General features: G+C 35.0%; 5 protein-coding genes across 5 annotated transcripts; 2 read left to right on the top strand and 3 right to left on the bottom strand.

Annotated features, from left to right (window-relative positions):
- Positions 1–9,482: 9,482 nt before the first annotated feature.
- On the bottom strand, positions 9,483–10,623 carry LOC131603751 (F-box/kelch-repeat protein At3g23880-like). Its single transcript, XM_058876176.1, has one exon. It carries the CDS (start codon positions 10,602–10,604, stop codon positions 9,483–9,485), a length of 1,122 nt encoding a protein of 373 aa, XP_058732159.1. The 5' UTR covers positions 10,605–10,623.
- A 23,635-nt stretch (positions 10,624–34,258) lies between these two features.
- LOC131633013 (protein ALP1-like) lies at positions 34,259–35,686 on the top strand. Its single transcript, XM_058903718.1, has one exon. It carries the CDS (start codon positions 34,288–34,290, stop codon positions 35,602–35,604), a length of 1,317 nt encoding a protein of 438 aa, XP_058759701.1. The 5' UTR covers positions 34,259–34,287; the 3' UTR covers positions 35,605–35,686.
- A 105-nt stretch (positions 35,687–35,791) lies between these two features.
- On the bottom strand, positions 35,792–38,258 carry LOC131633002 (calcium uptake protein, mitochondrial-like). Its single transcript, XM_058903707.1, has 7 exons — positions 37,795–38,258; positions 37,623–37,690; positions 37,306–37,529; positions 37,095–37,178; positions 36,797–37,004; positions 36,424–36,720; positions 35,792–36,314 (listed from the first exon to the last, which is right to left on the bottom strand). The coding sequence occupies exons 1-7, from the start codon at positions 38,123–38,125 to the stop codon at positions 36,126–36,128; spliced, it is 1,401 nt and encodes a 466-aa protein (XP_058759690.1). The 5' UTR covers positions 38,126–38,258; the 3' UTR covers positions 35,792–36,125.
- A 7,566-nt stretch (positions 38,259–45,824) lies between these two features.
- On the top strand, positions 45,825–46,613 carry LOC131605133 (uncharacterized). Its single transcript, XM_058877546.1, has one exon. The coding sequence runs from the start codon at positions 45,825–45,827 to the stop codon at positions 46,611–46,613; it is 789 nt and encodes a 262-aa protein (XP_058733529.1).
- A 3,605-nt stretch (positions 46,614–50,218) lies between these two features.
- Positions 50,219–53,545, bottom strand: LOC131632997 (protein NUCLEAR FUSION DEFECTIVE 4-like). Its single transcript, XM_058903700.1, has 3 exons — positions 53,034–53,545; positions 51,499–52,388; positions 50,219–51,380 (listed from the first exon to the last, which is right to left on the bottom strand). Exons 1-3 carry the CDS (start codon positions 53,355–53,357, stop codon positions 50,894–50,896), a joined length of 1,701 nt encoding a protein of 566 aa, XP_058759683.1. The 5' UTR covers positions 53,358–53,545; the 3' UTR covers positions 50,219–50,893.
- Between the last annotated feature and the right edge of the window lie 18,544 nt (positions 53,546–72,089).

The following is a 72,089-nucleotide window of genomic DNA, read 5'->3' as shown; positions in this document are numbered from 1 at the left end:
TAACAAATCTTAAAATTTTAAAATATCATAATTCTATAAATTCATTCTTAAAATTCAAATTCTAGACATAATCATCAGACATACCAAAATAATACAAAATACAAATCAAAATAATTTTGAACAAATTCTAATTCTAAATAACAAAATAAGTACATTGTCTAATAAATTTAACTTCAAGGAGGAAAAGTTGTTCCAAATAAGTTATAAACAAACTCTACTTAAATTTTAATTTTATAGCTTATCCGTCGATTTTCCAATATTGCCGGTTCACTGGTTTTCACTAGTTTTTGTCGGTTATGGCCAACAATAAAATCAGACTGATGACCCATTCCAATTCCTGATTTAATTAGTCGATACAGTTCAATTTTTGACACACTCTCACCTCCTCTTAAACTTCTCTCTCATTTTTATACTTGTTAATCTTTTATGTTTATAAACAATTTTCATTATAAATGTATTAATTTAATTTTTTTAATATATTTAATTTATAATTTGCATAAACTATAAACTAAATAACAAAATAAGTGCATTGTCTAATAAATTTAACTTCAAGGAGAAAAAGTTGTTTCAAATAACTTATGAACAAACTCTACTTATATTTTAATTTTATAGCTTATCCGTCGATTTTTCAAAATTGTCGGTTCACTAGTTTCACTAGTTTTTGTCGGTTATGGCTGACTCTTATTGATTTTTCAAAATTATCGATTCACTGGATTTCACTAGTTTTTGTCGATTATGGCCAGCAATAATATCAGACCGATGACCCCTTCCCATTCGTGATTTAATTAATCGATACAGTTCAATTTTTGAAACACTATCACCTCTTCTCAAGCTTCTCTTTCACTTTTATTTTTGTTAATCTTTTATATTTATATATTTATGAACAATTTTCATTATAAATATACTAATTTAATTTTTTTGTAATATATCTAAATTTATAATTTTTTTATATTTAACCACATCAATATGTGTGACTAAAGACGATGAAAATTTTGTTGGCTTTTGGTGTAAAATATAAGGAAGTATGTACGTTGGTGATAGAGATTTAAAAAAAAAAAGTTTTTTTTGATATGTAAGAAATTTGGAGAGTGGAAGAATAGCTATGTGAATGTCTCTAAGCAATCTGTTACTATTTTTTTTTTTTTGATATGAAACTTGCTTTATATTAAACAGCAGAAGAAAGAGGAAGCATTACAACAGGGTTCCTATCAGGTAACCCTCCAATCCAGGTCCTGGAACCAAAAGCATGACCCAAACCAACAATGTTGTGGGAATCTAAATTAAGAGTTCTACTAATAAACATAACAGAACCTAATTTGAACCTACTAAGAAGCATCCTACAATCCGCCGCTATTGGCTCGATGACCGCATTCTCCACGGAGGAATTGACACAGTCCACCACCGTTTGGGCATCCGATTGCAAGAGCACAAAATCAAATCCAAGAGATAACGTTAAGTTCAAGCTCCACCGCAACGCAAGAACCTCAGCTAAGTCCGGCGGAACAGCCATGACCTCTTTCCTGCTGGCAGCAAACTGGCACTTCAAATCTCTATCCTTAAAGACACACCCAAAGGCTACATTATTATCCGGAAAGACACCCGCATCACACTGCACCACTGTCAGCTTATCAGGTTCACTAGGGAAAGGCTGCTGCACCTTCAGCCTCGCTTTGTCGCCAGCCACCAGGTTCTCGCGGTTAAACTCCATCACGCTATCAAAAGCATCCCTATATATTTTCAGCGGAGAAGAAGTCTTGCACTCGTACAATAAAACGTTCCTGGCCTGCCATATTTTCTGTAACGAGGTACATAAGATTTGTGAACTGAGCACATCACCACACTTCAGAATCGATTCAATCCACACACAAGTATCGGTATTCTCAGGAACACGGTAGCCCAGGGATGAAGAGAAAAAAACTTGTTTCGCGAACGGGCACTCCATGAAAACGTGATGAGCTGTCTCAGGAGCTGAATTACACAAAGAGCAAGAGGTGTCAAGGGAAATACCTTTTTTAGAGAGATTTGTCTTAACAGGTAAAATATCCTTGGCCAATCTCCAAATGAAATTCCGGGTCCTTGAATGAACCGGCGCCTTCCAAATTGCTTTCCAAAGCCTACTGTGCAGACTGTTAGACGAACCCAGTTTCGCAGCCCAATTCCTCTTGGTACAACAATGATAAGCCGACTTAACGGTGAACTCCCCCGACTTATCGAAGTGCCAAATCTGTTTATCCTGTGTTTCCCTTTGAGCAAGAGGAATACTTATGATCTGAAGAGCAACGTCCGGATCGAAACTGTTGTAAACAAGATCCCTATCCCAGCAGCCAAGATCCCTGTCTATAAAATCCCCAACCTTAGTGTGCTGATCCACCCCTCTAGCATTCCCCAACACCCGAAAACCCGAAGAGTTAGGCAACCAATTATCACTCAACACCTTCACACTGTCACCATTCCCTATCCTCCACCGCGTACCGCGTTGAACCAATTCTCTAGCACTAATAATGCTTCTCCAGGCATAACTTGGGCAGAAGCCAACCGAACTGTCCGCAAGAGAACAATTAGGAAAATATCTGCTCTTGAAAACTCTCCCCACCAGAGACTCCTCCCCCTTCAGCAACCTCCAGTAATGCTTACCCAAAAGGCTGACATTAAACTCCCTAATCCCTCTAAAGCTCAAACCTCCTTCCTCCTTAGCCCGAGATAGCTTTCCCCAATTCAGCCAGTGAACCTTCCTTTTCCCTTCTTTGGAACCCCACCAAATATTGGCCAACATCGACTTGAGTTCGTTACACACATTCTCCGGGAGTTCTGGGAATCCGATTGAGGCGTTCTAATAATCGCCGGAAAGCTAAGAGAAAGAGCTACAATTCTTATTTTGGAGTCGAAGTCAGAATCGGACTGTAGAAAGGCCAGAAAATTCGTTGAAGTTGCAGCACTAGTTTTAGTTAAGTTTCGGGTCAATTAGTTTTGGGCCTGGGTCGTATGTTTGACCCAATTGGATTGTAAAACGGGTTGTGCTATTTCCCCTTAGGGTAGCAGCCGCGGTACTGTAGCATCTTCATCACCATTCACGAAATAATTTTGAGTTTTTGTACGATTTTGCAATGGAGAACTAATCCAAAGGGGCAATCTACCGAATTCGAATTCCACAAAACTTTGAGGTTATTATTACTTTCAATTTAATTTAGTTCCTTTCCAATTTGTTCTATGATTTCGTTTGCTTAATTCGTTGTTATAGAATGTATTGGATTTAATTCGATTGATGAATGTTCCTTACTTTAATCGCGTTTAAACTTAGCTTCTTCGTTTCTTCGCGCTATTGATAACCGTTTGCTTAATTCGGTGAACCGTTTGCTTAATTCGGTGATTAGGATCATAATTCGTGTAATACTGTCGACGCTTGTTTCCTCAGTATTACAATCGAATAGGAATTGGTACCGCTTAGGGGAATTGAAATTGAAATAACCAATGATAAGTTGGAAGTAGAACTGGTAGATTAATCTGAAAATCACTTATTTCATAACAGCTTATTTCAATAATCACTTATTTTGACTTTTGTCGATTCGATTCTAAACCAACCAAAACCCCCATTAATCGTTTCAGTAATTAGTTAATAAGAATAAGAGTCCTTGAGAGACGATATTCGAGTCACTTGTCGCTATCTACGGTTTTATTCAAAATAACTCGTTTTGATCCGCGCGCGACAGCGGATCAAAAGTGGCGCCGTTGCCGGGGATTCTTGTTATTATTAATCGGTTTTAGAGTCATAGGTTTAGTGTTCTCGCGTTTAGGCCTTAGTTTCCTCACGGTTTTGGCCAATACGCGTTTAGAGTCGAAAAATTCAGTTTTTGAAAAAAATTGTGTTCGATTGTAAAAAGTTTTTGCCTACTGGAAGTAGAAATTTCGTGCGATTAATACTCGAATTCGAGCCAAAATCGCCAAATTCATCGTTTTTCTATTTTTAATGAATTTTTTACTGTTTTCATAGAGTCGAAAAAATCCAAAAAAATTCTCAAAATTCTTATTTCATCTAATTAGATTAAATTTTGTGTTTTTATATTTTTCTGAACTTATTTTAATCATGTTCCTTCATTCTATTTGTTTATGGCTGTTATAGGACATTGTTGGCATTTTCGCATTTGTTGTTGCATTGCTTAATTGATTTTGATTCTGAACTTGATTTTTTTAATATGGTTGATCAAAGAACACTAAGGCAGCTAGCTGCGCTTGATGTTAATTATAATGGTTTATGTATTGAATATGCTGATGTTGTTGTTCCCTTTGAATCGAAATCTGGTTTAATACACTTGTTGCCAAGGTTTAGTGGTCTTACAGGTGAGGATCCACATAAGCATCTAAAGGAATTCCAGATTGTTTGTTCTACATTATTGAGACCTAAAGGAATAACAGAAGACCATATCAAGCTGAGAGTCTTCCCGTTCTCACTTCAAGGTGCTGCAAAAGATTGGTTATACTACCTTGAGCCGAACTCTGTTACAAGCTGGAATGATCTCAAAAAAGTGTTCTTAGAAAGATTCTTCCCTCCCCAAGTTACCACTTTTGCATCTTCCGGACCTTCACTAGAGGACCTTGTTAAACAAATGGCTATGAATAATCTCCAGTATCAACAACAAATAGATTCTACTCTTCAGACTTTGCAAACACAAATTGGACAACTTTCCACTTTGATGAATGCCATGCAGCAAGCTCAACGACTTAACCAACAACCTTTGGAAGAGAATTCTATTTTTCAAATTGAGTCGCTTTCTGAAAATGTTGATGATACTCGTAATGATTTGCTTGCATCTGATTTTCCATCACTGTCTGATTTTGATGATAATTACTCATGTTCTGATTGTACTGACACTAACGTGTGTGTTGTTTGTGCTGAGATTAATGATGCCTTGCAGGGTGACATTTTTCCTATAGGTGAAGTTGTCGGTGAAGTTGTTTATGCAGTTGAACTTGAAATCTCGGCTGCCCAAAACACACCATCCGTTGAACAACCACCTTCTTTAGAGTCTAAACTACTTCCGGAAGATTTGAATTATTCATCAAAGACTGAATTTGAGAATGAAGAGAAATCATTGAAGAAACATAGAAATGGAATTGGATGGACTTTGATTGACATTCTTGATATTATTCCATCATGTAATGAGCATAAGATCTCACTTTCAGATGAAGAAAAATTAGTGAGGCAACCCTTTCAACCATTGATCTTTGATGTTGTGATAAATGACATCACTTTCACGTGCGGATTCGACACTTTTACTTTTCGGAGATTGTTCTTTGATCCTGGAATAAAAGGAGAAGGCACTAAAATAAATTTCAAGGTCAATGTACACCGTATTAGGCTATTCCATGAGAGCCCTACTTTGGAAGGAGAGATTGTAAAAGAGGCTTCACTAGCAAAGGCTGTTTATGCGATCACATATCCTCCTTGAATACTCGGGTGTGTTCTTTCCTTTCTCTCCCTCTTACTTTAATAATTATGTCCTTTCATTGAGGACAATGCTTGTTTTAGTGTAAGGGAGGGAATCGTGCGTTTTCTTTGTTTTTGTTTTCTTGTTTTATTTTTCAGTTTAAAAAAATATAAAAAAAATGCATCGTTTTGAAAATTTTAGGCTATAGACTTATTTGAGTCGAGTTTGCGGAGACTTGGGAAAAATTCACAAGATCAGTATCATTTTAAACACCATAAATCTCCTTCATATGCAAATTGATTTGAATTTTTTATTATGTTTTAGCCTTAAATTCTCATTCTCTGACAGCTCTTGAGTAGTTTATTTCAGCAGCCGGCACCATCTCTCACACACTTTACGCAGGGAAGCCGATGAATATAAGTGAATGTTCCAAAAAGAAAAAAAAGAAAAAAAAAGAAAAAGGTAATGCGCCTTCTAAGTTTGGTGACCCTCACCCGGTCACTTAACCCAATGGTTGTGGAACCTTCAAAAAAAAGATTTCAAAACTCTTTGTTAGTTGGTTCAGCGGTTTCTGGTGCTGAACTTGGTAGGGAGGATTACGGTCCGATCTCCCGCAACTACATCTGAGTAAGCAAAGGGTTATACCACACAAGTACCGGAACCCCGTGCAAAAGGATCATAGTCACTAACCGGCCGTCTTGCTATAAGTGTGTGGAGATAACGAGCTTAATGTGATTGCGCCTGAATGAAAAAGAGCAAAAAGGATGAGTAAGTTAGGCTATTGTATAATATTATGATTTGAATTGGTTTGTGTATTTAGGAGGCTTATGTATGCATATCTGTGGTTAGTGTTCTTACGGTGTCCTTACCCGAAGAAGATTTGTACCTGTCGATGCAAACTTACCCGAAGAAGATTTGTAGCCTAGGATGAGTAACTGTTGATGTATCTGTGCTTTCTTTCTTTGTTTTGATTTTATTTTGCTCGGAGTGCAAAAGTTCAAGTGTGGGGGAATTTGATCAGTGCATTTTGATGCACGTTCTTTTATGTTTGTACTTAGGCATTTCTTTGGTTTGCTTTGCTTATTTTTATATTTTATAATGTTTTTCTAATTTAGTTTATTTTTGGTTTAATTTCATTTTCGCACTTTATTTTCAGTATTAACAGTCTGCACTAAAACGGTCATAACTGGAGTTCCGGGAATCCGATTGAGGCGTTCTAATAATCGCCGGAAAGCTAAGAGAAAGAGCTACAATTCTTATTTTGTAGTCGAAGTCAGAATCGGATTGTAGAAAGGCCAGAAATTTCGTTGAAGTTGCAGCACTAGTTTTAGTTAAGTTTCGGGTCAATTAGTTTTGGGCCTGGGTCGTATGTTTGACCCAATTGGATTGTAAAATGGGTTGTGCTATTTCCCCTTAGGGTAGCAGCCGCGGTACTGTAGCATCTTCATCACCATTCACGAAATAATTTTGAGTTTTTGTACGATTTTGCAATGGAGAACTAATCCAAAGGGGCAATCTACCGAATTCGAATTCCACAAAACTTTGAGGTTATTATTACTTTCAATTTAATTTAGTTCCTTTCCAATTTGTTCTATGATTTCGTTTGCTTAATTCGTTGTTATAGAATGTATTGGATTTAATTCGATTGATGCATGTTCCTTACTTTAATCGCGTTTAAACTTAGCTTCTTCGTTTCTTCGCGCTATTGATAACCGTTTGCTTAATTCGGTGAACCGTTTGCTTAATTCGGTGATTAGGATCATAATTCGTGTAATACTGTCGACGCTTGTTTCCTCAGTATTACAATCGAATAGGAATTGGTACCGCTTAGGGGAATTGAAATTGAAATAACCAATGATAAGTTGGAAGTAGAACCGGTAGATTAATCTGAAAATCACTTATTTCATAACAGCTTATTTCAATAATCACTTATTTTGACTTTTGTCGATTCGATTCTAAACCAACCAAAACCCCCATTAATCGTTTCAGTAATTAGTTAATAAGAATAAGAATCCTTGAGAGACGATATTCGAGTCACTTGTCGCTATCTACGATTTTATTCAAAATAACTCGTTTTGATCCGCGCGCGACAGCGGATCAGTAACGCGAAGTCGTTTGCAACAGCCAGAAGTAGCAGCTCAAATGCTGCAGCTGCGATAGGTATTGCAGCAGTCTCTCGATCCACAAGACAGCTTGGCAGCGCTTGATGCAGTTAGATGGAGATTAGATGAGGTTGCTGGCCTTAAGATTGCAACCTATCATCGACTCATTAACGCTCAGAATGTCCCTTTCGGCCATCCCGAATGTTTCGACAATGCTTTCAAGTTTGTGTGGAGTGCGGGAGTTCCTATTAAGATTAGCATTTTTGGGTGGAAATGTTTCTACAACATTTTGCCAACACGCGATATTCTATCTTCGAGAGGCATTATTTCATCTCCTATATAGCTGGCTGCGTTTTTTGTAACAGGGAGGAAGAAACATCCGTGCATAGTCTCTTGTTGTGCTATAATGTGAATTTGGTGTGGAAGAAAATTGCTTCTTAGATAGGGATGGAATATTTGACCTTTAAATCCTTCAAGGAGAGCTTCTTAAAATGGTTTTGGCATTGTAGGGGATGTAAAGTCAAGAAAGGGAAGGAAGGAGTAGTTTGGTTGGCCGCGGCTTGGACTCTTTGGAAGACAAGAAATGGGATTGTGTTTAGGAGCGATACATGGAATATCTCGGAAATCGTTTGTGAGATTAAAGTGCTAGTATGGAAGTGGACTTATATAGGTAAAATTAATCATTCCAATTGTAATTTCCACGAGTTCAACAAAAGTCCTTTATTTTATTTATCGTAGAATACAATAGGTTTTTAATTTTTCCCTTTAACTTTTGTTAAGCTCATTTGTATCCTTTTGTAGAACTTGTATTCTAGTATCTATAAATCCTTGCTTACAGAAAAAAAAACAAATAGGAGGTGTATGATGACAGGTGCTTTCCTCACCAGCTGAATGCCATGGATTTTCCTTGCTTCCAAAAAATTACATTGTTAGGTGTAAATAATTTAACCAAATATTCCTCTTAATTTTTTTAAAAATTCTAGTGAAATACTAGAAATTCAATTCAACAAATACAATGAAATTCAGGACACACAAAATCCCGTAGAAGGATCTGAATAAGAGGTCAGAAGATCAATTCAATAAGTACAATGTTATTCATCAAAAAGAGCAAAAAAAAGAAAAGTTTTAGGGTTGGAGTCGAACTGCTAACAAACAATTAATCAATTGATCAAAAGTTTTATGTGATACACAACTCCGCAAAAATATATTAATATACCAATAAAGCAAACAATTAAGGTTAATAGTCATTCACCTTCTGTCATATAGGCGAGTTTTGATTTTCCCCCCTTTAATTTTTTTTTTTTTGGATTACCCCCTATAATTTTAAAATTTTTAAAAGGCTAAGTCTTTTTCCCCTAAGAAGAAAAATTATCCCCCTGTAAAATACATTTTTTTGATTTATCCCCTTGATTTTTACACGCTTAGGGGAGTGCCCGAAAAATATAGGGGGGTAATCCAAAACCTTTTTTTTTAAAGGGGAAAAAATCAAAACTCGCCTATATGGTAGATGGTGAATGACTATTAACCCAACAATTAATCAAGTTCCCCTTCAAACTAATAGACTATTTTAGCTATTTGCTCCAAAAACAAGGGCAGAGATGGCATGTAAAACATTATATATTATATTGAATAAAAAATCAATTCTAAATACACTTGGAAAAAATTAAGAGTTGAGTGATTCTGCATTATTTAAGTAAAATAAAAAGCAATTCAAATATTTGAGTGACAATGACAAAAGCACATTCTAATTGATTGAAAATTATGTTCTGGCGTGTTGCTTCAACATCATCAATTTGCATCAACCCTTTTCAGTGCTTCTCTTTCCATAATAGTTATTATGGACTACTGACAGGAACTTACTGATATCAGAAATCTAACTACAAGTTACTTTTATAAAACATCATTTTCTAACTTGTATTGTTATAAGCACAAAACAAACATGAATAAAAACTCACTTTCAACGAGTTGGAACCAAACTTTCAATGTGATCCTTAGCCCACAACCACTGATTCATATTAGTAATCCTTATTTGCTCTATTGTATCGTCTCTGCAGTCACAGATAAATGCTGGTGCCTTGTGCATATTTGCCAATATCAAAGTATAACCATTCTCAGAAAGGTGTATCGGTAACAATTTCAACCGCTGAATATCAAATAAATTACCGTTGATTGAATAGAAATTCTGATAACTAATTTTAAATAACTGAACCCAAGACTCTTGAACCCCAAAATCTTTCATCTGCCATATAACAAAATGGTTTCTCTCAAAATCACGACAGAAACAAAGAAAATTCATCAAAACTGCAATACATGCCTGAACACGCGGTCCCTTGTCAAAACCACGAGGCAACATCATCTGAGTGTACGATTCGGTAGAGAGATCTAGCGAAAGAATTACATAATTTTCGATAACACCCATCAAATAAAAATCATGATTGCAATAGGCCAGCCAATTAATAGTACCATTCAAATACACATCTTTGTTGTTACAACCATCAAACCAATAAAGTGGAATCACAGGTAAACATTGAATATCTCTACATGAATTATCCCCCAAGCTGAAAACTTTCACCACATTTTTTAGATTACCACCAAGCTCTATCTCCACCATGAACCCTACCACCTTATAAGTTTCATTCAAAATATCATAACCAAAAGAGAACTTAAAATCTTGGCGGAGAGAATAAAGATCGGAAAATATTCTAAAATTTTCTGATTTTGTTCTCGTTGCAGGGTTCCAGAAACAAAGCCATTCATCTTGAGAAAGATATGAACTACTAATCAAGCATATCAATCCATTGCATGAACCAACAACTCGGTCTACACTGACAAAATCGATCAATCGATAGGAAGGATGATTGTGAAGGGAGTTAAAAGGAGGAATGGATTGACTAACAATATGGGAATCATCATCTTCCCAGCTGTCTAGCCAGATATGTGCGAGATTAGGTGTTCGTGCTGATTTCATGAGATGCATTTGAACAAAGTAAGGATCAGAGATGAGAGTTTGGAAAAACTTGTTGACGCACCTCAATTGTATAAGATGTTTCACGGACAGCCAGGACACTATTTCCGCCATCAGCTCGTCGGGAAGGACAACTGCCGAAGATGCTAAATTGGTCTGACGCAGAAGCCGAAGCGGCATAACTTTATTCTATTTGAATTAAACCTACGCAGCCACCGGCAAAGTTGTGTTTATATATAAAGTGGTCTCATTTTACTGAGAAAAACGATCCATCTATAAAATGATGGAATCGGATGGAGCGGAGCGGAATGGAATGGAATAAAATGATATTCCGTTGTTTGGATAATTTAAAAACGGATGGAGCGGAGCGGAAAGGAGTGGTATGGATTCCATTCCATTCCATCACTTACCACCATATTCCTTCCCCTCCGATTTGGGCGGAATGAATAATTTGTCTTATTCCGTTCTAAAATTTCCAAACAATGGAATGGTACATTCGTTCCGCTCCGTTCCACTCCGCTCCATCCCAGTCCGCTCCATTCCATTCCACTCCGTTCATTTCGTGATATCCAAACATACCCGGTTAAATATGCTGGGAGGGAGTCGGTATAAATTTTTCCATTCATAACATTTGTCCCTTCCATCAAATTTACTTAACAGTTGCATACGTGGAGATCCAAATGGGTTTTTTCTGTGACATGGATTTTTTTATTTAATTATTTTTGGTATTTATGTGAAGTTCATAACCCTAATTGCACAAACGTTTTCTTCTTTAATTGTTTCATTCTTCTCATCATCACTCCAGGTCATCTTCCCATTCTTCTTCTTATTCACTTCCGGTCGTGTTCCATTATTTTTTCACTACAATTGGTTCCACTTGTCTTCAATAAATGTAATCTTCATCAAGACGAAGCAAACCAATTTCTTATCATTTCACAAGTGTTAGCAAACATTAAGGGAGAAGGTGTGACTTGTGAGTGTAATGTTTGTATGATATCATATCACTGCAACAACGGACATAATCAAAGGAGACTTTTCAAGAGGTGTCGATTTTGACAAACAGAAGAAACTTGCAATTTAATTACATGGGATGAAGATATGACACAAGAAAATGAAGCTTATGGAATTGAAGATGAATATTGGAGCATAAGATGGAGATGCAAGCAGTTGAAATGTTGAAGGAGTTGTATGAATCTTTATTGAAGAAGAATAAAAAATTGCACATGAAGATCAAGACAGACATCATTACTGACTAGTACAAGGACATACATGAAAACCTTCCTACAAAAAGCTTCCCATTACATGAAAGATATTTAATATGCATATTCTCAACGAATATGATGTTCCATCAAGACTCTTCACTCGCTCCTACAACAGTAGGCCTCTGAGTATATGCTGCAAAACCTCATTCTACAAGCAAGAGACAAGGGCTTTGGGGCTACTGTTTTGGGGTCGTTAGCAAGGCCCATAGAAAAGGCCCAAGAGCGACACTAAGCAAATAGCGCATTGAGTAGATGGTCCCTCCTTCCACCATGGGTAGATTATTCTACCCTTTAGACGTGTCGATCATCGTCTGATTAAATCTAACGGTCACCTGTAAAATGTGTCTCTTATCATAAAGAAGGTTTTAATCGTTCACATTATATAAGGAAGAAAGCACATAATTTTCGATATTAACATTCATTCTCACTCTCATATTATTTGTTATTCTCTCACTAACTTGAACGTTACAGTGCTAACTTTTTTTTTTTTTGATAATCAAAGGCTGTATTAATAAAAATGTACAAGGGGTGCAAACCCATTACAGCCAAAACAGAGCCAAAAAAAGAGAAAAAACAGACCCCTTCCTAAGGAAAACAACGACCCGGAAAAAAATTCCAATCCGCCCAAACACAATCGGATAAACCCCTCTTTCCAAAGACCAACCATTCCCAAGATAACAATTTGATCATCCCGGTACCATCAAAATGATTCAAACTACCCCCTCAAAAATGATAGAGTTCCTACATAACCAAATTACCCAACAATAAGACAAGCCAAACAACCACCCTAAGCTAGCCTTGAACTTAATGTTACAACATACCTCAAGAGCTTGCATGCGGTCGATAATGGGTCCGTCAAAATCGATTAAGTCCACCCGAAGCCAACAACAAAGATTATTCCACCACCTTTTGACAATTGAACAACCACCAAAAAGATGTTCCAAGTCTTCATTATCCACGAGACAAAAAGGGCAACCGAAATCATTAGCACTTCGTAAAATACCCCGTCTCGCCAAATTCATTCTTGTCGGAAGTCTATTAATGATCAATTTCCACCCAAAAAATAGAATTTTACTAGGAACTTTAGTCGACCAAAGCTTCTTGTAAATCTTACTCCAATAACTATCCTCCACTTCTTCCACATTTAAGGCCTTTGAAATGACTGCATAACACCCTTTGACAGAAAAACCATCTTCATGCTTATGCCAAACAAAACCATCCATCTTTTCCTTCACCGGTGTTACCGAATGAAGCAAAGAATACAACTCCGAAAATTCATCTAGTTCACCCGAAGAGAGCTCACCTACAAAGAAATTAGGATACCAAATCCATTCATCATCCACCCAATGGCCAAAATCCGATACTTTCACCAAACCCGGATCGGCCAAGCCCACAAGCGAAGGAAATTGCACATTTAAAGGTGCTGTCCCAAGCCACACATCATGCCAAAAATCAATAGTCAACCCGCTTCCAAGCTTACAATCAATAGAACTCTTGAACCAATTGTCCGAGGAGGAATGTTTAGACACCCCCACCGCACATAAGTCCCTCCACCAACTTGAGTGATTCTTCGAATTAGAAGATTGTCCTTCATTAAGCATGGAGTGCTTAACATCGCCGTACCTACAAAAAAGAATGTTAGTCCAAAAAGAATTTTCCTCCTCTATAATCCTCCACTTCCATTTGCATAGAAGAGCAAGATTAAAGAGGCCACAATGTTTTACCCCTAAACCTCCCTCCTCCTTCGAAAGACAAACTCTATTCCAATTCACCCAACTTATCTTCTTGCAATCTTCCTCCCCTCCCCAAAGAAAGGTTCTTTGAATTGAGATAAGCTCCCGAATAACGCCTTGAGGCGCTTTATAAAACGAAAGCCAAAAGATAGGAATGCTTGACAAAATAGAGTTAAGAAGAACCACCCGACCGGCCATAGAAATGTGTTTATTATGCCAACATAAAGTCCTTCTTCTCATCTTCGATATCAACGGTTTCCACATGTCGACTCTCCTTGGATTTGCACCAACGGGAATACCAAGAAAGGTGAAAGGTGTAGAACCAATCTTGCAATTAAGGAAGTTTGCCGCCGCACGAATAAAATCATCGTCCAAGTTCCTCCCCATAATTCTACTTTTGGACAAATTGACTCTAAGACCGGAAACCAACTCAAACCCTCGAAGAATCGCCTTAATACTCCAAAGATTACTCCAAGAGTCATCTCCAATCAAGAGGGTATCGTCGGCAAATTGAAGGATCTCGTAATGGATGCTCTCATTCACCTTAAAACCCCGATATTCACCCGCTAGAGAAGCATTGTTAATCAAGGCCGCTAATCCCTCCGCCACCAAAAGAAAAAGAAAAGGAGATAGCGGGTCACCTTGGCGAAGACCCCTATGCACCTCAAAATCCTTAGTCGGACTACCGTTTACCAAGATGGACATGGAACTCTTAAAAACCAACGCCTCCATCCACCTATTCCACGTATCCCCGAAACCCATTCTTCTAAGCATATACCTCAAAAAATCCCAAGAAACACAATCGTAAGCCTTTTCGAAATCAACCTTCACCAATAAACATTTCTTCTTCTTCCTCTTAGCCATATCCAAAATCTCGTTCACGACCAACACACCATCAAGCATATTCCGAGAAGGAATGAAAGCGGATTGACATTTAGTAATGAGATTGTTCAATACCCCTTTAAGTCTTGCCGCTAGAAGCTTGGAAAGGATGCGATACAAACTACCTATGAGGCAAATGGGACGGAAATCATTCATACCAAGCGGATTGTCAACCTTTGGAATTAAAGCAATAAAAGATGCGGTCACCGCCTTAGGAAGAATGGACACACTATGAAATTCATTGACAAAACTCATTATATCATCTTTGATGAACCCCCAGCAAGCTTTGTAGAAACCAAAATTAAACCCATCCGGCCCCGGACTCTTTTCACCATCGGAATTCCATATGACTGCTCTAACCTCTTCTTCGGTAAAGGGTCTCACAAGGGACTCATTTTCAACATCTGAAACTGTTTTGAAAACAGCCCCATCAAGGTTAGGTCTACAAACCATCGGTTCTTGGAATCTAGCCTCAAAATGCCGTTTAATCTCCTCTTTAACCTCCCCCACTTTGTCGGTCCAAACCCCCGCCACGTTGATACCAACAATAGAATTTCTCACAATCCTAGTTTTCATAGCTTTATGAAAAAATCTCGAATTAGAATCTCCCTCCGCAAGCCAAGAACATCTCGCCTTTTGTCTAAGGAAAACCTCTTTTGCCTTAACCGAATCCCACACTCTAGAAGACGCTAAACCTCTCTTCGCGGCCAAAGAATCCACATCCACCACACCATTACTAGCCGCCATAAAATCTAACGCATTAAGATCTTTTATCGCTTCTTCCACCTCCAAATTAAGAAATCCATATGTCGACGCATTCCACTTTCTTAACTCCTCACGCACTCCCTTCAATTTCTCCTTCAACACATACGCGGCCTTACCCCTCACCTCTACCGCTTTCCACACATTCTCAACAAAAGGAAGAAAACTCTCGTGCTTTGACCAATCATTGAAGAATTTGAACGGTTTCGGGCCCCAATCCACACCTCTCCCTTTAATCCAAACCGGGCAATGATCTGAAAGATCCCTCGGACCAACCACCTGACCCTCAATCATCCAAGCCTCCAATAAACAGTCGGAAACAAGAAATCTATCCAATCTATTCATGGCTCCCCCGTCCCTACTAAACCAAGTAAATCTTTTCCCCACCGCTCTCGGATCCACCACCTCTAAATCGTTCATGAACTCATTAAACTCTTCCATCTCTTGGCTTAGAATGTTCACCGCCCTCCCTTTTCTCTCCTCTGGACACTTTATAGCGTTAAAATCACCTCCTACCAACCACGCACCCTCCGGGAAAGCTGCCTTACGCTCCACCAGCTCCTTCCATAACGCTCTTTTTTTTGCAATTGTGCATGACGAATAGACATTCACCACATACACATTCAAGTTTTTCCAACAACCATTGAAACCCACATAACCATCCCCCGAAAAACTAAATCCCAAATCGAACAAACCCTTTCTCCACATGGAAAGTATTCCTCCAGATCTGCCCCGAGATGGTCTATACGTCCACTCTACCTCAGTTCCTCCCCACATCTCGAACACCGTCAAATCAGAAAAAGACTCGACTTTAGTCTCCTGCAACAAACACACATCAAAGTTGTCCTTTCGAATAAGAGAGCTCAGTCGCTTTCTCTTGATCGGACAACCACTCCCACGAATATTATAGGTGATAATATTCATAACAACCCCGAAGCAAAAGCCTTCTCCTTCTCTGAGTCAATCTCCTCTCTTCTCTCTAAATCACCAATGGCTGCAACATAAAGATTCACCGCATCGCAAACTTGGTCTGCCGATTTAAAATCTCATCTCACTATCACAAATCATTTTTTATGCCTAAACAGAACAACACATGATTACTCGGATTTCCACATAAAAGGATATCATATTTGTATATGAGGTTGAGAATAGATAATAATGGAAGTAATTTAAACATTTCATAAGATTGACAATATTCCTTACTAAAAATAAATTAAAATTGAAGACGGATAAAAGTTCATGTCTAAAATATGTATTTTATTTTAAAGAGATTCAAAACTGACTAAATTTTAAAATAGATATAATAAATGAAATTTGAATTATTTATAAAAATTATAAATATGTTTCACTAATTAATTATATGAAAGACGGACTAAAATTTCTATATATATTAATAAATGACAGGAGTAATTAATTAATTTATTTTTCACAAATACATGACTAATTGCAATATAAGTGCAAAATATATACTACTCCCGCGCGCTAATGGGTAGTTGATTTGATATAAAACAACTAGTAATCGTTAAACATCATCCTAACATCAGCACACAACACAACTTCCACATTCTTGATTCCAAGCAAGATTCTTCTCCAATTTCCATATTCTTGATTCCAAGCAAGATTCTTCTGCAATGGCCGATTTGGAAACTGTGATGAAATCGTCCCACTCACCTCCATGCCTATATTTTGCAGTTTATAGTAACCCCAAAGCCATGGAACAATTTCGCTTACTGTGTCTTCAATATCAGCATCGTTGTAAGTTAAATTAATCTCCTTATTATCACATATAAACACATGTATTAACATTTAACATGAGTTTGATTTAATGTTGCAGATACGCCATGCGTTGGGCTTCGTGAAGCTAAGAAAATGTTGAAGGACGAATGGCACAAAATTGATGCCATAGTGATTGATATTCATCTGGCAGAACAGAATGGATTGGAGTTTTTTCGATTTCTTAAAGAAAAATCTTATGATCATCTTCAAGTTTATGGTAAGCATTTGTTTAGTAATAATTTTTCTTTTAATTGGATTTTGAAATTCTTTATTTTAATTAGGTTCTTAATTGTAATTGATGTAGTGACATATGATGAAAAAGAAATGGATTCTATGACTGAAGCAAGATTGGTGAGTCTTGAAAAACACATTGAAGAGACTATTAGTCAAACTATTACGATTACCACATGGAGTATCACCAATACCGACGCCACCACTTCATCTTCTTCACAGCCTAATGAAGTTGGTGGTGGTTTGAGGTTCTCAGATTCAACGCCGCCACTTAGTTTAGCGGCTTTTAAGGATCCTCAATATAAAAGTACTGCTTCAAGTGAACTTGCACTTGCATTATCAGAAACTGTTTCAACAGAACTCACACTTGGGACTGGAAGTGAATATATTGCTGAAGAACATTCCAATAATAAGAGAAGGAGAACTCAGTGATAACAAGTGGATAAGGTAAAATGCAAATTCTTTTTAATTAACATTAATTTCAATATAATATTTAAGTTTAAGTTTTTGAGATTATAAATATCCCGAACCAGACTAAACCGGTGGTATAAAGTCAAAAAAAAGATATTTAATTTTTTGTATAATATTTTTGTTGCAGATTATATGGAAATTTGCTGAGAAAATGCATGTACGTACAGCTCAAAAGTTTTCCAAATATTATTTTTATGTAGGTCAATTTTCTTGATGTATGTCATTACATACACATTTTGTAGAATAAATTCCAAATTCCAAATGTAACTGTGAATGTTTATCCAAATTAGTCCACTAGGATTATGAACTTTATGCCTTGCTAGGATTTCTAATACTGATCTATTCAAACATTTTGGTGGATAGGTTAATGTGTTACATATTATATTGTACTGGGTTCCATGCTATTTGGTGAATAGGCTATTGTATTGCATATTTTGTGGTTAAGCTATTTTCATAGAGATTCTTGCTAATAGCTGTTAAGATAAGCTATTCAAAGTACTTCCTAACTTCTAAGATTGGCACATCATAATTTAAGGAGAAAAGTTTTTTTGCCGTCGTATGAAACACTGAGTAAAACGTTCGAACAATTTTGCACTTATCTATTATTTTTTGCTTTTTTTCTTTCAATATCTATTATTCAATATTTTCGTTGTCCTATAAAATTGTATCTGTCAGACTGTCGTTTTATTTTTTTTTAAAGTTGAATATCTTACACTAACATCTATGATAATGATGATATAAGTTATATGAATTAATATGGTTGGTTCGGGTAGATATAGGGGTGTAAGCAAATCAAAACAATCCAATTAAATCGGCAATTCAAATAAAACCAAACCGAAATAAAATTGATTGTTTTTTGTTCAGTTTTAAAACCGAACTGAATCAATAAAAATCGATGTGGTTTGGTTTGGTTTTCAGTTTTAGTTTCTAGGAACCGCCAAACACATGAACCAAAGTAATGGAAATAATTACGCTCTAAATCTTTTATTTCATCCATCATTAATTAAACCAAAAAAAATTATCGGTCCAACCATTCTCCATCTTTGTTTACACTTTCGTCCTTTTAACAAAACACGCATCTAGAACCAACTCTAAAACGTAGAAAATATAAACCATAAGTCACATAAAACTTGTTTTCATTGAATTGCTGCTTTCTCTGTCGACCACCATTGATTATCTAACTACCGTCATTGTGATATGTTATGGTCGTCTTGTTCTTGTCCAACTCTTCGTTAATTTTCATTTTTTTAACCTTTTTTGTTTCTTAAAAAAAAATCATTTTAGTCTTATTACAAAATAGTTTTTATGTGTGTTTGAGGTTTGAAACATGTTACTTGATGTGTATTTTATTATGTTCTATTTGTTAAGCTTTCAAATCCCTTTCATATGGATTAAGAGCAACTTGTAATTTGTTTGAAATATATAGAATGAAATAAATTACATGAAATGTATTATTTTAAAAACAATAGTATAAAATACACCAAAAAATACATTTGAGAATATGCTGATGAATAAAATGTTTGAAAAAAACATTATAAACTGATCAATCAAACTAAACCAAACCGAGTCAAGTCGGTTAGTTTGGTTCGGTTTAATTTTTGAAAAATATTAAAAATCATACCAAACCAAACCGATAGAAATATCAAACATATATTTCAACAATATGAGTCATACTCAATAATCTCCACCTTGCCAAATATCAAACATATATTAAGATTTTTTGTATAACAATTCATCCTAGAAACAGAGGAAGTACACCTCATGCTTAACACTGAGAAACATGTGACAAGTCTAAATAATATTTGAACTTGTAACTAGTGACTAGCTTGGTCAACATATCAGTTGCATTCTCTGAAGTCTGAACATTCTGAAATAATATCTGTTTGGATGCCAACAACTCCTTGATATTGTGGAACCTCACATTAATATACTTGGTCCTAACATGATACATGTGATTGCTAGGAAAATAGATATCACTCTGACTATCACTATGCAATTGAACTTCAACTCGCAAAAAAAATCCCTATTCTTTCTCTAACCCTGTAAGCCACAATGCTTCCTTGGCAGCTTTAGCTACTGCCATGTATTCTGCCTTATTTGTAGATATAGTTACCATGAATTGTATTAATGATTTCCAACATATAAATCCCCCGCAAGAGTAAAGACATAGCATATTGTAGACCTCATATCATCCAGATCACCTGCATAGTCAGAATTCCAAATATCCCACAACTGATGGAACATCCCGCTCCATGTTAAATATGATACCATGATCAGTTGTAGCCTCCAAGTGATTTAAGATCCACTTACATTACAACAAATAACATTTTTTATGACAAAGCTTTCATCTCGAACAGCTAAAAATCGATGGTATATGTCTTGGAAGTGCCATGTTTGATTTTTTTTTTAATAAAATAAAGGGATAAATATACGTTACCCCCTTCCATATAGGCGATTTAAAAAAAATTCAACGATTTCTCACTTGACGTATTTTCCAAATCCATGTTTTTCTATTAATTAATAGTTCTCAAAATCTTTGTTATCAATAAACAAGTATAGACAATAATAGAAAAAGTAAATATTTCATTGATAATAAAAAACAAGACAATAGAGAAAACTATTTCACGTATTCAAACTTCTCAGTCCACTCAACTTAAACATTATTTCTAACTAACCCTAACTTAGAGAAATATTCAGAAAGAACTCTTTCACATAGGAAAGTCGTTTCCACAATTAGAATTTGAAACCAAAATTTTGCAATAGGGAGTAGAGAAGTAGGACTGGTGCACTTATCTTGGTTGGCATTGTTGCACCCTGATTTTTACCCTACGATCTTATTCGCATCATTGCATCTCATCTTATTGTATTGTATTTTACTAATTTTATTGCTTCATAAACATTTGTTCATTTATTTAAGGCATTAATATATTTGCATCTCATTCAAGAAAATTCAAAGAAAAAATATATACATATATGTATATATAGCATCATTCGCATTAGCATTTATTGACAAAGTCGAAATATACATGACATGTTCATTTTGCATATTTTGTTCATTTTTACTAACCATGATTTTGTAATTTTAATTTTAATTCGATTTAATTATTTAAATTGAATTTTCATTAAAGTTATGAAATTATTTTCTTTATTGCATATTTCTTTTGTTATGTTTGTTTATTTTAATAGGTTCATATTATATTGATTCAAGATTTGTCTAAGGCCCATTTGTCAAATTTGAGGATCCAAGCCATTTTTCATCTTTTCTTCTAAGTTCACTACTGACAAAGATCGGGGACCACACACAATGCTTCCCACGGTTTCTTGCTCTGCACAGCAAAACCAATTTCCACTACCCTGCTACAACTGTCCAAACCAGTCCAAAATTCTGCTCTGCTCCACCCAAAAACCTGCACAAAAGATGCCAAAGATTTCACAAATTTGTCCATACAAGAACCTGCATTAGAAAGCCATGAATCATATACCAAATGTGTTCAAATTTGATCCCAAATTCCCCCCAAAAATTCAACTCATTCACCTATAAGAAGGCTACTCGGCACAAGCAAAGGGGGGGAAGAAAATTGCTTTGAAACGCTGCCAAAATCATCCAAAACTTCCTCCAAATCTCATCAAAAAAAAAACCTTTATACATTCAACTTCTGTAAACCTGTACAAATCAATACATCACCATGTTCGTGACCTCCACCTCCATGAGCCTGTAAAACGTCAACAATCGTTTGACGCATACTAGCAGCAAACCACCATTCAGATTCAATACTCACCATACAAACAAAAACAAACTCGCCTTCTTCATCATTAATCTGCATAATCCCAAACTTTCATAACATCCATCAGTGCTCACTTTCAAACTTCAACCATCACCAAAACACCATCATTCTGCATCTTAGAAATCTCGTTTCAATCTTCATCATCATCCGCAAACATTCAATAACCAAACTTCACTTCATCGCAACAAATACATAACCGAACCTTCAAGCCTCCATCACCAAACGTAGCTGAATTTACATCATCCCATACCGAACCGAGTCAAGCTTCACCAAACTCTTCAGTGATCAACATTAGCAACATCGCAGCTTCTCAACGGCCACACCATTCATCAATAATGATCAAGAAGCCGAGTGGAAGCAGAAGCTGAGCAAAACATAAAGAGTACCTGGGGATTTCGTCACTCCGATAACTTTCGGATTGGTAACTATATCTTATTTTGCATTCATGTTTGACTGAATCTGTATGTTGCCTTGTCATCTTGTTATATGAATATCTTTAAATTGTTGTGGTTGTTTGAATCTGAGCTTGTGAGATGAGAGTTTATTTCTATTCTTGTCACGATTTTGTATGGTGTGAGTGTCGTAACATGGAAGCACAGAGAGTTTGAATCTAATAAGTGAGGGAGAGAACTTATTTGTTGTTGTTCGGTGATTAGAGGAGGAATGAGGTTTGTATGTTTGAGAGCTTTGTTTGCTCTGTTTAGAGAGAAAGTGTTGAGAACAGAGAGGAGCACGAGAGAGTGGAGGAGGCGGATTGGTCCCTCCTTCTCTAGGGTTTGTTTGTTTGTTGTGTGTTTGGTTTGGGCTTGGAGCAAGCAGCCCACCAAATTTCTTTGTTTATTCCTCCCTATTGCCTGCCAGCACCCCCAACTGGAGGAATTTACTATTTTATTTGGGCCTGCTATCATAAGCCCAGCGCCCCATTCTGATCCACCAAATTTTTTTTTTATTTATCATTTTTACAATAGAACATTCATAGGCCTCATAACCTTCATTCATGCCCTTCTGGCCCAATAACCTTTTTTTTAAGTCTTGTTTTCTCTATGCTGTCTTCACATATACAAAAATGAAAAATAGTTTTTTTTTAATTAATTAGAGTTTAGAGTTTTCTTTACATAAAAAATTATTAAAAAATATCTTTGTTTCTATTCTATCAAAATATTTAAAAGGACCAAAAATATTTTCTTCTTTAGATATATGTTTGGGATTTTATCCAAGATGTTTCAAAACGATACAAAAATATCTTTTTACTCGAATCGAGTTTTGAGTTTTCAAATGGAAAGAAGGGTTTGTACGTACCTATACAAATTGTTCTTAAACATTTAGGCGATGGCCGTTAAGCCTTTGTTTAGATGTTTAGACTCCATTAAAGACTCTTTCAAACTCGATTTAATTCACCTTTTTTTTACAAAAAATGCTTTCTTTTAACATTCAGATCATTTTATCTATAATGGAAAGAAGAGTTTGTACGTACTTGTACAATTTGTTCTTTAAACATTTAGGCGATGGCCGTTAAGCCTTTGTTTGGATGTTTAAACTCCATTAAAGACTTTATAAAAATCAATTCAACAAACACTCTTCCAAGTATCTTAAGCGATGGCCGTTAAGCTTTTGTTTAAATACTTGGATCCAATTAAATGTCTTTCAACTCATCAAATCATCTTCATCACCTACGAGGGGGTTGTACGTACTTGTACAATTTTCTCTTTCGAGCATTTAGACGATGGCCGTTAAGCCTTTGTTTAAATGTTTGACTTCTTCTAACAAACAAACTTTCAATTCATTTACACCCTTTTACATTCTAAAACACTTTTTTTCATAAAACGAGACACTTATTCAATTTCAATACGAACATACTTCCACATGTGAAGATCTAACATCTTCCACACGAATGCGATGATGGCCAAAATCATGTCTTATCTTGATTTAGTTATCCATTCTTGTAGTGATATCATATCCATGTGCGCGTAGTATTTCCATTTGAAAGCGATCGAGTACCTCTCGCTAAAATCAATCAACCAAAACATTTCGTAGTTTTAGCCCGAACTACGATTGCTCTGACTTTCCCATTGCACTAGGGAATACGTAGGCACAAGATACAAACGTCTTGGCGAGCACAATAATAAAAAATCTTTTTTTGTTTCTTTCTTTTTTCCAACCTAATAAATAACGCAAATAGATAATAAGCTAACAATTGATCACAAGATTAACTAAATGGGTCCCATCGAGTACGATGGAAGTGAGGGGTGCTAACACCTTCCCCTTGCTTAACCGACTCCCGAACCCTAATTTGGTTGCGATGACCATCTTATCCGTTTTCTTTTCCTTTGTGGGTTTTATCGATATTTTCCCTTTCCTTTTGGAATAAATAAAGTTCGGTGGCGACTCTGTTGTACTTCGAACGCGTGGAAACGCGTCGAGTCACATTTTTACCGCTACAGAAAGTGGCGACTCTGCTGGGGACTTAAAGAGAGTCAACCCTAGTTTAGTTCTTCTTGTATTATTGTTAGCTTTATTTATTTGTTTTTTTTATTGTCTTTATTATTTTCTTATTTTATGGTTGGAATATCTTGATTTTTGGCACTTTGTGGACAAAGCTCTACACCCGAGCTCAAGAAACACATAAGATAAGATGGTGGGTTAGTATTAAACTTGCTTGACGTAGTGTCAAGTAGGAGGTACTAATACCCCGCCTAGAGTAGGTCCTTTGAGAAGATGCCTTTGGTTAAGTAAGTTATTTACTTGAGCGATGATGTTTTCAATTTGGATCGTTAACTCTAGGGACCTTTAGAAAAACCCTTAAACCATGACTTTTTTGGAAATGGTGGTTTCGCACCCAACTTGCGTAACGTAACTATTACTGTGGGTAAGTGCGAAAACCACACTCAGAATAGGCTTCATTTGAAAACATGGTTGTGTGGGAAGTTATTTGCTAGATGATCAAGTTTTCAAAAGTAGCTTGTAACTCTGAGAACTGTGTCTAGAACCTTGTCGAAAAAACCTTAGAACTATCCTATTGTGTGCCACTTTGTGCTAAGAAATCAGAATATTTCTGTTCCATATGATTTGAAATCCATTACATATTAATCATTCATGACATACATGCATCCATATTCATTCGAGTTGTCAACTCATACCGTCTGTATTCATCTTCAACAGTCTTCTGTTAACCGTCAAGCTGGTTCCTCCACACGATTACGAGACTAGAGCCAACGTTAGAAGAAGAATGGCAGATCAAGAGCAACACAATGCTGAAGTCAGAATGGAGATTGAAGATTTGAAGTCAGGAATGACTAAGCTCACTGAAATGTTGCAAGTTCTGATTGCTAGAGGAGAACCACCTCAAAGGACTGTTATTCAAGAGGTTGCCGATGATGTTGAAGACCCTATTCCTGTTCAGAGGCCCGCCACTACTTGGCCTGAGTTTGGTTTACCTCCAAATTATTCTCCGCCTCACGCCACTGCTGCTATGTTGGGTCAAACTTCACGACCAATGTTCCAAGCTCCGATCATGACTGAGTCTCAGCCAATTGTGCACACTGCTGCCCAAACCACTTTTGGAAATCCTCTCTTTGAATACCAGGCTGGAGACCATCAAAGTGAAAGCCAAAAAGAAGCTGGTGACATTGATGAAGTCAAAGAACAATATCAATTCCTGGAAAAAAGACTAAGAGCCATGGAAGGTGCTGATTACTTTGGGGTCGCTGCTCAAAACATGTGCTTAGTTTCTGATCTGGTCATGCCTGCCAAGTTCAAAACTCCCGAGTTTGAAAAGTACAAAGGGTACACTTGTCCGAGAAGTCATTTGACCATGTACTACCGCAAGATGGCTGCCTATACCAAGAACGACAAATTGTTGATTCACTGTTTTCAAGATAGTCTGACTGGCGCTTCACTGAAGTGGTATATGGGACTGGAGAAGAGTCGTATCCATTGCTTTCAAGATCTGACTGATGCTTTCATGAAACAGTACAAGTATAATCTAGACATGGCTCCTGATCGCCGTCAACTACAAAATATGTCCCAAAGGGAAAGAGAGTCCTTCAAGGAGTATGCTCAACGCTGGAGAGAACTAGCTTCTCAAGTGGAACCTCCTTTGGCAGAAAAGGAATTAACTGGAATGTTCATGGATACTCTCTCGCCTATCTACTGGGAGAAGATGATTGGAAGTGTGTCCTCCAACTTTACTGACTTGGTGACCATTGGTCAAAGGCTAGAAGAGGGAATCAAGAATGGCAAGGTTGCCAATGCTGCTGAATCTTCTAATGGTGCAAAGAAACCTTATGGAAACTTCCATAGGAAAAAGGAAGGAGAAACAAACGCTGTGAGTGATAAAGGAAGAAGACCTCGTCAAAGGACTAATAACTATGATCAACCAATTGTAGTTACTGTTGCTCCTGTGACTAAGGTTCCGCAAGTTCAAGCTGCTCGACCTCAGGCTGCTAACCCGAATCAGACTCGTAATAGGATTGACTTCGATCCTATTCCAATGACTTATACTGAGTTATATCCAGCTTTGGTCCACAAAGGGTTGATTACAACGAGATCTATGCCTCCGCCTCGAAACCCTCTCCCTGAAGGTTTCAGATCTGATCTTCATTGCGCTTTTCATCAAGGTGCGGCAGGCCATGATCTGGAAAGATGTTTCCCTCTGAAAGAAAGAGTTCAAGAGTTGGTTAGAACGAAGCTGCTCACTTTCAAAGACATCAATCCCAATGTTGTCGACAATCCTTTGCCTGAGCATGACAAAAGTGGCTGAAGAATGAGAATGACAAGACACTCCCCTAAAGCCAAGTGTTTCGTGATAGGATAGCTCCTCCTCGTCACCGATTAGTCACTAGGCCTTATTTCCCGTTGTTTGTAATTTCCTTATGTTATTTTGTGTACTTGCAATGAACTTTGTTTGTTCTTTATTTTTTAAATTTTAATGAAATGAGCACTACATATTTGAGTCAATTCATTTACATCCATTGTGTGTTTCTTTATGATTTATCTTTCAAAAAAAAAAAACAAAAATATATCTCTTGTTCACTTTCTTTATCAAACTTGTGTTTTATGCAAGGATTGGAGGGAGGATGATGACAACGAAATACCCAAATTGTTGAACTGTATGCTTTTAAATAATACTTTGCTGATGATGTAAAGGCATTGTTTCAATCCCCAAACACTGGAGAAATAAGGAAGTTAATCCCTAGTCAACCCCTTTGAGCCTTCGAAGTTGGAGTTTCTTTTTTAAACGAAAAAACCCGAAATTTTAACCTGGGGCAGGGTAGTTCTCAGTTAATTTGTTTATGCATTCAATTTCAAGAGAATCATTCAGTACATCTTCCAATAAGGGTTTCAATCACAAGTGACAAAATGGTTATCATTATCAAGGCAGTCACTATCTTTCCAATATATCAAAAAAAAAAAAATTTTCAAAAAGAAAAAGCCCGCTAAGTCAACACCTATGAAGGAGATTTAGGCAAAACTGGGGCATCCCGCTGGCTGTAATTTCAAATAAAACAGTTCAGGCAAAAGTTAGGGATATAAAGCAAAAAAGAGAAGTCAATAAATTCCTTGAAACAACAATAAAACATTGTGACTATCGAAAGGAAGAGGTAACTGCCGTCTCAAAGATTCCCTTGGTCTTTAAACCATCATCATTATCATAGGTGCAATTCCAAAGCCTCTTGGAACCTGAATGCATAATTTGAATTAACTGAACGTAGGATTGAAGTTCATCACGAAGAATGGGGTGGGTACAAATAAATTTTGAGCCTATATCCTTTGTTTCTAAAACCGTGAACCAAACCACGTTACAACCTTCAAAAGACCTAATTGAAGCCAGGTTTATTTTGAAAGCATACTACATCAAGGTTGCGTTAACCTGACTCCTAAAAGTTGTGCCAATCATTTGTCTCGATCTACTTGCTTTACCTTTCACTTCAAATGCCATGTTTCTTTGTCTTTCTCTTTGCTTTACAACTCCATTTCATTTGATTTCAAAAACTTGCATGAACTTTGCATTTAGATTACCAGTCTTAAACAAACCTTTTTGCTTGTAAACAACATTTCCTCATCAAGGAATTTCAAACAATTGAAGAAACTTGGTCCGTGATCCTATCAGGGGAATTTTATTTCAAGGATCCTGTTGGAAATCATTTCAAGATTATCTTTCAGTACAAGCTATTCTCAGATTGGTTTATCAAAATACTTCTTTCAAGACTTCTGTTGGGGCAAGTGCACAGTATAGTCATTTCAAGGTTTACTCAAGCTGAAGCCATTATCAGTTTGTTTTACGTCAATCAGTCAAGTTGGGGCAATCTTCTTCAAGAGAATCTCCGAGCAGTTTATCAGTCCTTCTCAAAGGATCATCATTACAAGTTTGCAAGTGTGATAGAAGAGCTTTGGGCAGTGTTCCATGTGTTGAGGAATCAGATTTCCCTTTCTGCCACACAAAAGAGTCTCTCTCAGTTGTCACAAACAATTGCATTGCATTAATCATCCATATCATGCATAAAAAAATTTCATATTCATATTCATTTGTAATCAACATTCTTACCTTGTGATCAAAGTCCAACTTACTTGGCATCTTACCAAAACAGTTTTTTCAATGTTTATCCAATGTTTCTTCCAGATATTTCTCCGATCATTCTAATGCTTTTCTAGAATGTTTCGTTGATTGCTTACAATCATGCTTTATCTTGGTTCCCTTTACAACCATGCTTTATCTTGGTTCCCTTTACAACCATGCTTTATCTTGGTTCCCTTTACAACCATGCTTTATCTTGGTTCCCTTTACAACCATGTTTTATCTTGGTTCCCTTTACAACCATGTTTTATCTTGGTTCCCTTTACAACCATGCTTTATTATCTTGGTTCCTTTTACAGCCATGTTTTATCTTGGTTCCTTACGGCCATGTTTTATCTTGGTTCCTTACAGGCATGTTTTATCTTGGTTACCGAATCTTGTTTTATCTTGATTATCTGAATCTTATGGCTTCACTCATACCTCATATACTTTCTCACCTCATTCAGACCCATTCCTGAATGTTGTGATACTTTTCTTCAACTGCCTCTTTCATCAAGTTTTCACTCATTCCATCAACAGTTTGTCTCTCGTGGCGCTATATTCCCCACGAAGATTCGAGTTTGTCTCATACCATGTCATTCAAAAGGAAAAAAATTCATACATTCATATCATTCTTGGGGCATCGTAGGCTGAAAATCGGGTTATGTTTGTATTTAAGTATCTCCTATCTCCTAATAGAAGAAACTTAAATAGGGGCAGCTGTTGCACCCTGATTTTTACCCTACGATCTTATTCGCATCATTGCATCTCATCTTATTGTATTGTATTTTACTAATTTTATTGCTTCATAAACATTTGTTCATTTATTTAAGGCATTAATATATTTGCATCTCATTCAAGAAAATTCAAAGAAAAAATATATACATATATGTATATATAGCATCATTCGCATTAGCATTTATTGACAAAGTCGAAATATACATGACATGTTCATTTTGCATATTTTGTTCATTTTTACTAACCATGATTTTGTAATTTTAATTTTAATTCGATTTAATTATTTAAATTGAATTTTCATTAAAGTTATGAAATTATTTTCTTTATTGCATATTTCTTTTGTTATGTTTGTTTATTTTAATAGGTTCATATTATATTGATTCAAGATTTGTCTAAGGCCCATTTGTCAAATTTGAGGATCCAAGCCATTTTTCATCTTTTCTTCTAAGTTCACTACTGACAAAGATCGGGGACCACACACAATGCTTCCCACGGTTTCTTGCTCTGCACAGCAAAACCAATTTCCACTACCCTGCTACAACTGTCCAAACCAGTCCAAAATTCTGCTCTGCTCCACCCAAAAACCTGCACAAAAGATGCCAAAGATTTCACAAATTTGTCCATACAAGAACCTGCATTAGAAAGCCATGAATCATATACCAAATGTGTTCAAATTTGATCCCAAATTCCCCCCAAAAATTCAACTCATTCACCTATAAGAAGGCTACTCGGCACAAGCAAAGGGGGGAAGAAAATTGCTTTGAAACGCTGCCAAAATCATCCAAAACTTCCTCCAAATCTCATCAAAAAAAAAACCTTTATACATTCAACTTCTGTAAACCTGTACAAATCAATACATCACCATGTTCGTGACCTCCACCTCCATGAGCCTGTAAAACGTCAACAATCGTTTGACGCATACTAGCAGCAAACCACCATTCAGATTCAATACTCACCATACAAACAAAAACAAACTCGCCTTCTTCATCATTAATCTGCATAATCCCAAACTTTCATAACATCCATCAGTGCTCACTTTCAAACTTCAACCATCACCAAAACACCATCATTCTGCATCTTAGAAATCTCGTTTCAATCTTCATCATCATCCGCAAACATTCAATAACCAAACTTCACTTCATCGCAACAAATACATAACCGAACCTTCAAGCCTCCATCACCAAACGTAGCTGAATTTACATCATCCCATACCGAACCGAGTCAAGCTTCACCAAACTCTTCAGTGATCAACATTAGCAACATCGCAGCTTCTCAACGGCCACACCATTCATCAATAATGATCAAGAAGCCGAGTGGAAGCAGAAGCTGAGCAAAACATAAAGAGTACCTGGGGATTTCGTCACTCCGATAACTTTCGGATTGGTAACTATATCTTATTTTGCATTCATGTTTGACTGAATCTGTATGTTGCCTTGTCATCTTGTTATATGAATATCTTTAAATTGTTGTGGTTGTTTGAATCTGAGCTTGTGAGATGAGAGTTTATTTCTATTCTTGTCACGATTTTGTATGGTGTGAGTGTCGTAACATGGAAGCACAGAGAGTTTGAATCTAATAAGTGAGGGAGAGAACTTATTTGTTGTTGTTCGGTGATTAGAGGAGGAATGAGGTTTGTATGTTTGAGAGCTTTGTTTGCTCTGTTTAGAGAGAAAGTGTTGAGAACAGAGAGGAGCACGAGAGAGTGGAGGAGGCGGATTGGTCCCTCCTTCTCTAGGGTTTGTTTGTTTGTTGTGTGTTTGGTTTGGGCTTGGAGCAAGCAGCCCACCAAATTTCTTTGTTTATTCCTCCCTATTGCCTGCCAGCACCCCCAACTGGAGGAATTTACTATTTTATTTGGGCCTGCTATCATAAGCCCAGCGCCCCATTCTGATCCACCAAATTTTTTTTTTTATTTATCATTTTTACAATAGAACATTCATAGGCCTCATAACCTTCATTCATGCCCTTCTGGCCCAATAACCTTTTTTTTAAGTCTTGTTTTCTCTATGCTGTCTTCACATATACAAAAATGAAAAATAGTTTTTTTTTAATTAATTAGAGTTTAGAGTTTTCTTTACATAAAAAATTATTAAAAAATATCTTTGTTTCTATTCTATCAAAATATTTAAAAGGACCAAAAATATTTTCTTCTTTAGATATATGTTTGGGATTTTATCCAAGATGTTTCAAAACGATACAAAAATATCTTTTTACTCGAATCGAGTTTTGAGTTTTCAAATGGAAAGAAGGGTTTGTACGTACCTATACAAATTGTTCTTAAACATTTAGGCGATGGCCGTTAAGCCTTTGTTTAGATGTTTAGACTCCATTAAAGACTCTTTCAAACTCGATTTAATTCACCTTTTTTTTACAAAAAATGCTTTCTTTTAACATTCAGATCATTTTATCTATAATGGAAAGAAGAGTTTGTACGTACTTGTACAATTTGTTCTTTAAACATTTAGGCGATGGCCGTTAAGCCTTTGTTTGGATGTTTAAACTCCATTAAAGACTTTATAAAAATCAATTCAACAAACACTCTTCCAAGTATCTTAAGCGATGGCCGTTAAGCTTTTGTTTAAATACTTGGATCCAATTAAATGTCTTTCAACTCATCAAATCATCTTCATCACCTACGAGGGGGTTGTACGTACTTGTACAATTTTCTCTTTCGAGCATTTAGACGATGGCCGTTAAGCCTTTGTTTAAATGTTTGACTTCTTCTAACAAACAAACTTTCAATTCATTTACACCCTTTTACATTCTAAAACACTTTTTTTCATAAAACGAGACACTTATTCAATTTCAATACGAACATACTTCCACATGTGAAGATCTAACATCTTCCACACGAATGCGATGATGGCCAAAATCATGTCTTATCTTGATTTAGTTATCCATTCTTGTAGTGATATCATATCCATGTGCGCGTAGTATTTCCATTTGAAAGCGATCGAGTACCTCTCGCTAAAATCAATCAACCAAAACATTTCGTAGTTTTAGCCCGAACTACGATTGCTCTGACTTTCCCATTGCACTAGGGAATACGTAGGCACAAGATACAAACGTCTTGGCGAGCACAATAATAAAAAATCTTTTTTTGTTTCTTTCTTTTTTCCAACCTAATAAATAACGCAAATAGATAATAAGCTAACAATTGATCACAAGATTAACTAAATGGGTCCCATCGAGTACGATGGAAGTGAGGGGTGCTAACACCTTCCCCTTGCTTAACCGACTCCCGAACCCTAATTTGGTTGCGATGACCATCTTATCCGTTTTCTTTTCCTTTGTGGGTTTTATCGATATTTTCCCTTTCCTTTTGGAATAAATAAAGTTCGGTGGCGACTCTGTTGTACTTCGAACGCGTGGAAACGCGTCGAGTCACATTTTTACCGCTACAGGCATAAATTTAGTGAAGCCGGGTTGAGTAGACATTGTTTAATTGATGTTGTTCAACACAACTATTTGTTTCTTAACAGTTGATTATCATAGCAATCAATGATGAAATAATGAAGAAATGAGAACCATTGTCATAGGACCGAATGACTTCATCATGACCAGCTGGCACAACGATAACATTCATCTAGAACTCTTTAACGAGATTAGTGTATATGGGGCCATGTAGAATGTGAAAGTAATCATTTAACCTTTATTTGTTAATAAATTTCCTTAGTTCAAAATGATCGAAATTATTAAAATCAACAAACTTTTCATTGATAACAAACAAAATATTATTTCTATTTTTTGAATAAAAAATACTTTGAAACAAGGAAACAAAATATATAGAGTTTGAAATATAGAGTTTGAAATGAGACTTTGAAAATATAAAAAGATTTTGAAACAAGGTTTGAAGACACAAAGAGTTGGAAATGAGACGTTTAAATAGCTCAAAAGCCTCATTGAAAATCCAAAAGAGACGTTATGACTTATATATAGATGATCATTACTATTCTAGTCATATGATTCCAATGAATTGGCGCCAATTTTTAATTAGTTTTTAAAACAACATATTACCTCGAATTTTCACATAACTGAGGGGAAAACAAAATGGAATCTCTCTTTACAACATATTACCACGAATTTTCAATAACCGAGGGAAAAAACAAAAGCAGAACCTCTCTTTTTATTATATTTTTTATTTGTAAATGAAATGATTTAACTCATCGGTTTTCATAATAACCGAGGGATAAGATAGTCATATTTTACTATAAAACACTCCTTAAATAGATTTTACCTTAATCCTAACGCGTACGCACCATTCTTTGGGATAGATGCTTATCATTTTAAGAAGCTTGAAAAAGTACTCTATGATGGATTGCAAGTGCAGAAAAATATTTTATAGTGGTTGGAACATATATCTCCTTTAGAAGTTGGATGCATTTACTCCATATAACATTTTTCAATGTTAGGAATAGATAAATCCTCACAGCTAAGAAGTTGGATTTGTTGCAATATTGTGTTTTAATATTCTGTGTAAATAATGTAACTATAAAAAAAAAATTCACCTCAGTTTTCCTAAAACCCGAGGGGATAATTTAACGTTAAAATTGAGGATATTGATCACTGTCCTTAATCAAATCTCCGTCGTCCATTTCATGACTATCAACGTTCAAGTCACTATCATTAGTGATCTGCGTGAAACATAAATAACTTCCATTATAAAAGCATTCCGAGTATTAAAAATTGATAATGAAACATTATGAAGCGCTTGAAAATCTCCTCTACTTTAAGGTTTGCAAGAGTGTTTGCCATGAAGAATTTTCTATGATGGATTGCAAGGGCAGAAAATTATTTGCGTTTAAGGTTTGTGTTCTTAAATATTTATTTGAGCAGAAAATCATTTATTTATCTGACCCTTTTTTGTCTAACTCTTTTTATGCATCCATCATTTGATCATTCACATAATTATATGATTTGGAGATCTAAAATCTATATCTTGGAGAAATTAATTGATTTTATATGTAAACAATATAATATTCTAGGTAAACAATATTGTTTGTAAGCAAATTATTTTATTAATTTTCTGTGTAAACAATGTAATATATAAGTTATAAGTGAAAATTGAATGTACTAAACTTCAAAGAATAAGAAATTTATAAATGATAAAACTCTTACTAATTTATTCTCCTTCAATTTTGTAATATATACAAATTGTTTTGAAATTTTCACGCATATTAAAAAAATAATTATTGTATAAAAAAATTATAGAAAAACTTTTAAAATTGTCGAAAAATAAATTTATATAATTAAAAAAATTGAAAAATAAATATTTAAAGATATAATAAAAAAATATTATCAATTACTTATTAAAAGTGTAAAAAAAATATATTTAAATACAAATTATTTTCTGAAAAAATAATTATTGTATAAATATAAAAAGTTATAAAAAAATTTATAAAATTGTCGAAAAATAAATTTATATAATTGAAAAAAAAATGTGAAAAATAAATATTTAAAAATATAATAAAAAATATTATCAATTACTTATTAAAATTGTAAAAAAAAAATTATATTTAAATACAAATTATTTTCTGAAACGATTTATAGCATATCATAAAATAAATTAAAACAACGATCATAAATAATTGTTGCCCACTTCACATGACATTTGAACTGAAATTACAAACAATCACTACCACCACCTCAACCACCGCCATGGTTGCCGGAAAACGCCAAACGAAGAACAAACCCGATGACCAAAACCGGAACAACAATCTCTTTGCATTAATCTCCGATGTCACAACCACCGCACAATCCTTCCTCTCACAAAACGACCTCACTCTCCTCCCTTCCCAATCTCTCCTCCTCGATTCCCTAATCTCATCAACTTCCCATTCTCTCTCTACCCTCCTCAAACCCCCACACCCACTTTCTCTCTCCTCACCCCAACCACAAACCTCCTGGTTCCGCCGTTTCATTTCCTCCACCTCCATCTCCGACTCACGCTGGCTCGACGCTTTCCGCATGTCGAACCCCTCTTTCTTCCACCTCCTCGATCTCCTCTCCCCTTCCATCACCTCTTCGTTCCCACAAATTTCCCCTGACTGTGCCCTAGCCGCCGCCGTTTTCAGATTAGCTCACGGCGCCGGCTACACTTCCGTTGCGCGACGGTTCGGAATTTCTCCGGCTGACGCTTGCCGTGCTTTTTTCACTGTCTGTAAAGCGGTTAACGATAATTTGGGGAATTTGTTCGAGCTACGCACTGATTCAAATAGGGTTGTGGAGGGTTTTGGGTTTAACACGATTCCCAATTGTTTTGGTGTTCTGGGTTTGGTTGGTTTTGGAATTGAAGATGAAATTTCGGGTAAAAATGAGTTTTTGATGGTTCAAGCATTGGTTGATGCTGAAGGGAGATTCTTAGATGTTTCTTCTGGGTGGCCGAATTCAATGAAACCCGAAACAATTTTGCGAGAAAGTAAGCTTTTTCATGATATCGAGGAATCACGCGAATTGTTACAAGGATCATCTTATAAGCTAAGTGATGGAAGTTTGATTCCTCAGTATATTTTGGGAGATTCATGTTTTCCACTTTTGCCTTGGCTTTTAACACCTTATAATAGAGTGAATGAAGAAGATAGTCTTAGTTCAGCTGAAAATGCATTCAATTGTGCTCATAGTCGTGCAATGGGGATGTTTGAGGATGCTTTTGGGAGGCTTCGAACTCGGTGGCAGCTTCTATCGGATTCGAGGAAGTGGAAAAGAGACTGTGTTGAGTATTTGCCGTTTGTTATTGTTACTGGTTGTTTGTTGCATAATTTTCTTATTAAATGTAATGATCCTTTGCTGAGAGATAAAGGTGTGAGTGGTGTGGAAAAGGAAGGGGATTTTGTTGCTTCTGTGGGAGTTGTAGATGAGAGTGCAGTGAGGATAAGGGATGCACTTGCTTTGCATTTGAGTAGAGGGAGCATCAAAAGATGAATGCTTAGGTTAGAGATGATCTATGTATTGCAAATGAAACAATGTATGGTTATTAAGTTTGAATTTGATGCCTTTTTGTATATAGCATAATGTCATGTTCTAGGTTCTTGTTGGTTACTAGTATCATTTAAACATGAATTCAATTGTGAAAAACAGATTTGAGAATGCTCTGAAGTTGCAAAGAATATGTAGTTAAACTTTCTATAACTAATCTAATCATTGTAGGTTAAACCTTATATTACAAGCATTAACACTATAGTAAGATAACCAAATACAAACAAAAGACCAATAGAAGCAAAAGAATCAGTATGTACAAGTTGTCAATTATCGAGACACGACGACTTGAATCTGTGCATTTCCGAGCGGACAGAAGCTATATCGTCATGGTTTAAAACTGTCATTGCAAATCTACATTACTACAGGATTGAACCTTCTACATGTTCCTCTAACTTGATGCTGCATATGATGCATATCTCACCCTTCTTTTAGTTTCTGAGAGGTGAAAGTGGATGCTCTGCTCATTAACATTTACTAGCTAAACACTGCAACCAACATGATAGCATACCCCCAATGCCATAACCCGATAAACTCTCTTCTCTTCTTTGTACAACTCGAATAAACTCGTTTGAGCTTAAGATCCCATCACGGTTGGCATCAAACACATGAAATATTATGTCAACCACATTATCTGTAATATCTATGCCACAAACCTGCATGAACATTACATGATATCGTAATAATGTTATTCATGAATTAAAAAATGATCGGTAGATTACCGCTGTAAAATTATATTTAGGTCTAATAGGTAAGTATTAGTACTTGAGATGCTGCTCTTTGAAAATCATTTTTTGCCAGCACTCCATTAACTTTTCCATAACTGAATATGGCCAGAGAGAAGGCCTGCAACTTCTTGCGCAATTCTGCGAAAGCTTTGAACTCCTCGAACGTAATTCTTTTGTCTCTTATGTGTGGCTTGTTGTCTAATTCGTCGACTCTATCCAGCAGTTTGTTTATGTGATTGATATCTGCAGATGCAACCAAGGACAGTGCGAAATCTTTGGCTGAAATGGTTCCTCTTTTTTTGTGATCATAATGTGAAAACTCTAATTGCAAGATCTGCAAATTAATTCATGGTTAATGCAGAGTAATATATGTTGCGATGCAAGATCACGAGGTTGAGAGGCTTGCACACCTCATCATGTAGTTCTCTTAAGAATTGAACAAACTTGTCATGTTGCAGGCAGTTCATTCCGTCTTTGCCAAAAAAATGCTCCAAGAGACCGCCGTTTTCTACTGAAATTTTAACGCCGAGGCGTCGTCCGTCTCTGTGGTTAGCCCCTTGTCTGTTTTGTGATCGCATCAAGGTCATAACTTTCTTGAATTCTTCCCTATCTATTTCTCTGTTGACAACACAACGCACAAAGCTCAATGTAATGTAGGTCATAAACATAGCTTATGATATTATTGAAAGGAAATGAGAGGATTCCTACCCGTTATTGTCGATATCAAACATTTTAAACGCGACCGAAAAGCTGGATTCTGGTATACTGAGAAGAGTAACAAAAAATATGTACCTAGTATCAAAAAACAAGTTTTTCTTATCAAAAGTACAAATAAATTAAGCTCTGAATCTGAAATAATGCTACTCATATTTCTCATCACAGATTCTTCAAGCAAATAAAAGAGACAACAAATACTCACTCTGGAAAAGAAATTAGTCCATCATTATTCGTGTCAAAGAGCATAAAGAATTTAGAAGGATCACATTGCAACGCGCCGGGAATTTGCTCCCCTCTTAAAAAACCCTCTCTAACACGGCTCGATTCAGAAGGAGGAAAGACAGGAACAACAGCACGCATCAAATCTGCAGGTGTCATAAAAATCTCACCACCAGCGGTTCGAATTGACGCAAAATACTCGTATACCTGAAATCAAACAATGTGTCAGATAATGAAACATTCAAGACTAACATTTTCCCGGTTTTAAGTAAATCGTTTAAACGCTGCCAAGATTATTACCTTTTCTGGTGGACTTTGCAAGCGAATCCGTTTTTCATAATTGAAAAACACTCTTCTCCTAAAACCATCTGCACCAAAACAAAAACACATAAACCATAAGTGTTTGCAACAAATCATATATAACAAGAGATTGAAAATATTCGAACATGAATGAAAGAAAAACAAGAGTTACCATTGAAGAGGAACTTAGATTTATTTCCATAGTTTGGTTCAAACTGATCCTCACTAGCATAATCGGAGAAAGAATGCAAAGAGTTATTATTATCATTAGCACCAGAAGAAGATAAAGAGGACCAATACCAAAAACCTAATGTAGACCCAACAACCGCAACTCCAGAAGTTATTGATCTAAGAAAATACTCAAAATCTCCATCATTTCTGGATCCACCAAAAGAGCTCAATGTAGAAGACGAAGACGATGACGTGGTGCGTTGTGATTGGCTACACAACGGCCTAATGTTATGCCTTAAAGACTGTTGGAATCTTCTGCCCCAAGAAAACATGCTAAGATTGAGTTTGGCTTCAAAAAACTAAAACATGGAACCAAAACATACGTAGATAAAAAACATGTAAAATGTTCCTAGTTAAGGTTGAAGGTTGAAATTTGAGGTTGTAAAGAGAAGAAAACGTTTGAGAGGGAACAATGGTGATTAATCATAATGTACAAACGGATTAAACGGAAAATGTATGGATTTTAACATCTTACTCAGATTGTAACTTACCAAATTTGTTTGTGGTTCTAAAAATTATAATTATAACTATCAATTATTTTTGGAGTAATTTTAGCTATGAGTTTCATCATGTTTCATTCATAATCAATGTAGGTTAGTATGTTACTATAATTAATTCTTATTAGTTTTTCTAAAATATGTTTTGTCAAAATAAATGTTTTATGTTCTTAGATAATGAAAATTAAAGTATGGCCATTTTGAAATTTTAATTTGTTAGAGTTTTTATTAATTTATATTTATGAGTATTCAAAGGTAGTGGAAAATGCAGATGTATTTAAACAAGTACAATAAATATGTACTTGGTAAGTAGAGGAGCTACTAGTATTGTTTTTTTTATTATTTTTTTTTTCAGTTTTAAGTCAATTACCTAAAAATTCAATTCGCCATTAATATTTCACGTGGTATCAGTTGGATTCGCCCATGTTTATACCTATTTCTCTGTCAACTCCAGTGCAGCTAAGGTGCATAATTTTGATACTTAAAGTTTGAACTGTTGCTACAGCTTTGAAGGAAATAAAAGTAGATAACTTTTAGGTGAATCAAAGGGTAATAATAGTATTTCACGTTGGTGCATTTTTTGCACTTTTGAAAAAAAATTATTTCCAGAATTTTGGCGCATATACATATAGTACACCATACTTATTACTTAAACATATTATAAGATCACAAACATATAGTAATACACATTTAATCATGTTCGTATGTAAAAACAACTAATCACATGAAATGGTTAAGATGAAAAATATCAAAATCAATGTATGAAACCACAAGTCATGTTTTACAGGCAAAACTTGAAAACATTTGTGAATAATATATCATTCTCTTCTAAGATCTTTAATTCTCTTCTTATTTTATAAAATTGTTGTTTGATTAGAGGTTTTGTGAAAATATTTGCCTGTTGACTAAGAGTTTCAACAAAAGTAATTTCAACACTCCTTTTTAGTACATGGTTCCTTAAGAGGTGGTGTTTGATGTCTATGTGTTTTGTCCTACGATGTGAGTGAATGTTTAGTCAAATTTATGGCACTTGTGTTTTCACAACTTAGAGGAATGCATCTCAAATTTAAGCCATAATCACACAGTTGTTGTTTTAACCAAAATACTTGTGCACAACAACTTTATGTAACTATGTAATTTGTTTCTGCAGTGCTTAGGAAAACACATGCCTTTTTTTTGCAAGACCATGATACTAATGCATTTCTTAAAATATGACATGTTTCGGTTGTGTTTTTCTATCAATTTTAGATCCTACATAGTCGGGATCTGAATAACTAACTAAATCATATAAACTGTCTTTAGGGTACCATAACCGGCCTACATTGATGTTCCTTTAAGATATTTCATGATTATTTTTATAGAAAATAGATGTGATTCTTTAGGGCATGATTGATATCTAGCACACAAACACACATTAAACATGATATCAAGTTTATTATAAGTAAGATAAAGTAAGGATCTAGTCATACCTCGATACTTCGTTATGTCAATGGGTGTTCCTGATTCATCTTGATCAACATATATATGTGCTTGAGCTTATAAGAGTGGAAATTACTTTGCAGTTATCTATGTCAAATCTCTTAAACGTTCTTTGTAATATTTTGATTGATTTATGAGTATGTCATTCTTTGTTTATTTGATTTACAACCCAAAAAAGTAATTTAATTTCCCTATCATGGACATCTCAAAATATCCTTGCATCATATTTAAGAACTCTTCCCATAAGATTTCATTTGTGGAGAAAAAGTTTATGTCATCAACATAGATTTGTATTAATAAAGTATGATCATCAATCTTCTTCATAAATAATGTTGTGTCCACCTTTTCTTTTTCGAAACCTTTTTCACAAAGAAAGTTGTTTAGTCTACCATATCAATCCCTTGGTGCTTGCTTCAAATCATGGAGGGATTTCTTTAATTTAAACACATAAAAGGGATTCTTGAGATCTTCAAAACCTGGAGGTTGACTTACATATACTTCTTCATGTATGTGTCCATTTAAGAAGGAACTTTTAACATCCATCTGATATAACTGAAAAATTTAAAAAACATGTATATGCCAACAATAATCTAATAGCCTTTAATCTTGGTATAGGGACTTGATTGTAGCCTTGTGCTACTTATCTACCATTATTTCTTATAATGATGTCATTTTTATCTAGTTGATTTTTAAAGATCCATTTTGTTCCAATAATGTGTTTATAGGGACTAAATCTCAAACTTTATTTCTTTCAATTTGATTTAGTTCCTCTTGCATAACTAGAAACTATTGTTCATCTTCTAATGCATCTTTAAATTTAGAAGTTTCTATTTATGAAACAAAAGTCATGTTTAAGAAAGTATCTTTAAGATTCAGTCTAGTAGATACTCTCTTGTTTATGTCTTCAATGATGTTATCAATTTAATGAACGCGATGAGTCATCCATTCTTGAGGTAGATCGTTATGAATTTTCTCTTGGTGTGCTACTTCATTTTCAAGTTGCATCTTATCTTGTTCATTGTGTTCATCATTGTTGTTGATGTCATTTGGTGCATCATCTTCATCAATATGAGCAACTTTATCCTCCAAGGAGGGGTTTGTTTCATCAAAAGATGCATGAATAATTCTTCGATAGTGAGGGTTCGCTTATTGAAATTTCTATAAGCCTTACTAGCACTAATACAAAAAATACCTTTTTAGTAAAGGTTGTTAAGTCAGTTCACCCACCACTTGACTTAAGAAGTAAAGCGGTGGCAATTCCATAAATATTTGTAACTTAGTTAGGTCAGGTGCATTTAAAACTGACTTAACAAATATTAAATTAAAAAAATATATAATTCACATTAAATTTCTTAAGTCACACTAACTGACTTAAGAAGTCAATTTATTAAGTCAGGTGTCACCGTTGTTTCCTTTTTCAGCAATCCAGAAAGTACATCTACACATAAAATAAACAAGGAGAGAGAGGGTCCCTTTAGCGAGGGCTCTTCTTAGGATAGAATTTTCTCCTAGGTTTTTCGTTAAAAAGAACTTGGTACAACACTAAAGAAATGCATCTTCTGATAAGTTTCACCATTCTCACAGGGAAACCCATCGCTTTCACCATTCCTTCCATGAAATCTTATTCCACTCTGTTGTACGCTTTCAACATATCCATCTTGAGAGCCATAACCTTTATTTACCTTTCTTCTTCTTCTTTATGCAGCGAAGGCATTCCATCACAATTAGGGCATTATGTGTGATTAATCTCCCTTTAAAAAACACACTTTATTTTTTATCATAGAGCTCTGGCAGAATTTTACCTTATTAGTTATTGTCTTGGTAATCAAATTTATGAAAACATTGCACAAAATAATAGGCCTGAACTCTTTTGGGGACTATGGGTTCTTATACTTTAGGATCAACACAATACACGTTTGGTTCAGCTCCGATGGTTCGTGTTTGTCGTTTAGAATATCTAACACCATCTTTATGACCTCACTGCCCATACTATGCCAATATCTTTGGAAGAATAAACTTGGGAGTCCATCCAGTCCTGGATCCTTTAAGGGATGCATATGGAGAAAAGCTTCATCTACTTCTTGCTCCGAGAAATTTTCTTCACACCATTCCTTATGTGTTGCGTTAAGCTTTCCTTTGACCACCTCACAAGTACTCTAGATATTTGTAGGAGAAGAGGAGGAGAATAGCTCTGAAACACAACCATTTATCGCCATAATCCTTCTGAAGTTGTTAGACCAGATGCCACATTTTTCTTTTGTTCTGTTCTTTATGGAAGCCATAGATTCTGGAGAAAACCCAAAGGTGGACTTATTCATCATCTATGATAGACCCACTAATGTGGTTAAGGGAAAAAGAGCATATTGTAACTCTTGTGTTATCATTCCACATCAGAGATCAGTACCTCCTGGCCTACCCTCTCTTTGCCTAAATCATTGTAGCCCACAATAAAGTTTTGATCAAAACCATACTTATTTTTGATAGCAGGCATCTCTTGGTCTTTTGTATGAGTTTCCATCCAAAAGATTAGGTTGGAATTTTCCAAACGAGTGAGCCTTTGTAAGGCTCGAACTGCACGGGTATTTCTTAACCCCTATAGTACTAGCTTAACAACTTCATTGGTTTAGACGGTGTTGGTCATCCAACACCACCTCTAAATTTTGAGATTTAACTTCCTTCTGCTCCTGACCTTGTTTCCTTTTCTTAATATAACTTTCCGGCTCTTCTGGTGATCCCTCAATAATCATCACATCATCCAATTGTCTCTTTCCTTTTTCAAACACCACGATCTTCAATTTATCTCTAGTTTCCCTCTTCTATGATATCTGCCAACTCCATTTCTTCCCTTTGGTCTTTCCTTGATTTTCTGCTGAGCCCTCTACATTATCGTTACTAGTGACAGCCACCACACCCAAGGATTCAACCACTATTTCAATTTCTAACTCATTTTCCTTCGAAACCACTTTTCGCGTTTTCTGTTCTCCTTCATGCTTCCTTATTTTTTCTTGCAGCTGCACTACTTCACTCTCCCCTCATTCCTCTCTCTCCTTAGTTTCAAATTTGCTTTGACTTGAATACACGTTGAAAAGGCTTTTGCTGCATGTGCCTGAATTGGAATAGAACATGTTTTTGTTAAGATTTTGAGGTTCCACCCAATTCTTTAGTCTCAAAGCTCCCACTATAGTATTTGTGAAGGCATGCGCGTTGAAAGTGTTTTGGTCCAGTGTTTCCTAGCTAGAGCTCTTTGGAAAATTTCTTCGCCACTAATTTCCTTTATTGCCGCCATAACCCCCTTCTTCTTCCTTCGTTAGTGGAATGTTTTTCCATTTCTCCATACTTGAAACTTATAAATAGTGAGAGTGAAAAGATAACTTGGATTGGATGAAATTAACAAAACAAAAACAAACTGCAAAAACCCTAAGAATTAAGGTGAGAGGAAACAACGAAGGTGTGGGAAGAAACCAAGAAAAATGGAGGGAACTACCATAAACCCTAAGGAAAATGGGGAACAAGATAAGTTTTTAGAGAGAGAGAGAGAAGGGAGAAGAAGAGTGTGCCTTCTCACTAGAAACACGTGGAACTTGGTCTGAATCCTACACCACTTCTAATACAATAAAAAGTATAACAACTATAACAATTTTTTATATATGCGAAACATATCACGTTTAATTTAAAATCTTGGAAAAACATTAGTGAAACATTTATTCTTAACTCAAATATTTAGTATTTTTAGTTTTAATTGAAATTTTTTTGGAAATTTTTTTTATTGTTTATATATAACCGATTTTGGTAATTTTCAAAAAATTTAGAATTTGTTTTTCAAAATACCAAAAAATAACAAAATATAAATTCTAACAAGAATAAAAAAAATTTAAATACAATTCTTTAGGTGTATTTTTTACTATTTTCTAAGGAGAATATGACAAATAATTTTAAATATTGTTTAATGGGAAAAATAGGGAAAAAATTGTATATATATATATATATATATATATATATATATATATATATATATATATATATATATATATATATATATATATATAATGAAATTATATTCTTCTCATAGTTTTATTACAAATAATAAAAATCACATCTAAAAGTAGTTTTCTCTAAAATAAAATTGTGTTCATGAAAAAATTGTAGGGGTTTGAATTGCACATGTTGTAGCGCAAGTTAGAAAAAAACTCAACATATCCTAAGTCTATTGAAATGACCTTGATGTCTATGTCTTGATATAGTAGTTTTATATTTTATTACACATTTACACTACACCCATCTTATTTTATCTCATCAATTCTGACTTTACTTCCTAGACGAATTGAGTTAATTCATTGAACCACAATAACAAACACCAACATGGGAAACTTGACATAAAAGTTAATTATGTCTTTTTCTCTCCCTTGTTTTTTTCTTGTCCACAGTACAACCGTTATTATTGTTATTAATTATTAATTACATCTAATTATAGTGGACAGGTATGTGAGCTAAATAATAGGGTTTGAAATATTCAAAGTGGAAATCAATTTTGGACTATTGTTTCTAATTTGATTGACAAATTTATGTAGTAGGTTACCAAATTGATTTGTCTTAACTACTTCCTTTTTCTTGGGTCCCTGATTACTACAACACAATTTATGTCTCTTTTAAGTCTTAAGCTAACGTGGTTCAACAGCTTTTCATAAAGAATCACTTATAATTTAGACCCTATTCATGGTTAGTGAAAAGTTACCTATCTACATACAGTAATAGTTATGCTAGAAAAAGTTTCATAACTGTTTAAGTGAGCTATAGTTTCATAGAGACTCACTTATAATTTGGACCCGGTTCTACTATTTTTCAAAACAGCTTAATAAACTTCAAAAAAATGTATTGACTAAAGTATTAAACAAAAGTAAGTATATTATAATTTAATTCAGAATTTTTTATTTAAAACGTTTGAAAAATTAAAATTAAGTTTTTTAAAAAAATATTATTCAAGTGTTTTTATGAATTCAAAAAATCCCCATTAATAATTTTTCGTATGGTCTCAATGAATATTAGATTAATCTTACAAATCAAAGTTAAATGAGATATGGAGGATCACGGTTCAATTCTCATGATTGTAATTAGAGGAGAGTTGGAATCACTTACGGTCCAGTGGATCGGATACTTATTGTGACTAAAAAAATTAAAATATATATAATAAGATTTTTAAAGATCATAAATAAAATTTAAAATTTAAAGAAAATTTATCTGAATATTTTAAATTTAAAACAGACATAATTAGCATATGTCTAATAAAAGAAAAACTTTTATTTATTTTAAATTTCTTAAAAATTTTGAAATTTGTAACATAAGCAACTCCGATTCAAAAAATAAATATTTGAACAATTTTATATATTAAAATATACCATTTTGATAAAAAAAATGAAATGAATATATTTAAATTTCATAATAAAATCTCTTCTAATTTGGGAAAAAAAAACTAGATACCCATTATTTAGTTTTAAAAATAATATTCTATTTTAATTAAGAAATTTGAATTCCAATTTAACCATAAATTTGTTAAGAGAGAAATTTGCAACCAATTGTGATAGTTTATTTGAGTCAAATAATATATGATTCTTGTTACAAATCATTTCAATTATCTTAATCTTAGAATTTAAAGTGTACAATTATACTCAAAACTTTAGTCTAGATTTCTCTTGGTTCATAACACAACAAGATTTAAAGATTATTTTAGAAAAAATTGACACAACATATAGCATCAATGATAGCCCAGACTTTCCCACAACAAACTATTGGCCGTTGTCATTCTCAATCTCAACTACCAACCAAATTTCTTCAAAAAAACAAAAACAACTACATAACAAACTCCCCATTAATTCCCCAAAAATTAACAAAAAATAAATAGCCATATACCCACCACATTTATCCACACCTCCTTATCTATCCACCTTATAAAAATCACAATCCTCTCATATCTAACCTTACATCATCACCATCATAATCCATGGATTGGTTCTCATGGTTATCAAAAACCACTCTTGACCCTTCACTCATCTATGACTATGGCCTCATCTTTGCACGCAACGAGCTTCAACTACAAGATGCATCTTATTTCAACCATGAGTTTCTACAAAGCATGGGAATCTCAATCGCCAAACATAGGTTAGAGATTCTCAAACTTGTCAAAAAAGACCAACATCACCTAGAGTCACTACAACAACAACCTAAGAATCTCTCAAGTGTCATCAAAAAGTGTCTCAAAAAATGCATGAGCAAATTTGTTTCTCGCGACGACAACGACGTCAAGAGAAACACGAACGCGGTTTTACCGACGGTTTTACGTGAACCGAATTGCTATCAAGGGGAAAAATGGAAAGGAGGGAATCAGAAGCCGGTTTCAATGTGTAGAAGCAGAACAATGCCGTATTCAGGGCCATTAGATGGAAGAATGATGCATGATAGAAAATTTGTTAGCAATAAAGCATTGAAGTTATCTGGGCCTATTGATGGAAGAATGATGAATGAGAGGATGGTGTATACCAATAGAAGCCCATTGAGAAATAGGCCCATTGATGGAAGGTTTACAGGAACAATCAAAAGCCCAAGAGTGTCTGGGCCTTTTGATGCTAAAATGTTGTTTGAGATTAATAGAAGCCCAACAATTACTAGGGCTTCTGTTGAAACGGATAGCCCAATGGGCTATTGTAGTCCATATAATAAGCCCAAAGATGAGTTTGATTTGGATGAGGAGCGTAAGCTTTGGCCTACACTCTTTGATCTTAATCCAACTTGATTTATTATTTTTATTTTTTTGTATTTTTTTCTTGTGTGATTCAACGGTGAGTGAAGAAAGGACATTTTTTCCTCTTCTTTTAGTTAGTAGTTTATGATAGTAAAGTAATAGTTAGTGTGAAATTTATTGTGTTGTTGGAAGAAAAAAGTTTTCTTGTATTCATTGGTTTTCTAATTACTTTGTTTATACATTATTTTGAGTTGGATTTGACTCATAGTTTAATGATTCGTGGAAAATTTGTTTGAACTCGCAAAGTCTTTTCACATGGCTTATTTTAAGGGTAACTCTGTAATATATATATATATATATATATATATATATATATATATATATATATATATATATATATATATATATATATATATATATATATATATATATAGAGAGAGAGAGAAAGTGTATCTTTCATGTGAGAGTGAGAAGAAGAATTAACAACCGTTTGATTAAAATAAATGATTAAAATTTAATATCTCGTCACGTGATTTTTTTTTCCAATTGAAAACAGTTGAGACAAAAGAGGATCACGTGTGTGTGTATATATATATATATTAGGGGTGGCAAAACGGGCCGCCCGCCTTGCCCGCCCCGCCTTATGCCCGCCAAAAAACGAGTAGGGCAGGCATGCCCGCCAAGTAAAATGGACATCAAAATCATGTCCGCCCCGCCAAGATGGCGGGTTGACAGGCGGCGGGCTTACCCGCCTATTTTTATTTATATTTTTTTAATAGATTAATATGCTTTTTTTAACTTTTAATTAAACTTTTCACTTATTTTTAAAACAATTTTTTATAAAAGTAATTTTTTAACAAATTTACTCTAAAAAATATTACATATATTTATAAATAAATGTATAAAATAAATCATCAAGAATTGCAATTAATAGAATTAACTAAAAAAAGAGTGAGTTTTGGAGGAGGAGCGGGTTTTGGCGAGCGGCGGGCTTTGGCGGGGCGGGTATGGCGGGCGGCGGGTTTTGGCTGGACGGGCTTTGGCGAGCGGGGAGCCTAAAATTCAAACCCAACCCGCCAATTTTTGGCGGGTGCGCGGACGGCCCGGCGGGCCCCGGCCCGTTTTGCCACCCCTAATATATATATATATATATATATATATATATATATATATATATATATATATATATGAGAATGCCATATTTATATGAGAATGTGAGAATGAATCTGAATCATTGGATTTTAAAATAAATTGTGGAGATTATGGGTCTGTTTGGTAAAAATAGCGGTTGGCTGATAAGCTAGCTGATAGCTTATAGCTTATGACTGATGGTTGATGACTGAAGCCTTATAGCTTATAGCGGATGGTTGAGACTGATAGCTTATAAGCTAATTGAAGTGTTTGGTAGCGGTTCAATTAACTTATAAATGTAAAATGACATAAAAGATATTTAATATATAATTATTATATTTTAAATAAAAAAATTATAAGGGTTGAAAATGGATATTAATTAAAATAATAAGGATAAAAAAGGAAGAAAAAATAATAAGCTATAAGACATAAGCTAAAACGGTATTTAAAATAGCGTCTGGAAAATAAGCTATAAGCTAGTAAAATAAGCTATAAGTTCGTGATGAAAAGATTGTTACCAAACGGGTCTAAATTATTATATGAACTTATAAGACATAAGACATAAGCTATAAGCTCGAAAATATGTCTTATCAAACAGAGTCTATGTGTGAATTATTTTTTTTCTCTCCTACATCATTTATTTTAATAATGGAGGAGAGAGAAAAAAAGATTCACACATAATCTCCACCATTTATTTTAAAATCCAATGGTTCAAATTCATTCTCACATTCTCATATAAAAAAATTCTCATAATATATATATATATATATATATATATATATATATATATATATATATATATATCCTTTTACACTGTCACTGAATCATAATCGTTAAATTTTTATATAAGTTTGATTTTTTTTAATTATATACAAAATATTATTCGTGAATGGTTATGATCCAATAACCGTGTAAAATATTTTACACCATAATAATATTTTCTTCTTTTATTCCATGATTACTGATCTCTTAACATTTTATTTCAACTATAACTTCTTTTCTTTTTTCTTTTTTCTTTTTTTACTTTTAAACACCTAAAATGTTCATTGTAATTTTTGAATAAAAGAATTTGAAAAATAGTTTTAGAGCTTTAGAAAAATTCTTCAAAATTAATATTTATTTATTATTCTATATAAAAATTCCTTTTTAAAATAAAAAAGTATCTATTTTTTTCTACTCATCCCTCTCTAAAAGTTCTCCCATTTTTTTCATCCAAATTCACATAGTCTAACATATTGTTTAGTACATATCAAAATGGAGGGAAGAGAGAAAATAGGAAATAGAATTTTTATTCAAGTAACACTCATACTTTTTGTGACTTTGCTTTTGCTTTTGTTTTTATACGTAATATATATATATATATATATATATATATATATATATATATATATATATATATATATATATATATATATATATATATATATATATATATATATATATATATTTTGTAACTTTTTATTTTATTTAATCAACCTCTCTAAACAAATAAACAAAATGATTAATAAAATATGTAATGGCTTGCATAAAACAAATTAAAATACTAATGTAAGAAATTAAATAATCTAAACCATTAAATTCTATATTTATTTTTATATTTCTTTCCTTTCAATTTTTCTTCACTTTCACATTTAACAAAAAAAATTAAAAAAAAGTCCATCTCACTTTCTCCTCTTTTTCTTCTCATATTCAATCCTTTCACTATCTCTCCTTCAATTTTCTATTTTTATTCAAACAAAATTTAAAGGATGGAAATGTAGCTGGACTCCACTAAGTCATTAAAAAAAATCATATTAAGAAAGAAACAATGTCCCACTTTTCATTGTTTAATGATGTATTAACCTACTTGATGAAAAATGTGTCTAAATGTCTTTCATATTTAAAAATTTGAGGTTACTTGGTGTCTTCCAATACTTGGTCAAATAAGTCAAATAAATCTTTAGATATTGTGAGCACCATAGAACCGTCGGTAGAAGATTCAATTTGACCTGATCAAGCATCACATAGCATATTTTAAGAATAACTTTGTAAACTAGTGTGTAACATTTAAATACAAATTGTAATCTATATTTGCTAAATTTGAATAATAATAAATTAAATACCATAGTCACTCTTAAGTAACAAACGTAAATAAATTTTGTTGCCCAAGTCATTGGTCAAATTTTGTATGTTTTTCTTTGTGTTTCTCACCTATATGTTTTCTTTTAAATTATGGTTCATGTTGCATTTTGTTTCAACAAATGTTACTAAACCTACAATTTTTTTTTTCTTAAGGGGATAGAAATGTTACACACTCAAATTTTTCACACTTAATATGTGGCTAAATAGGACCTCATAAAATATTTATAATAGTTAAATTATAGGCAGATAAAGCCTATATTTAATTTTTCGTGATTAAACTAAGATTAATCTACACAGGGCCTCCGAAAAAATTGAGACGACTCTGACTACAATATACTAAATATATTATCTAGTGGTAAAGACTTAAGTCTTCATATTATGTTTTTTTCTAGTCACTTCTAGTATAAATCAATTTTAGATATCCTATTTATTCAAAATTCATTTCCATCACCACATAACCAAACACACTAGAATCTCTATATATTGGATGCACCATTGAACAAAGATGCTCCAATTTAATAAAATCTCACATATAAGAAGCTCACATTTAACAATATCTAATACACATATACCAAGATTTTGTCAAAACAAAAATACACACAAAAGAAGCTCACTAATTATAGCACATCACATATGGAAATATTTGATCATTCTAAGTATCTGATAGATTGAATTCCTATACATTCAGATTATTTAACTTTCTCACTACTCAGTAATAAATACCACAGCCCTGCTGCTAAACATGCATCATAAAAAAGCATTTTCATAGTGAAATACAACAAGTCCCCAGCTTCATTCCCCCGAAACAAGTGATTCCGCGCGTGCCGGAGCCAAACATACTGTCTAATATCTACACCGATGATGATCAGCCATATATATCCATTACAGTAATAGCACATCAAGAAACACGACCACAATAGACCGGGTTCGAATCATCTACAACAAGTCACAAACCGATAGGTTAAGAGATAAACGATTATCTTTCTTAACCTAACGGTCTGCAGCAGACTGCACCATAAAATTGACTGTAGAGAGTTTATTTTGCAACAAACTTATCATATGAACTAAGGAGTAATCTTTCACTGGCATGTTACTTGAGGCAGCCTGAAAGAGCCACCGGCGTAAAGCATTTGGTAAACGGGCTTAATTCGTATGCTCAAGATAATGCTGGAGACTGTACCAGCAACGCACACAGCAGCAAGGACCAGAAACGTAATCCTAAAACAATCTGGACCGACACATGAAGCACTTGAAACAACGAAACCGAGTGCTTGTTGCTTTGCCAACTCACTGTCGTATATACGTCCGGCTAGAAGCGCTGAGAAAAGTAATGCGCCAAGTGGATTACCTAATGACATGAAGTTGAAGAATAAGCCAAAGTGCTTCAAACCAAAAAGCTCTGAGACTGTTGGAATCAGTATTGAAAATTGTACACCGTAACAGATGCCGAGAAATCCAACTGCTGGATAAAGTGTTCCTTTGATGGCATGTGCGAATAGAAGATACAAGATTATCATGATTATCTGTGTGCATGTCATCCAAACCGTCCGTGGGATCGTTCTTGTCCTGCAAATGGTCAACACAGCAGAGTTATACATCAACTCCATTTGACAGCAATATGACGGATTACGGCGCAATCAAAAGTATATCATCGAGTCAATCTATCATCAAGTGTTAAAATTACCTGACAAAATGTTCAGAAACAACTCCTCCACCGAGGCGCCCGACGAAATTGAAAAAACTGAAAACCGAGAGTAAGATAGTGATATCTTCAACACCTTGAGCCGCACCTACTTGAGCCAGATTATTAATAACAGTAACACCAGTTCCAACACCAGCGAAATAAACAAAAAATAAAAGCCAGAAATCAGCCTTAACCAAGGCCTCCAAAAACGTAAAATCTTCCCCTCTTCTCGGCCTTCTCTTTTTCGAAGGTACTACTGCTCCTTCACCCTCAGCAAGAAGCATACCAATCTCAGATGAACTATCAGCGTCATTTAAACTACCAAGCACATTAGCCGACGAAGACACATGTAAAAGGGGTTTCGTGTTTTCTTCTTCTTTGCTTTCAACTACCTCATTCTCTTCTGATTGAGTGACTTTTTGAGGAAAGAGTGTCATCTTTACAGGAATAGCAAGTGGAGCCGCGAGAAGAAGAATCATCACAGCCACCAAAACATAAGACACGGTAGAATCAATATGGAGAATGTAATCGAGTGTCGTAGTTACAAGTAAATATACACCTAAGGCCACACTCGAACCTTGGATGAAAAGAAAATACCATTTTTCCGAAGAACTCTCACCGGTAACTGGTGTACAAGGACGAACGAGAAACATTACAGTAAAGCACAAAACAGGAATTCCAATGGCAAGGAACAAGAGAAAATTTGAAGGAGAATTATGAAGAAGTGCCCTGAAGATTTCGGTGAAAACCGCGGCACTGATCCCTCCATAACCTTTTAGTATACCTGCAACTGTTCCTCTACTTACAGGAAAATTTCTCATGTTTGTCACAAGAAGAGCAGTGGTCAACCATGCACAACTGTTGGTAGCAATAACAAGTGCAAACCATAGCTGCAAATATGGTAAAATGATATCAATATGTGCACAAAAGAGACTAATTTCTTGTTTAGGAGCATGTCGTACACATGGTTTTAAATTGCAGTCCACAACCGCAATTACAGACGTAATATTGTTGATGCAGTAGTCTCCACAACCGCTTCAGCCGAAAGTTCATTGTGAATGAAAATCATGCGACCGACCGCTATTACAAATCGCATCAGACAATTTCAATTTCACATATGTTTCTTCAAATACTTTCATCAAAACTTAAACTTCAAAATTCCAAAACTTAATTAATGTTTCTTCAAGTATTTTCATCAAAATTTAAAATTTAAAATTTCAAAACTCAATTTACTTAACTTATTATTTCATTTCAATTATTAAAAAAATGAATCTAAAAGTTCCAAGAAATCAAAAATCATGAGTCAAGAAATAAATACAAAAAGGGAATCTCAAATTTGATAAATACTTTGATTATTCACAACAAAACACCTTTATTTTGTCTCTTTCTCCAAAACCTCAGATCAAGTTCTACTATGTTGTTGTGTCATGTGTGTAACTTCAGATTTTGTTTTTCTCAGATCAAGATTTTATTATGAAATAAAATAAAATAAAAAATAAAAGACAACAAACCAAGAAGAAGATGAAGTTGTTTACCAGAGGATAAGGAAGTGAAGGAAGTGTTTGTGAGACAGAAAGCCATAGAAGACCAAAACCAAGGAAAGAGAAAAGACCACCAATGAAAAGCATAAGCCAAGGAGGGAACTTGTTGCAAACAATACCAGGAAGAAGACCAACATTCTCACCAATATCATTAGCAACACCAAGAAGAGAAACCTGTCTTTGATTGAAACCAAGAACAGATTTGAAGGAAGGTGAATAGAGAGGGAATGTGTAAGCGTTTCCTACGGCTATTTGAACCCAAACTGCAGCTCCAAGTCCTACCCAAGGTGGCCTTGTTCCTCCCTTGAGCTTCGTCATGGAGATTCTTCTGTTATGAGGTTTGTTTGTTTTTGTTGTTTGTGTGAAAATGATCAAGAGTTAAAGACAATGATGATGATGATGGAAGAACAAGAACAGAAAACACAGCATGGATTGAAGGGTCGGTGTCAGAATCGGAGGTTTTAATATGTGGCATGTGCTTGTTTACTAATAATACTGATATTTCTGTTTTTTATGAAAGTGTACTATTTATATATTTTTTTTATATAATTTGGTATCCAATCTTAGGATGGATCCATCCACTTGAGATGATGTATACTATTTGAACTTCATTTTTCAGTTTCTATTTATCAATTTTTATTTTATTTTTTTAATTTGGAAGATTTTACTATAGAATCAATATTTGTATAAAAATAGCAGGCAAACTAACAACAAACTGCACTTTTATTCCTTTTAAAATGGTCAAATTATTTTTAAAAAAAATTATATTCATAGTTTTAGAAGACACACCATTGTTTTGCATGAGCATTTTTACTTTCTGTAAAAGATCAATTATTTCTGGAGTTAGAAAATCAAAAGTGTCAAAGACAAATGATATGAAAACATGTTGATTGTCGTAACACACTTTCTCATACTTGACCATTTTACTTAAAGTGTTTTTTAGAGTTGTTTGTCCCACACTAAAACATCTAGTCATCGGTCCCACCAATGGGGAAACCCCACTCAAATCTACACATGCTTGTTTCTCTTCTACCCACTCATACACCACAACATCTACTAACCTAAGAGCTATTTTTCTCTCCTGTGGGTCGGGCAAGAAATTAACAAGCACTTTTTTCTTCACAAATACTCATGGACGCCTAAATATATCAAATAGGACATCCATAACCAAGTCGTGTCAGAATTTGAATCTCGGAAACTCCTTGCAATGAATAGCGTGTTCCCCAAAAATATTCAAGCACGTCTTGTGGTAAATAGGGCAAACCTCATCAACAAAAAATAAGAGAATCATATGGTATTTATAGACGGTATGGTACTATACTAGGAACATATGTTGATTTAGACCGTCAATAGGGATAGCAAAGAAAAAATCTTGAACATGTGTTGCTTGCAAATAATAAAAACGACTATTTGTCTTCTAGTCATCACAAACTTTACATCTATATCTTTAACACTTTTATTAAAAAAGAAACTCATTAATTAAATTTTTAATTGGTGAAAACCAACAATTTTTTTTAAACAAATAAATTAGGACATTAATGTAGACTTAATTAGTTAAATATTTATGAATTTTACTAATCTACATATTTCAATAAATTATTTGCTACTCGCACTGAGCATGCTAGTGACATTTTATTCATATGGGTTAATGGTTTGAATTTTTTCTATCAAAATAATTAAGTTTTTTTATAAAAAACTTAAATAACCAAGTTTCTCCACTAATTTCTAAAGTACTAATGTTTCAAATAAAAAAATTTGCCAACGCAAAGTACATATCAATCCAATGGGTGTTTGCATTTATAAAAATAGAGTTAGCGTCAATTGAATTGACGACATCATATGGAGCCGCCAATAATATTAACGACACTACATGAAAACTAGATGGAGGCGCCAAATGAATTGATGACTATGTGTAGTAAGTGCATGCGCTAATTAAATTGGTGATTGTGTACAACATGAATTGGCGCCTGCACTTAGTTCTTGTACATAGTCGTCAATTCAGCTGGCGCCTCCATTTACTTGTTATGCACTGTCGCCAATTCAATTGGCGCATTCATATATGCAGTTGTTAATTCCATTGGCGTTAGCTCTATTTTTTTAAATGAAAGCGTCAATTGGATTGTCATGCGCTCTGCGTTGCCATTTTTTTGTTTGAGACATGGTACTTTAGGAATTAGTGGAAAAAAATTTAAATTTTTTTTATAAAATAAATTTATAGTCAATTGGATTGTCAGCTGCTTTTTATAGTTGTATTATATTTGTTCTAGTTTATCGTGTTAATAACTTTTTAAAATTTAAATGTACTTTCGATTTTAATTTTACTAACATTTTATTTTGGCATGTGGAGACCTATATTTATTCTCTCATGCAACGTCGTAATTCCTAACACAATGAATAACTTCGTCAGCATCTTGGTTGCGATTAACCATAACTACCCTTGGGGCTTCTCTCTCCCTAGGTATTCATGGTTCGACCCTGTGGGGTTCACCGTGTTTGGCCCTGATTGACTTCGATCACATTGGGTATGAATTGTTGGGCATGATTAATCGTCGGATCCTCTTATAGGACGACCCTTTGGTTTTCTAACATCCACTCTCGACGGGGTTGTCGAATTGGCGCTTGAGGAACGCCATAGAAATATGCAATTCGCGTCATCTGCGCTGCCAATTGTTGATTAGTTTTGGTGGTGTTTTGTATCTAAGGGTTGAAAATTGTACCCATGTGTTGGGTAAGCATGCTAACCATCTCATGGTTACTTTTATCCATTTGCTGTCTCAAAACCGTCGCAGAATGATAAGTAAATGCGGGCAGTTGGGCAGAAAATTTCGCCCCTGGGTTATAGGTGTTTCTACCTAAATTATTTAAAGCTGATCCCGATCCTTTTAACGGTGAAAACATTGTCGCCACAGGTTCAGCAAATGTTGATACACTATTGTGAAAAAATTTCCAACATAGAAGTTGGCAAGCCATGTAGTTGTTCGCGACCATTTAATGGTATTATGTATCCAGGCACATAAGGTGGCCTAGTATTATTATTTCCCACAGGTCTTGGGGACACCGGTTGACCCTATGTTCGAACTAGGGATAAAATTGGTCCACTTTGCGCATTCAAGAGGATTTTCGTTATACTCACTGTGGAAGGTATTGCTTCGGACACATTCGTTGTGGCCGTATTTTCCCCTGTTGAAAAGGGAAGTTGTTCTACATTGTTAGTTGGTGGCTAATTTATTTATTAAAAAATCATAAAGATCAAAAATATAAATGGTTCAAATAATGACTTATTAAAAAAAGGTCTATGTCCTAAAAGTGGGTTAACAACCAACAAAGGTGAACCAATTCTGTTTTCTAGAAGTCTTAAACATGAGCTCAAGTCTCATTTATGATAAAATATTGTTAGAAAAATTAATTGTAAATTAAATGGATCGATGTTAGAATCGTAAATAAATCATTTTTTATAGTATTTTAAACAGTCTCAAATTATCTTAGACTTACTATGTAAAAATATCCAGGATAATTCAGCCTATACTCGAGTTTGCACAATACCGATGAATACTCAAATGTAGGAAATCTGAAATCTGGAATTTTATGTGAATACGATAGACTTTTCTAATGCATTTTTTTGAATCTCGAATGCTCAATTTATAGGCCAAAGCGGTGATGTTCCGCAAGGTTGCGGCCCTTGATGAAACACACACTTTCAGCAACACTTTTACTAAATGTCGCATTGTTTCTCCTAAAGCAACATTTTTCAAACGTTTCAACATTTCAGAAGTGTTGCCTATTCTGACTGCATTCTGCAGCATTTCATGAAACGTTGCCTATTTTTGAATTCAAAATACAAACTACCTACTACAACACTTCACAAAGTGTTGTCTATTTTCAATTTCAAAATACAAACTGCCTACAATAACAATTCACAAGTGTTGCCTAATTCTAAATTCAAAAAACAACATTCACTTGTATTTTTTCTTGTCATTTTAGAACACACCCATGGTGATTAACTATTATTAATTACAATAATCATCCACTTGTTCTAATAATGACAAAATCAATTTCAAAAAAAGGGAAACAAAGAATTTTAATACATTTAAGTATCTTTCAATTTTGAACTTAACCTTAGTAAAGACAAAACAAAGTCTAATTGAAGTTTTAGGTAGCAATGATTTGAACCGTTATCTGTTGTGATTAGACAGGCATTACCATACACACACATACACACACACACACATTCATTAATAGCTCTTCTCCTACATCTCTCATCTAGAACTATTAATGGCCATGTGTTTTTCCTATTTCGTGAATTTTTCGTGAGAGAAACTCTAGTTCTCACTTTGAGATGACATCATCTCGAAATTCACCTAGGTGAAGTTCATATTATATCTATTTTTTTGATATACGTGTTTTTGCCATTGAACTTCATTAATATTTTTGAAAACTCATTCCTCAATATGCAATTGTCAACATTAGTATATAATTCCGCACAAACATCCAAGTCATCGGGTTGTTGTTACCCACTGATTCTTAGATTAAGGTTTTATTAACTTCAAATTAGGTTGCTACCATTGTTGGAACTCTTATTCAAGGAGTTTCAATCTCATACCTCTCGAGGTAGCCTTTAATAAATCTCTAGCCATGTGTTTAGTAAATGGACTGGCCAAATTAAAGCTCAATCGTATATATGTGAATGAAATAATTGCATCCTTAATCAATTTTCTTACAAAAGAATGTCTAAGTCATATATTTCTAGACTTCCCTTTATACACTTTATTGAATGCTCTAGCTAAAGTGGCTTGGCTACCACAATGTATCAACACCTTTAAAACATTGTCTTTAGCCAATGGAACTTCCAACAAAAGGTCCCACGACCATTCAGCTTCTTGACTAGCGGAATCAAGATTCACGAACCTTGATTCCACAGTTGAAAGAGTAACACATGTTTGTTTTTTACTCTCCCATGAAATTGCACCTTCAGCTAGTCTAAGTATCCACCCAGATGTAGACTTATAATCTTCAATACTCGATATCTAACTCATGTTGGTATATCCCTCTAGTATGACAGGAAACCTACCATAATAAAGACCAAGATTTTTGGTTTTTAGAGGATATCTGAAAAATGAAAGTGAGAAAAATACAAAAGAATAGAGGGTTAAATTATGTATCCGATAATTATTGCCTTTTAAAAATTTAGCTTCTGAATCTGACAAAGTTCAGATTCTAAGCTTGAGTATGCAACAGCAGAATAATTTAAAGTGTAGAAGCAATAAATAAATCACACTTAAAAATCATCTTGGTTCCTCTATTACGGGATGAATGGTGATGAAAGCATTCAGGACTTTACTGAAGTATAACACGAAGATGAAAAATATACTTTACTGAAGTATGATTTTAAAACATGTCCAGATTAACAATCAATTATTCATTAGAATAATGATCTCATTGTGTATCACACAAATGGTTAGTGGTTCCCTCATACAATGCTTCGTCTATAGAAATATTTTGCGCTTCATCTAAGCAATATCACAAGATACATAACCAGTCATGGATCACTAAGTTCATTATTTTCAGTTGTAGCGTGGTCGGGCTATAAGAATTTTGACTTTTCTAGAATTCAAATGTGCTTAGAAGATAAGAGAACAATATTTATGTTTTCATTATTTTCAAAAGTTCTCTTTTCTTTTCCACCTTACAACTTTTTCTTTGGGTGATTTATTCTTTTTGTAAGCTTAGACATTTTCAAATTTTCTTTCTTTTACTTTTGACTGTCAAAGTATATTATTTTTGTTTTTTATCACTATCACCTTTTACTACTATATTTTGTACTTTTTCAAAATATTTCTTTCTCCCCAATTTTATTATTTAGTACACCCATAAAATTCAAATGTTCTCTTATCTTTAAGACAAGGTCTAGACATTGTTTTATAAAAATACAACAAAAATTGTTTAATTAATAATCAATAACTTTATATAAACAAACGTGTGCTCAAAAATTGGAATAAAGACGTTTATGGTAACTTAGGGGGTACCATGTCGATTGTTTGATAGGTGAGATTAAGGATATAGACCTTAAGGTGGACAATGGAGTATTTCAACAAGTGGATTTAGTTGATAGGAAGAGGGATATTGCAGACCTGAAGAGGCTCAGTTGTTCTAAAGGTCAAAGTTTAAGCAGATAAAGTGATAAAATGGTAACACAAGGTTCTTTCACGCATGTGTCAAAAGCAAAAATAATATAAATTCTATTTTGGCCCTTTAGATGGGGAGTTCTTGATTGGAGGGAGTTACTTAGATTAGACAAGAGGAACCTTTTTTTTTTGGAATATGCTTACTAGATTTGGCTTTAATGATAAGTAGTGAAACAAGATGCATGCATGTGTCTTTGCTGGAAACCTTATTGTCCCGGTCAATGGGTATTTGACTAAAGAGATCAGTATTTAGAGAAGTTTAAACCAAGGAGACATGCTAGTCCCTTTTTTTCTCTTTTTGTTAGTAGTGGAATGGCGGAGTGGGCTTCTTAGCGGGGTTGTGGAGTTGGACTTTTTGACATGATTTAGAGTTCGGAGTTCATATTTAGTCATTTTTTACCAACAATAGGTCGATACTAATCTTATCATAGAAGATGTTTCTCTAATGGATTTTTGGACTATCAAGACTATTGTGAGGGGTTTTTGACTAGCCTTTGGCCTCTGGATGAACATTGTTATCCTCATTGAGATTAATGTCGACCCAACCTTTATGGAGTCAGCTAGTGACTTTCTCCGTTGTTTTCACCAATCTTTTCTGTTCAAGTACCTTGGCCTACCTATAGGGGTTAACTCCCACATTAAGGATACTTAGGAACCTTTAACTACTTTTATCTCCATACCTCTTCTCTCTTGAAAGCACAAATATGATATCATAGTAGACCTCTCTAGTATGATGTGGTTCAGGGACGAACCGAGCGAAAGCAGGTGGGCATGTAACATTGGAGTCTAACGAGGGTGGGAAGTGGTCGCCGGTGCACAAGGCATGACAATGAGCGAATCTTGGTAGCTTCTATGCAAAAAGTGAAATCACATTAGAATGAGAGAGATCCTGAGGTAGTGTAGGTATGAAACTACATAGCATTTGGATGTGTGACCTTCTAGGAAGTTTTCTGAAAAGTGTGCAAGTGAGGAGAAAGTATGTTGAAAAGACCCGTGTTGATTTGTGAAGTCAGTCGGTAATCTTGAAAGCACTCTGAGGCATTACATAAGATGTCTAGTTTTCAGTTAGTTTCTTCTTGGTGGAGAGAGGTCTCTCTTTTGGGCTCTAAATATAGTGCCACCTCTAATTGGTTTGTCAAATTACTTAAACGGAAGGTGGGATCTAGTATGTTAACTTCTTTCTGGGATGATCCATGGGTGGGGAATGTTCCTCTTAATTAGGATCATGTTTAATAGGCTATATCCCATATCTAACAAAAATAAATGATGGTTTGTAAGATTGATGCTTTGATTGATGAGAATATGGTTTGAGATTTTTAGTGGAGGAGATCACTCTTTGACTATGAGCTGGAGTTGGTTGACTACCTTCTTCATGCTATTCATGGTATTATCTTATATGTGAAGAGGGAGATCGTTAACTTTAGACTTCTGGGAAGGATCATTCTAATAAGTTTCTTGTGCCCATGGTTCCCCTTTAATGGCAAATTCGGTTACTTCTGTTCGCGTTAGTAGTTTGGATCAAAACCTATAAGTCATTTATGATAGTTGGGCCCTGTCTAAAGTGGTAGCCTTCTATTGACAACATTTTCAAGATAATATCCCATTTATGTGTGTTAGATGACTATAACTTATCTAGAGGTGCTGAATAGATCACCAAGCCAAAAAAATAAATCCAAATAAAATTTAGTTTTGAAAGTTAAAAGAAAAGAGTGCTAATGAAAGGTTTTAATATAGATCGATTAAGTTATCTATACGAACCAAGTTATTAGAACTCTGATATGCAAAAGCCTTATGGAATGAACAACACAATAAACTGAATTTATTAACTTGAATCAAGTATCACAATATTACTCGTTTAAACCAAGTTACTAGCAAAGTTATTTCTAATGATAACAAGCAAAAATATTGACTTGTGCAATTTATCAAACACTTGGTGTGCGAACGAATTTTCAGAAATTTCCTTTGTGTTGTGTTAATATGAAAAAAGACTTATAATCAAAAGTGATTATAAGCTAATCAACAACCAATTTAAAACGAAAATAGTAACAAAAAATTCTTACGAGTCGATCGTTCAAGCAATGCTATTTGACTAATTACTCAATGAAAAATAAAGCAAGAAAGAGATAATGAGAGATCGACACAAGAATTTGTTTAGCAAGTTCCCCATTTTGTCCTCGCCTATGAGTATGTTGGCCCCTAATTCCAATTTTGGAATTATAAAAATTTTCTTACTATGCAAAAAGTTGGTTACAAGAGAAGTGTTCCAAGAGCAACCCTAAAACACACCCGTTTGATGTTGATTCAACCCTTTCTCTTCTTATGACCTTGAGCAAGACCAAGACGCAATAGCTACCAATTGATTATTCGACTATTTCTACTCCTTTGCGTTCTTTATCTTCAAATATTTCGGGTACGATCAATTGCACCTATTGTAACACAAGACCTTTCAATTCGATTCACTGTTCTCTCGCTACTTCCTTTGCCTTTTTTATCTCCAAAGGCTTTTCACTTGGCCGCTATCCTCTCTTGAAAGACTTGAACGAAAACCCCCTAAATCTACCAAATATCTTGGAAGATAAACTCGAGGTTTTTTGAGATGAAACCCCATGCAATTCTCAATCCAATATTCTCGGCTACACAAGAACCTAATTGGACGTTATTAAACCTCGCCTAGATGGAACCCCGACAAAAGATGATTATGTGTGATTTGTCAATGTGTATGCATAGATTGGAGGTTGAAGGTGAAGAGCAATTGTAGTAAGTGTTTATAGTTTCATCAAGTTGGAATGATGCATGAATGATGTATTTATAATTGTGGAAGTTTGGTGGCAAAAGGAGGAAATTCGAAATTAAAAGAAATTAAAGAAAATGACCAATGAAATAGTATGTATCGGCCTATAGATTGTATGTGCCGACACATAGTGTTAAAAATAACAGCATGTGTCGAACTATGTGTCGTATGTGCCGACACATAAAAATAATTATTTCACTAAGTGTCAGCCTGTAATGTGTATGTGTCGGCCTAAATGACACAGAGGCTACAAGCTTCATTATTGAGTTGCATGTGTCGCCTTGAAGGTCATATGTGCCGGCACTTAAAACTAAAGTTACAATATGTACCGGCCTGAAAGGCTTAAGTGTCGGCCGAACTTTGACAGAGGCTACAGGCTTTAATATTGAGTTACATGTGTCGGCCTGAAAAGCGTATGTGCCAGTACATGCACTGCATTTTTGTGCAGAAAACTGTTTTTCATGATTTTGGCCAATATCAAAGTGGTTTTTGATGATTCCTAAGATTGCTAATGCAAGGGTGCCACACAAACTCAGAGATACCATCCAATATACATAACCGCTAAATTTTTCTATAATTTTGACATCATGCAAAACATCTAATGGTGAAGTTGCACTCACAATATAAATTATGTGTTTGGCCTTTAGAGTGGGTCTCTCATGTGTTCATTACTTGTTGGGTGATGATTAACCTTTAAAATACGATCTTTTGGTGGCTTGGGAGGTTTGTCGTCCTGCTTAAAAGATATCATCTCACTTTCTAAGATTTTCTTCTCTTTAGAAGATCTGGAGGAATTTTATCACGATTTGTCAATGGACTATTTAAAAACCGCATAATGATTCTATTTTTATAGATAAACTTTTAAAGGAGGAGAACATAAAAGATAAAATTATTTTTGATCTCCAATTTATTCCTACTTTTTTAACTGGCTCGTGAACCCTTTCCTCTACTCGAGCCAATAGTGATCCTAAGAGTGATATGTTTCTTGTAGTTGTGAATTTAAACTGCTTTTGGAGAATGCAGTTCTATTAACGGTGGTTCTCTTGTTTGAGATGTAGTTTGTTTCTCCATTAGTGGTATTAGTGGTTGTTGTTTTTTCTCCTTTTTTTCCTCCATTTGCATTTTAAAAAATTCAATGTAAAAAAGCAAAACCTTATAAACATCAATATCAAAAATTAATTTGCCAGCACCACATTTCCAATCATAGAAATGAAGTACTCCATTCATACTAACAGTGGGCGCAGGACACAATCCACGTTGATGGAGTCTCTACCTCATGTAAGAGTGCTATCATAGATGATAGCTTCATAGTTCTATCAATTCAACACACTCATGATTTGGTTAGGTATACATAGCTGTTCATGAATTTAAAACTATTGCCAGTGAGTCTGGGTCCACCATATACAAAATATTTTCATATCAATATATACTTATATAATTTCCGTAAAATAAAAAGAATTGCATTTTTTAATTAAAAAACAAATTTTATCAATAAATAAAAAACGAGTTGGAATTGAGTTTTTTTATTAGAATTGAAAATAATTCTGAACATGACTCGAAAATGTTAATGTAGATTACTATCTCCGTTTTAAAATAATGTCGTTTTAGAAAAAAATTTATTTCAAAATAAATGTCATTTTTAATTTTTAAAATAGAAATTGCTGCTAATTTTCTAATTGCATCTTTGAATTATTACTTTGTACATTATTTTTAATACATTAATAAAGTTAATTTAATAAAAGTATAATATTTTATAACACTATTATTATATTTCAGTGTAAAAAAACTTTAAACAACATTTATTTTAAAAGAGATAGGGTAATAGACAATACAAATTTTCTTTAATTTGACATTGATCTAACAAAACCTAAGCTATCATAAGCAAGTAGGGACGACAAAGTTGGTCCCCGCTAATATAAGGAATAAAATTCACAATTCTCAGCATAATAAATTTTGCTGTCAAATTAAAAGTATAGTATTAATATTTTATATGTAAATTGTAATACTTTTTTGTGTTACATAATTATGAAAACAATAACAATTTTCATAGTTATATTTTGACTCAAATATATTTTTTGATATTTTATTTTAATAGGTATCACTAGAACTGTCAAATGGGTCGATCTGACAAGCACTAAAAAATTTAGCATTTTTATTGTATAGGTGTTATTAGAGCTGTCAAATTGGTCGAACTCGTGTTGAGAATCAAGTGTGAAGAAGAAGTCTCACATTGATTAGAAAAGAGAATATTGAACATGAAATTCTGGAGTCAGATACGTGATGTCGAATAGGATGTCACGACACTACTATCTGAATAATTTTAAACCAATGAACAAGAAAGAAACAAACAACACAAGAGAGTTGTTAACCCAGTTCGGTGCAAACACACCTACATCTGGGGGCTACCAAGCCAGGGAGGAAGTCCACTATAAGTAGTATCAATTTAGAGTAATACAGTTCAAGATTACACCTTTCACTTAATATCTACCCAATGCAACTTCAACCTAATACTACTTAGATAAGAGATTCCACTCACTCCCCCTCAATCACAGCAGTGATGAATAACACTCAACGAATATGAATAGAAGACACACTTCAAGGACACAACTTGATCTTGCTTAAAAGCTTCAATCAAGTACAAAGATACTCTTGCTTAAAAGCTTCAAGTACCTCTTACAACTCAAACAAAAACACCTAGACCAAGACAATCATCATGATGATTGTTTGGCTCACAAGAAAGCTAGAACTTAAAAACCCTAAATAACGAAAACCTCTTAAAACTTCTCTTTTAAAAACTGTTCACGGGCTGCGGCTTCTTCATAATATATATATAGCCTTCAAAACGCAGCAGCTGGGCCTTGGATCCAAATTAGTCTTTAACCTAATTAAACTAATTTCCACAAATCAAGGAACCAAAATAAGAGCAATTAAAGACGTCCTTGAAAAGATCAAACAGATCATAATCTAATATTTCCAAGTAAGGCGCAGTCCAATATTTCCAAGTAAGGCGCATAGGATCTTAACAGATCACACAAACAGAATTAGTAACAGAATAAGATGTAACAGCTACGGATGTCATGATATCGGCCTTGACATCAGGTAAAGGCCTGCACAAATAAAGACTTCACTACAGTAGAATGCATGTCATGACATCAGTTTTGACATGATAATATCACAATGAGTTTTACCAAAAATTACAGCCAATCAACAACATCTACAAACTCCCCCTTTGGCAAATTTTTAGCTAAAACAAGAATAGATGTAACCATATAATATCAGAGCACAAGCAGCAGATCACAACACCAAGAATACAGAAAAATAAATTCTGTAGTAAAAGGGAAACAACAACCAGCTTGTTTAATCACCAGAAAAACCAGAAAACAGAAACAACAACCAGCTTGTTTAATCACCAGAAAAACCAGAAACCAGAAAACAGCAGAGAGATTCAGAAAACAGCTATTTAAACATCTGTTACAGAATACCAATATCCATTGTCAAAGAGACCAGAAACCAGAAAATATCCATTACTCCCCCTTTTTAGCCACAAAAGGAAGCCAAACCAAAACAAAAGTACAAAAAGAGAAACACCAAGTCAGTCAAAAGAGAAAACAGCATAAATGAAGTAGGGCTAATTGTCAGATCCACCAGTCTCTGTAGCACTAGAGCCACCAGTCTCTTCACCAGCATCACTACTCCCAGTCTCTTCAGCACCCTCACCATCCTCAGCCTCTTCATCATCACCACTATCAGCACCATTTTCTTCATCATTAGTTTCACCATCACTTCCACCAGCATGATCATCATCTGCAGACTGCTCAAGTCTTTGAATGAGCTTTTCAAGCTTCATCTTCCTATTGTCCAACTCTTTACAAGTCTCTTTCAGCTCAGCAATAAGAGAGGATTTGTTCACAGATTTGCTGGTTTGTGATGTCCCAGCAGATGTTATGTCATCTGACCTTTGGAGCAGCTTATAGTGGAAGGACAAAGCACTCTCCCTCTTACACACAGAGTCTTTAGCTTTCAGAATTCAAGGGTATTGCTTGAGGATTATCCCACATATCAGGGATGGAAAAGCAATGGGTAGCTTGGTAGCAGAGGTACCAACATGCCTCATAGTTTGATCAAATATGTAAGTTCCATAATCAAACTTTGTCTTGGTTCCCACAACATATATGAATCTACCTAGGCCAACAGCAATGGTAGAAGTGTGATTGGTAGGCACCCAGTTAGCAGCACCAATTTTGTGCAACAAAGCATACCTGACATTAAGAAGACTAGCAGACAATTTACTCTTTATGGGCCATTTCTTAACCTTACCACCAGTGATAACTTTGCACACCTCATTGTCAGTCACTTCAAGCTCAGGTTGAGCCTCATCATCCCTACCTAGATAGAGGTTGACAACGGTTGGGGAGAAATCTATACATTTTCTTCTAACATACACCTTATGAAAATCCTCAGCTTTCCCATCAGCCCAATCTTGAGACAAATTTACTATAAACTCCTTCACGAGCATTTCATAGCATTTAGAAAAATGAGTAACAGTTTTAAGCAAACCTGCAGATTTGATGAGCTTCATGACCTCTTGACATTCCAGAGCATCATTTGCAAGCTCTCTTTCCAGAGCCAGTCTTCTCTGATAAACAAACTTCCACTGGATAGCCTTTGAAGCATAGTGCAAGTAAATGTTGTCCAAGGGAACATCACGAACCTTTGTGGAGGATTTGGTGATAGCAATCTTCTTCTTTGAAGGGATGTCAGGGACATCACTTAGGACATTGTCCTCTGAGTCAGAAACACTTCTTTCTTTCCTCTTCTTCACAGCAACCTTGCTCCCAGTTCTTGAAGATTCAGCAGAGACCTTCTTGATCTTTTCTTTGGTGGCATTCTTTAGAGGAGCAACTTTAGTCTTGGGAAGATGTTGATCATCAACCTGCTGTCTCCTTCGAGCCTTGACTCTGTTAGAAATGCTAGAGATGAGGTCATCATCAGCAATGTCAATAGGATCACCTAGATTATCCAGATCCACCACATCATTTACACTGTCAATAGGGCGAGTAAGCTTCTCTTTAGGAGAAGTAGCAGTGACCTCTTCAGCTTTCTCTGTTTCAAGAATCTCAGCATCTTTAGCTCTAGATGTTTCAACATCTTTAGCATCAGAAGTCTCAACATTGTTATCTTCAGATGTCTCAACATCAACATCTTTGCTAGCATTAACTTGATCGTCTTTGCTGTTCTTAGGAGCAGAAGCTTGGGCTAAAGGAACAGATATTCCTTCTACCTTGTGACCTTCATTCAAGATTCTCGTGACAAGACCTGCGATCGCATTGTGGACATATGCAGAACCCTCTTTATCCCTAGCAGAAAAAGTTTCTGGAACGGACCCACCAATCGATTTTCGTGCATGCATCTTTCTTGGTATACTACTAACAGGATCAGTAGCCGGAACCGTGTTCAAGGGCAAAACATCCATCACAACATCCTGATCACTCACCATATTTGGTGCCCTAGAATCGGATACTGTTTCAGAGCGGGAAGTCGTCTTCTTTGAAGGAGAAATCCGAGACATGCTGAGAAGGAATGAAACGATGGGGAAGGGTTTTTGAATGCAGAAAATCGGTGAGGTAGAGTGAATGCAGAAAATAGGATTTGTGGGAATAGGGACCGTTTGGAAGGAGTGAGAGTGAGGGGAAAATACACTTTAATATGCAATGATAACAAATATTTGGAGAATAGAATACTATTGGCCCCACAAACGGTTAATTGCTATAATTCCTCACAAAGACAAATACCTAGCTTACTTCTCAAATTTTCAAATTGATTAGCATCCAAAGCTTTTGTGAAAATATCAGCCAGTTGAAGGTTAGTAGCAACATGTTCCAAGGCGATTACTTTATCTTCAACAAGATCTCTTATGAAGTGATGCCTAATATCAATGTGCTTGGTCCTACTATGCTGGATAGGATTCTTTGAAATATTAATGGCACTTAGGTTGTCACAATATAATGTCATGACATCTTGTGTGACATTATATTCTGTTAACATTTGTTTCATCCAAACAAGCTGAGAACAACTACTTCCTGCTGCAATGTATTCTGCCTCTGCAGTGGATAGGGATACACAATTTTGTTTCTTGCTGAACCATGAGATAAGGTTATTCCCCAAGAAGAAACATCCTCCTGACGTACTTTTTCTGTCATCAGCACTTCCAGCCCAATCTGCATCACAATATCCAGTGAGAATTGGTTCACACCCATGAGAGTAGAGCATACCATACTCACAAGTACCATTCACATATTTCAGAATCCTCTTGACTTGATTTATGTGAGTGATCTTGGGTTCTGCTTGATATCTAGCACACACCCCAACAGCAAAAGCAATATCAGGCCTACTAGCTGTGAGATACAGCAGACTTCCTATCATGCTTCTATACAAACTTTGATCAACATTAGTGCCCTTTTCATCTTTGGACAATTTTAAATGAGTAGGTGCAGGTGTTCTTTTGTGACTAGCATTTTCCATCCCAAATTTTTTTACAATGTTTTTGGCATACTTGCTCTGAGAGAGAAAAATTGAGTCTTCCATCTGTTTAACTTGCAGCCCAAGAAAGTAAGTTAATTCTCCAACTAAACTCATTTCAAATTCTGATTGCATCTGATCAACAAAATGTCTAATCATCTTGTCTGACATCCCACCAAACACAATATCATCCACATAGATTTGAGCAATCAGGATCTTTCCTCCTTCATCTTTAACAAAAAGAGTTTTATCTATCCCTCCTTTCCTGTAACCATTACTAGTAAGAAACTCAGTTAGTCTCTCATACCAAGCTCTAGGAGCTTGTTTCAGGCCATAAAGAGCTTTTCTTAGTTTGTACACATGATCAGGATGGTTTGGATCAGCAAAGCCTTTAGGTTGTTCCACATAAACTTCCTCACTCAAGTATCCATTTAAGAAAGCACTCTTCACATCCATCTGGTATAGTTTGAATTTTAGAATACAAGCAACTCCTAACAACAATCTAATTGACTCAAGTCTAGCAACAGGAGCAAAAGTTTCATCAAAGTCAATTCCTTCAACTTGAGTGTATCCTTGAGAAACTAGCCTTGCTTTGTTTCTGATAATAGTTCCCAGTTCATCTGACTTATTCTTGTAAACCCATTTTGTTCCAATGACATTTGTACCTTTAGGTCTTGGAACCAGCTCCCATGCTTCATTCCTTTCAAACTGGCCTAGTTCTTCTTGCATAGCATTAATCCAAAACTCATCTGTCAATGCTTCCTTAACATTCTTGGGTTCAATTTTTGATACAAAACAGGAGTTTGAGACCTGTTCTCTTGACCTTGTAACAACTCCACTGTTGGGATCTCCTATAATAAGTTCACTAGGATGATCTTTTTGAACTCTTATAGAGGGTCCTTTGTTAGAGGGTTCAGCTTCAGCTTCTGTAACAGTAGGACTGCAATCATCTTCTTTCTTAGATCCTTCAGTTGCGGGTTCCCAGAATGTTCCAACATCATTTGTGACATCTGCTTGTTTGTGAACATCATCAACCACTACATTTATGGATTCCATGATTATTCTGGTTCTTGAGTTGAAAACTCTATAGGCTCTGCTGTTTGTAGAGTAGCCTAGAAAAATCCCTTCATCACTCTTGGAATCCATCTTCCTTCTGTGATCTCTATCAGCAAGAATGTAACACTTACTACCAAACACATGGAAGTATTTGACAGTGGGTTTTCTTCCCTTCCAGATCTCATACAAAGTGGTAGAGCTTCCCTTCCTTAAGGTAACTTTATTATGAACATAACATGCAGTATTCATAGCTTCAGCCCAGAAATAAATAGGGAGTTTCTTAGCATGAATCATAGCTCTGGCTGATTCTTGAATGGTTCTATTTTTCCTTTCAACAACCCCATTTTGCTGTGGTGTAATAGGAGATGAAAATTCATGGTGTATCCCTTCAGAGGAGCAGAAATCAGCAAACTTTTGATTCTCAAATTCCTTTCCATGATCACTTCTGATTCTTACAACATCATTTTCCTTTTCCCTTTGAATTCTTTGACACAGGTCTTTGAATACATCAAACACATCTGACTTCTCTCTGATGAAGTTTATCCAAGTGTATCTGGAGTAGTCGTCCACAACCACATAAGCATATTTCTTTCCACCAAGACTTTCCATTTGCATAGGTCCCATCAAGTCCATATGAAGCAGTTCTAGAACCCTGGAAGTAGTCAGATGTCTAACCTTTGGATGTGACATCCTGGTTTGTTTTCCTACCTGACATTCACCACATATTCTTCCTTCATCAATTTGTAACTTGGGAATTCCTCTCACAGCTTCCATAGAAATAATCCTTTTCATACCTCTTAGATGAAGGTGACCAAGTCTTTGATGCCACAACTTTGCTTCTTCTTCTTTAGAACATACAGTTGAGTAGCTAGATTCATGAGAAACCCACAAGTAACAGTTATCTTTGGATCTGACTCCCCTCATTACTACTTCCTTTCCTTCATTAGTAACCACACACTCAGCTTTAGTGAAGTTAACTTGGTATCCTTGGTCACAAAGTTGACTAATGCTTATGAGATTAGCAGTCAAGCCTTTGACCAACAAGACACCTTCCAGATTTGGAACTCCTGAGCAGTCTAGTTTTCCAACCCCTTTGATTTCTCCTTTAGCTCCATCACCAAAAGTTACATAGCTAGTATAATGGTTTTTGATATCTACTAATAGATTCTTGATTCCAGTCATGTGTCTGGAACATCCACTGTCAAAATACCAATCTTCTTTGGTTGATACTCTGAGAGATGTATGAGCTATTAAAGCCATATTTTTAGGTGTCCACTGTTGCTTCTTGATGGGCATGATCTGCTTGGGTCTGTAGTATGGAGCTTGGTCTGGGTATCCATATAATATGAAACAGAAGGGCTTAATGTGTCCAAATCTACCACAGTAATGGCATCTCCATCTTTGAAATTTCCTCTTCATTTTACTTTTGTCATGATGTTGAGTCACATGTTTTGACATCGGGTTCAACATCTTAGATTCTGGTTTAGCATTACTACTAGCTTGAGGATGTTTCTTTGCACCAACAAATCCTATACCAGACATATCTCCTGAACCCTTTCCAATCTGTAAAATCTCTTCCAACATATCAGAACCACTGTTTAACATTTTGACAGATTTTGACATCTGATCAAGTTTGGATGTTAGCATGGTAACTTCACTGTTTAGACCAGATATAGTTTCACGAAGCCCTGTGTTATCAGCCTCCAACTGGACTATGTATTTCTTCTGCTTTTCACCTTGTTGACAGACTTCAGCACTTCTGATACATAGCTTCCTGTAAGATGCTGCCAATTCTTCAAAGGTTAGCTCATCTTCACTAGAATCTTCATCAGAGACACAAACACCAGTAAGGGCTGTGACATGTTTGGCAGATTCTTCTTCAAAATCACTCTCAGAATCTTCATCAGACCAGGAGACTGAGAGTCCTTTCTTTTGTTTCTTGAGATAAGTGGGACATTCAGCTCTAATATGATCATATCCTTCACATCCATGACACTGAATTCCTTTGCTTTGATTGTACTTTTCTTCAGGTTTTACCTTTCTGCTAGAGTCATAGGATCTGTTAGTGTCAGATGAGATGTTCTTGACATTTGGTCCTGACTTCTGATCCATTCTTCTCATAATCTTGTTAAATTGTCTTCCAAGCATGGCTATAGATTCAGATAGATTTTCTTCTCTACCTTCCTCTACTTCTTCTTGAGAGTTGGACACAAAAGCTAGACTTTTATTCTTCTTTTCAGTATTGTCACTGATCCCCATCTCAAAGGTTTGAAGAGATCCAATTAATTCTTCTACCTTCATATTGCTGATATCCTGTGCCTCTTCTATAGCAGTGACTTTTATATCAAATCTCTTCGGCAAGGATCTAAGGATCTTTCCCCCTAGCTTTTCATCAGACATTTTTTCTCCTAAAGCTCCTGAGGTATTAGCAATTTCAAGTATATTCATGTGAAACTCATGAATACTTTCATCATCTTTCATCCTTAGATTCTCAAACTTTGT

This window comes from Vicia villosa, linkage group LG1 (genome assembly GCF_029867415.1).
Source record: "Vicia villosa cultivar HV-30 ecotype Madison, WI linkage group LG1, Vvil1.0, whole genome shotgun sequence".
NCBI lineage: Eukaryota > Viridiplantae > Streptophyta > Magnoliopsida > Fabales > Fabaceae > Vicia > Vicia villosa.
Note: the sequence above shows the minus strand (reverse complement) of the source record. Positions and strands in the feature narration are given on the sequence as shown.

Bases quoted from the DNA above. Each gene is read 5' to 3' on its own strand.
- LOC131603751 (XM_058876176.1), bottom strand. From the start codon at position 10,604: ATGGCGGAAATAGTGTCCTGGCTGTCCGTGAAACATCTTATACAATTG.
- LOC131633013 (XM_058903718.1), top strand. From the start codon at position 34,288: ATGACATTTGAACTGAAATTACAAACAATCACTACCACCACCTCAACC.
- LOC131633002 (XM_058903707.1), bottom strand. From the start codon at position 38,125: ATGTTTTCTTGGGGCAGAAGATTCCAACAGTCTTTAAGGCATAACATT. The intron at 37,530-37,622 runs GTAATAATCTTG...GTTTGATTTCAG, and splicing joins TGCAAAGTCCACCAGAAAAG to GTATACGAGTATTTTGCGTC. The intron at 36,315-36,423 runs GTACTAATACTT...ATGTTCATGCAG, and splicing joins TTCAAAGAGCAGCATCTCAA to GTTTGTGGCATAGATATTAC.
- LOC131605133 (XM_058877546.1), top strand. From the start codon at position 45,825: ATGGATTGGTTCTCATGGTTATCAAAAACCACTCTTGACCCTTCACTC.
- LOC131632997 (XM_058903700.1), bottom strand. From the start codon at position 53,357: ATGACGAAGCTCAAGGGAGGAACAAGGCCACCTTGGGTAGGACTTGGA. The intron at 52,389-53,033 runs GTAAACAACTTC...CCATATTTGCAG, and splicing joins CTTCACTTCCTTATCCTCTG to CTATGGTTTGCACTTGTTAT. The intron at 51,381-51,498 runs GTAATTTTAACA...GACCATTTGCAG, and splicing joins GTTTCTGAACATTTTGTCAG to GACAAGAACGATCCCACGGA.